General features: G+C 40.2%; 1 protein-coding gene across 2 annotated transcripts; it reads left to right on the plus strand.

Moving 5' to 3' along the window:
* The first annotated feature begins 12,190 nt into the window (after positions 1-12,190).
* Positions 12,191-40,562, plus strand: LOC148032767 (mitochondrial carrier protein MTM1-like). 2 transcript variants are annotated; one of them, XM_087683436.1, is made up of 11 exons: positions 12,191-12,415; positions 12,753-13,090; positions 22,079-22,153; positions 22,344-22,454; positions 22,545-22,604; positions 22,713-22,883; positions 23,471-23,567; positions 39,058-39,149; positions 39,860-40,009; positions 40,089-40,147; positions 40,228-40,562. In XM_087683436.1, exons 2-11 carry the CDS (start codon positions 12,827-12,829, stop codon positions 40,358-40,360), a joined length of 1,212 nt encoding a protein of 403 aa, XP_087539562.1. In that variant the 5' UTR covers positions 12,191-12,415; positions 12,753-12,826; the 3' UTR covers positions 40,361-40,562. The 2 variants fall into 2 exon arrangements, with proteins under 2 accessions (XP_087539562.1, XP_087539561.1); XM_087683435.1 differs by having other exon boundaries at positions 12,192-12,415; positions 22,079-22,159.
* The last annotated feature ends 31,527 nt before the right edge of the window (positions 40,563-72,089 follow it).

Below are 72,089 nucleotides of genomic sequence, written 5' to 3' on the forward strand. Positions count from 1 at the left end.
AGAGGAGATTCCTACACATAGTGTGTAGGAGAGAAGGTACGAGTGCTGTGGAAGCTCTACTAAAATCAAGCTTCAAGAGGAGAGCCCTACACATATTGTGTAGGAGAGAAGGAGAGACTCAAGAAGGATCAAAAGGGGCCAACTTCCAAGTTGTGCAAGTGTTAGCCAGTTGTATACCGTGCAAGGAACCGTGATCTTGTTCCCAAGATCTACAAGTTAAGAACTCGTTTATGTGTAACGGAGGAGCTTGCTCCTTGTCAATAATACAACTCCAATCGGGGGGATCGGCCTATCTTCTAGTCCCTAGTGTGTTGTCAATCTCTCTTTCTCTCTACATCTTCATTTCTCTCATATATTCTCTCTATGTGCTAGCATAATATTCACCCTATATCTTTTAAGTAGATAAGAAGGCCGAGTGTGTATCTCAGATCTTATGACAGTATGTAATGTATTCAATTTGTGGGAGTTTATACTACAAATTGCAATCACGGGTTGTCTCACTCCAAAGATATGTAAGTTGTCAAACTTAGTTTAATGGAACTTGCAAAAGGAGATAACGATATTCTCAATTGAGTTTGCAAGGCAAAGAGCAATGGAGACAATTTGGACATCTTGTGGACAAAGTAGAGATTACATGATCAGTACATACCCAATACATACTCGATGGATGTTCTTTTTGGAGTGCTTCATGAAAATCCTAAAAGGCTTTGTGTGATAACAGGCTTGTCCAGAGGTAGCATGGCTAAAGGTTTTGGCTAGTGTCAGAGGCACTAGTATGTATATTTTGAGTGGCTTTGTGACAATGGATACAGACAATAGAATGCTATGGATGTGTTGAAGGATAATAACAAACTAACTAGAGATATGGTAGTTGGAAATGGGATAGAGAAGCAGATGGATGGAACCATGGAGAAAAAGATAAATCATTTTTGTATGTTGCACCATGAATCCATTGAGAACTCGTTGAATAGATACAAGGTTGCTAGAAGATAATGAGAGGCAACATGTTCAAAGTTTTAGCATAGTATATGTCAATGACCTATTCGATATCGCAGGGGCCTAGATGAGTTGTCGTGGTTCATACCTATGAGGTGGCTGCAAAGGAGAGGAAGTCATTGGAGATGAGTGGGAGTTCCCTTGGGGATGTAGTCCAAAGGTAAACATGTCCTTTCATTGTTATTGGATCTAGCAACTATAAGTGATAACTCCCCAAATGTTCAATGTACAATATTAAGTCTATAGTGTACCATGGTCGCATGGGGAACATTTTCCAGTAGAGGGCATCAATAAATTGTGGACAATGATGGACTATGGTAACATGGTGAAGTTTGAGCAAAAAAGTTAATGGTAGGCCACAAAATTGAATATTGTGGTGGACAAGATGGAGTACTCTAACAACTTGCAAAGTGTGATTTCAGTATATTATATTAGCTTCTCCATAATCATAAATGATATGTCATGATTTAAAGTGGTATTAGAAGGAGCGAGGGCAATCCTTTGACAAGGGCCATCTAGGTTCTTTAAGGTGGATTCCGAGAAAAAGTAGAACAACTTGCGAGACATGTTTGTCTTATCCGGTCATCATAAGTTATTAATTGATTACACACATGTGATTCTCTACCCTAACCCACAACAACTCATTGGTTGTAGTTATAACATGTTGGACGGCTTCAGTATATGATAAAACCAATGTCCCTAGTGTAGATGTGAAGAGCATGCATGTACAAGAGGATGACTTGCAGGAAGTGGAGGATGAGGAGGGCTTGCGGCATGTAAAGGAGACAAGCATAGGTAATTTGATTAGAGAAGACAAGCATACAAGAATTATTTGAGAGCAAAATAGACTCTTCCTTTTGTGGAGATCTTTGCATAGGCCTTTCAATGTATACCCAGCTATGCCAAGATGAAGTTATGGAGCCATAGAATTGATTGTATTTACATCAGCTTATTGTTAGAGTCATTGACTATTCGCTTATGTTAACACTTTATTACATGATTTAAAACTTATTTGCAAGTCAACACATATATATTGTTATTGTGTTTCACTTTACCTTTGTATTGAATATCATGACATCTAGTTTTGGCTATGTAGATCATTATAAACTGTCCAAAGAGTAAGATGAGCCGACAATACTTAGATGAGGAGCTGCAAGAGATTTTCACACATATGTTCTCTAGATTAAATGACATGCTTCAAGGACATGGTAGATGCAAAGTTATATCCATCAATGTCTAGGCATTCTATCTCGAGAGCACAACAGTCCGATGGGTCGATCTCCAAGAAGTAGAGTTGGCACTCTAGGTTGGCCACAAAGGGAGGTGGTTCTAGTATGCCTCACTTGACTAGTGGAGGTAATGGCTGTAGTGGATGCTTTGGGAAGCCACAGACTTCCTCTCTTCATTGTATTGGGATTGGTTTTGGGGGGGTGCTACGGACTTCCTCTCATCAATTGAGTGAACGATCATCACTTGCCAGCATGGCGACACCTATAGGCACTTTCACACGTGACACCAAGGTTTGCTCAATTGTCCACATGATGTGTCACTCCTATGGGTGCTACTCCTATATGTGCCACTCTTGTAGGTGTAACATATATACATATGTCTCCTAGTTATGCTCAAGAGTGTGGTCATGGGTGGGAGAGAACATATACTAGACATATCCCACCAAGTTATGACTACTTGGTGGAGCAAAGCACGGGTGCCGTATACATAAATGATGAGGGGAAGAAACTGATTACATGTATGCACAAGTTGTGCCAGTAGGTTTTTAGGCACAATGAAAAATACACTAGAGGGTAGCAAGGACTATGTAATAGTATCTTTGCATAAGGATTTTCTAGTAACTTCTATGGTCAATCATTTTTTCACATGATGGATAATTGAGTTGATGCATGCCTACATGTTCCACAGATGGTTAGGTGTGTGGAAGACAGTAAAGAGTGGTGTAGGGAAGTGCAAGTGGCTACATGTTCCATAGATAATCAAATGTGTGGAAGACAATAAAGAGTGGCATAGGGAAGCATGAGTGGCTAGATCAAGAGGGTTGGATGAGGCTCAAAGAGGAGGCCATGGACTCTCAGCATCGATGGTGGTAGTAGCGAGAGGTGGTGAGTGTATGACTAGAGGTGGGACTTTGTGCATCAACTTGGGAATGGCAACCATAGGACCTACCTGGAGGATTTTATAAGTTCTTTATTAGTTATGTCGACTTTCTTATTTGATGTGTTACTTATACCAATAACCTAAATTTAACAATACCACATTGTCTTTTTTGCTGCAACACTCCAGTACAAATCATGATTATATAGGCTTGGAGACAAAATATGTAGAAAGACGTGGTCTAATTGCACTTATTTGACAAGCTATATGCGCATGGTGGTATGATGTATCATGTCTTTTTAATGTAGCAAATTTTTAGTTTTGGTGATGCATTGGCAGCTCTAGATTGATATTTGGTTATGTTGTAGACTCCTTTTGATGATCCGTTGTGTCAGCTACTATAGCTAGATCTTGGATTCATGGAGTACTTTTCTCTTTTTTGGCATTATGCTTTATATATACTTTTTTCAATTGATTGTATTTAGCTTTTTGTATATGCATTTTTCCTTCATTATATATGGCTTGCATTGAGTGACTTTTATATACAATTTTCTCTATTGTTGTTCTTCTTCCTTATCATCTGATGTAGTACTATGGATGTGATGTTATCATTGTACTTGTCCATATATTCAATCAATAGATTCCTTGTTTTTGGTGAATCGTGATGTACAAATTTTTTTTCTTAGCTATATGCTAGATTTTAAATTAATTATGGAATAATATTTAGACCACCTTTTTTTCATTTGTCATCATCGCTATTTGTATCATAAATTTACCTACAAAATCATCGCTATTGGCATCACTATTTTACTATGACCATTGCTATTTTCATCAGTATTTATATCGATAATAGCGTCGATATAGTGTTGCATATATTGACACTATTATTGATGCATATAGAGATAGTTTTCTAGCAATGAAAAGAGTAACGATAATAGTAATGATAGGGGAAAAATTTTCCATGACTAATTTCATTACTTTAAATGTTGGTATTAGGTCTATATGTTGTAGTTCCATAACTACTAGGTAGCTCCATATAGCCATAATTTTCACTAATTGCAAGATATACCCTTCTTGGTAAGCAACAACTTAACTAGGCATCATCATCCCTAAGTCTATTGTGCTTACTTTTTAGATTAGACCCAACTTCAACTTGCTTAATAGCCTAGCATTTACATCCTCAAATCAAATATAACTCTAAAAGTAACCATAACTAGCTGATCCTGTTTATGGAAAATCTGATATTTCTTTATCTATTGTGTATCATTTGAGGAGAGAGCAATCAAACATCCCAACAAAAGCGGATGGCATTGTGCCTATAAAGCATGCAACGATAGCGCTAATATCTAAGGTGGTTTACATTTATTTTTTGAAGTTGTAAAGCAATGCTAGCAATTGCTAAATTGTTTTTATGTTACCTCCTTTGAAGAATTTGCACTAAGGCCCAGTTGATTCCCTATAAAAACACCATAGTTGAGAATCACTTACACCTATTGCTACGTGTCCTCAATCAAAGTAATGTTTCTCCAAAACCAAGGCAAACCTATCTAGCTAAAAACAAGGGTGGTTGTGTTTTGCTTGTTACTTAGAGTTTGATGCCACCAGTGTTTTGCTTTTAGGCTAAAAATATGGGTCCTTGAATCAATCAAATAGAAAATAGGATCATTTTAGAGCCCCCAAAGTCACAATGATCACCTAATATAGAAAATATTGGCATAAAATTTAAGCTTTGATCGCCTCAAATAGGCATTTCTGTAGAGGAAAATTATGGACATCCATAGACATCCATACAAAAGTATATAGCAACATTTGATAAGGTACCTCTCGAATTGAGGACCTTATCGCTAAAGAATGATCAATTCTCAAAGAGAAATCTTTGAAAGAAAAATTAACTAAGTCTTGCCACATAGTATCATTTCATATTTTCTTATCAAGCATAATTAATTATGGCAAAATGAAAGAGAAGTGTATTCCTAAGGCTGTTGTGCACACTAGAGGTTACTAAATCTATAATTAAGGCCAATGTGCATACTCAATGTCATTAAATCTATTATTGTATAATGTCATGCAAGCTACATATCCAAGTACTATATGATACAATGATGTATGTAAATCCATGTATCAAGCCAATCCATTAGCTTAGAATCAAGCATTTTGGTGTGGCTAAGAGCAAACACAATCCTATGAGCCAACTTTTAATGCAAGTGTCTTAGTATGATCAACTACTAATGTCTATTCCTTAACACTTATGCATGCCAAAGAAACAACTAAGGTAAGGGCAATTCTCTCCAGACAATGATGTAAATCTCATGCTTCAAAAACTTGTTATGCCAAATGTAAATAAATGTCTGATGTCTACTAATAGGTACAAGCAAAGATGTAGACCAAGAAGATCAAGAGGACTAACATAAGTCCACAAGATCATCATGAAGTTTCCAACAAAAGAAGGCTTAAATATCAAATATGGACACTAAGCCAAAGCTAAAGCAAATAAAAATTAAATGCCAGAACCTAGGACAAACTTGAAGGCCACTTTTAATAAGAAAACAAGGAGAACAAATAGACAAACACCATCCTTGAAGCACAATGGCCTACATGGGCTAATGAGGTGATTGAGGAGCTATGAGCTCCCCATGCAAGTCCCTTGATGATAACCCTGCCACCAGCCCGAAGGGCGAAATTCTTTCTCTCCCAAAGTAATCTGATTGGCTTATTCAAGTATCCTACAAAGTGAAAAAGTCATGGCCTATCTTCATTAGGATCAAGATTGGATTTAAATCACAATATGTGTTAGAGGTCACTCTTAGATAGGTAGGCAAGCTAGGCGGGCAAGGTGGGCAAGTTGATAGACACTAGTAGTCAAATGGGCAAGCATGAGCACTATCGATAGTATGGGTAGCAGTGTCAGCAACAATGAGAATGAGCATAGGTGGTAGGCCAATAAATGCATATAGCCCACTCGAGCCTCTCACAAAGGTAGTTTTTGTCTAGCTCAACAACATTTCAGTCCCATTTAGTAAACCTTGTAGCCTCGGAGATCGTCTGCATGCACCATGCAACAACCTAGGCTTGATGACAATCCCCATGATGAGCAAGGTTTTCTTCTGTTGCAAAGTCACTTAATGATATATTGATCTATGGTCTAGTTGATGATGATATAAGGGTAAATAAAGATTGAGATGAGTCTACTGCACATTGATACATTGCGCACATCCTTAAAGGCCAAAACACTATCCATAAAATTTTTTTAGTGGGTGGGACTGTGGGCTTAAACTTACCTCATTTGTGCTAGTTATGAGAGTGTTTAGGGTAATATTACACAACATAGCAAATCTTTTCTATCTTTTAAGAGAAATGAACTAAATGTATGCATGAACCTCCAAATTTCTCCTGAGCCTACATGGCAATATTAGAAAAATAGTTGAAAGAAAATAGGTAGTTTTTCAAATAAAAGACATATTCCTCCCCTCTCTCATGTTTGTGTGTTTGTGTGTGTGTATGTAGAGAGAGAGAGAGAGAGAGAGAGAGAGAGAGAGAGAGAGAGAGAGAGAGAGAGAGAGAGAGAGAGAGAGAGAGAGAGAGAGAGAGAGAGAGAGAGAGAGAGAGAGAGAGAGAGAGAGAGAGAGAGAGAGAGAGATCATTGGTGGTTTTTCTTAAAATACTTCCCAACCCCTCTCCTTGTGTCTCATGTCCATGCTCAATAAGATAGAGAGACAAATATGAAAGATGTGCTTCGATGACCGCCCTCAACAAGCCCAATTTCATGCTACTTGAATTTGTAGGGCTTGTATGCATGTGCAAGATCTACTGCTAGGTCTCACACACTCAATCTCTTTGGATGTGCTTCCATTGTATATGTTAATGCCATGCCTCAATATTTTAATTGTTCCATCGAGGGATACAAGAATGATTGCTTCCCAGGTTCTTCTTGCTTTGCTATGACATGCTTTAAAACCTTCTCATCTTTGAGATTTTGAAGCCAATGCTTAGTCCTTTCTAGGATATTCAAAGATCATACATGGCATGAGAGAAGAGGGATGTGGTTGTGGTCTTGAGCTGTGGTGGTGATGATCATGGAGACTAGATAGTTGATGCCCCTTCAAGCCATGTCTTGTAACACCATTGTTCCGAGAGCATATAGTTTTCTTATTGCTGGATGTGTTTTTTAAAGAGAGAACCAACACATTCCCCATCATTGTTTGAAGCTAGGGTGAATCTATCTCTATTACCCAAACATGCACCTTGGCCTATAGTTGCATGGTCGGCCCTTGTCTCTCTCTTTGATGATATGTTATACACTCTATACCCTGCTTGCCTCCCCACACAATTAATATGATCGAGGATCCTCTAGCCTTCTACAGGGTGATGAGGGCGAGTGAAGCTAAGGTTACACACACACACACACACACACACTCTCTCTCTCTCTCTCTCTCTCTCTCTCTCTCTCTCTCTCTCTCTCTCTCTCTGTGTCATTATATGCACCCTTTAGAAATGGACATGTACAATTGGGTGACGTGACAATTAGGTATGACCAATGCTAAGTAGGTCAATTGGTACCTTCTTCCATGGAATAAGCATGCTATTGGTGTGCATAGATATGGTTTCTCTACCTCCTCTTGAACTCTCAATGTATCCCCATTCTTAGTAGTAATACAAATATGTGCACTAAAACAATTCTCAGCATACAAGTTGCAGATTGTGGTGATTATGGTGCAGCCAATGTTTAGTTACGGTGCACCTTAATGTTTTCCATTAAAGCATATTTTTGCAACCCACATTTTGCCATTATTATTGTGTTCCATTAGTTTTTGAAGCAAGGTATGTTAATCGAAGCCATGTAGACTAGTCTTCTTTTTGTGAAGTAAACTAAATATTTCAATTCTATTTATGACAAGCCTCTTCTTTTATTTTGGGATGCTTTATCATTGTGTTGGTCAATCCCAAAAACCACATGATTTTTTAAAAATCCATAGATTTGCGATCACATTTGGATTATTCTTTGATTTTACCATAAAAGCATGTATTTTAGCAAATATAGAAATAATCACCTTTTAACATGGGAAGGACATACCAAAAGATAACAAGATCTGGGTTTCCTACCTTTTGAAATTTGTAACTTAGCTTGCTAGAAATTTGTTTGTTTTATGAACCTTGCTCTATGAAATTTATTCATCATCAAAGCCACTATTTACAAGACATGCAACACACACATCCATGAGTTTATTTTTTTAGTTCAAAGAGTTTGGTCATGTTGTACAATGGCTCCATATCAATCACAAAGTTTATTTAGTCTATTTTTCAATATAAAGGGGTGGGTCACGTTGTACAATGGCTACATGTTTGATTAAGAAAATCTCCCACATTAGTAAATGGTCCCTCAATACTACAGTAAGCATAATCCTATTGAGTGTGTTTAAAGTAGAACTCTCCTTGAGTTGTTCTCCTCTTTCCTTTTTGGATATAAAACATGTAGACACAATTTTAAGTTGTAAATGAATGCTTCATACTTTTTAGCAACATTTGCAAACTCAATATCAAAGAAAACTACGAAGACTTGCTTAGATTTTGACATTAAGGACTTAAGGACTTGTGAAAGCCCTCGCATATGAGGGATTGTGCTCACAAAAAATGCACTATGGTAAGCATTTTAGTGACGCAACACTTGTGTTATAGCTCAACCGAGGTTCCCTTGATGATTACCATGGGGGGAAACCTATGTTCATCATGAATCTTACTACTATATTATTTTAGCTATAAGTTTGGAAAGCCCCGAACCTCTAGAGGGCTTCCCGAATCTACCCCCTTTTCCAAACCTTCCTTTTTCAATCAAAACCCCCTCCCCTCCTCTCTTTCTCACGTGCAATATCTCATTTTCTCTTCCCCTTCCCTTTTTTCATTAAAGCCTTCCTCCCCCCCCCTCTTTTTTAATTAAAAACCCCTTCCCCTCTCTCTCACTTATAATCTTTCTCATTCTTTTCCCCATCCCCTTTTTAATTAAATTCTTCCCCCCTCTCTCTCTCATGTGTAGGGCCTAGGCTCTCTCTCTCTCTCTCCTCCTTTAATTAAATCAAACTTCTTTTTAAATTAAAAGTTTATCTCTTTCTCTCTCACTTAGTTAGATTAAACCTTTTAATTTAAATTTTTCTTTAATTAAATGTTTTAAAAGCATTTTATAATTTAAAAATTTTCGAACATAGTTTTTTGCACACTTTGAGAAGGAGATAGAATAAAAGAGAAAGAGAGAGAAGAAGAAGAAGAATGATAAAAAGAAGAAGACGGAGAGAGAAGGGGGAGAAAGAGGAAAGAGAATAATATTTTTTAATTAAACATTTTTATTCTCCCCCTCTCCCCTCTCTTTCATGCGTAGGGCCTAGGTTTTCTCTCTCTCTCTCTCTCTCTCTTAAATTAAACTTTTTAATGTAAACGTTTGTTTAATTAAAATAAGGAGAGAGAGAGAGAGAGAAAGAGCAAAAAAAGGAGAGAGAGAGAGAGAGAGAGAGAGAGAGAGAGAGAGAGAATTATAAAGAGAGAAAATATACAATTTAAGAGAGAGATGAAAAGAGAGGAGAGAGGGGGAGAGAGACAGAGAGAAGAAAATGAGAGAGAGAAAATAAGAAGAATAAGAGAAATAATTTGAACATAGTGAAAGAATTATAGAGAAAGGAAAGACAAAATTCAAAAGAAAGAAAGAGAATTATAGAAAAAGAAAATATAAAATTTAAGAGAGAGAATTTAAGAGAGAGAAAGAAAAGGAAAAGAGAGGAGAGAGGGGAGAGAGAGACAGAGAGAAGAAAATGAGAGAGAGAAAATAAGAAGAATTATAGAGAGCCCTCTCACCTCCCTTTTTTAAATTAAAACCCTTTCCCCTCACTCTCACTTATAATCTCTCTCTTTCTTTTCCCCATCCCCTTTTTAATTAAATTCTTCCCCCCTCCCCCCCTCTCTCTCATGTGTAGGGTCTATGTTTTCTCTCTCTGTCTGTGTGTCTCTCTCATTTAATTAAATCAAACTTCATTTTAAATCAAAATTCACACACACACACACACACAAAGTTAGATTAGACTTTTTAAATTAAAATTTTCTTTAATTAAACATTTAAAAGTTTTTTAAATTAAAAATTTTTCGAACATAGTTTTTCACACACTTTGAGAAAGAGATAGAATAAAAGAGAGAGAGAGAGAGAGAGAGAGAGAGAGAGAGAGAGAGAAGAAGAAGAAGAAGGATAAAAAGAAGAAGACGGAGAGAGAGGAAAGAGAATAGTCTTTTTTAATTAAACATTTTTCTTCTCCCCCTCCCCTCTCTCTCTCATGCATAGGGTCTAGGTTCTCTCTCTCTCTCTCAAATTAAACTTTTTACTGTAAACGTTTGTTTAATTAAAATAAGGAGAGAGAGAAAAAGAGCTAAAAAAAGAAGAGGAGAGAGAAAGAGAGAGGAAACAGAGAGAAAGAGAATTATAGAGAGAGAAAATATAAAATTTAAGAGAGAGAGAGAGAGATGAAAAAAAAGGAGAGAGGGGGAGATAGATAGAGAGAAGAAAATGAGAGAGAAAATAAGAAGAAGAAGATAAATAATTTGAACACAGTGAAAGAATTATAGAGAGAGGAAAGATAAAATTTAAAAGAAAAAAAGTGAATTATAGAGAGAGAAAATATAAAATTTAAGAGAGATAGAGAGAGAATTTAAGAGAGAGAGAGAAAATGAAAAGAGAGGAGAGAGACAAAGAGAAGAAAATGAGAGAGAAAATAAGAAGAAGAATTATATAGAGAGAGTTATAGAGGAAGGAAAGATACAATTTAAAAAAAGAAAGAGAAAAAAAAGAGAAACTTTCTTTTAAATTAAGAGAGAGAGAGAGAAAGAGAGAGAATGAAAAGAGAAGAGAGAGGGGGGACAGAGATAGAGAGAAGAAAATGAGAGAGAGAAAATAAGAAGAAGAGAGGGAATTTGAACACAGAGAGAATCATAGAGAGAGGAAATATAAAATTTAAAAAAAAGAGAAAAGAAAAAAATTTAAAGAGAGAAGAAAAAAGGGAGAGCGAAGGAAAGGAGAGGAGAGGGGAAAGAGAGAAAATAATGAAAAGAAGAAAAAAGAAAAGAGGAAGAGATGAGAGAAAATAGAAAATTCCTTTTAAAATTTAAATATTTTATGTGTGTGAGAGAGAGAGGATAAAATTCAAAAGAGAGAGAAGGAGAGAAGAAAAAGATAAAATTTAAAAGGGAAAGAAGAATAAAAAGAAAATTAGAAGAAAGGGAAGAAGAAGAAAAGGGGGTAGAGAGAGAGAGAGGGGGGAAGAGAAGAAGAGAGAGAGTATAAACATAAAGAGAGAATTATATATAGGGAAAAGATAAAATTTACATACTTTAAAAGAGATTGGGGGGGAGGGAAAGAAAGTGAAAGAAGAAGAAGAAGAAGAAGAGAGAGAGAACATGCAAAGAGAATTACAGAGAGAGAATAGATAAAATTTAAAAAGAGAGAGAATAAAAAATAGAGGAGAAAGAGAGAAGAAAAAGAGAGGAGAGAGAGAGAGAGAAGAAAAACGCAAAGAGAAGAAAAAGAGAGAGAAAAAAGAAAAATTTTAAAAAGAGAATGAAGAGAGAGAGAGAGAGAAGAAGAAAAAAAAAGGAAAAACGAAGAGAGGGAGAGAGAATGAAAAGAGAGGAGAGAGGGGGGAGAATAAAAGGAGAGAGAGAGAAGAAAAGCGGGGAGAGAAAAAAGAGAGAGAGAGAACCAAGAGAAAAGAAAAATAAACTAAAATAAAAAGCAAAGAAAAAGAGAGAGAGAGAAAAAATAGACATAGGGAATTTGGGAGAGAGAAAAAAAGGAGAGAGAAAAATAAGAAATTGATTGTTGAGTGAAGTTGCCGTTAGCGCATGCGAAACGCTAGTAGCATGGTTAAACTAGAAGAGTTTTGCGTGAGTTTGCTTTGGAAGCCTATCATATTAGAAGATCGATTTCACCAAATCCACTCCTTATAGTTTGCTGGGTCAAGGCCCTACGTGTATGCTCTCCTCACCATGGCTGTCCCCAAATGGAGCGCAGTGTAAAGGGAGTCTTGGAAAATAAAAACAAGGCTTTTTTTTGGGGGGGGGGGCGTTTGGCTTGCGTGGCACGCCACTTGTCGGCTAGGTTTTTACTGTTGCTTCGAGGGGATGGAGGAAACTTGAGAGAGTGGCGGCGACTCTGGCGGGTTCCTCTGTCTCGCGCCACAATTCAACACAAATTCACACCATGATTCATCGTCTTCGTCGTCTTCTTCCCCCCCGGTTTCTTCTTCTCTGTGCATAGCAGCCGTGCAGTTTCTCCCTCTCGCGCAAGGTTCTTCTTTCCCCTCCTCTGCCTGATACTAGACTAATTTGCATCATACATTCGCCTGCCCTGCATTGCTTTTGTCGCTATTCGTGTTTTATGCTATTACTTCTCCGTCCTGAAATCCAAAAAACACACACACACACAGACATGTTCCCCCCCTCCCCCCGTTTCTTCCCTCTCAACCAGCATATCCTGCAGAGGTTATTTAGATTCTTGCAGTTATTTTTTCTTGTCGTATGTTGTACCTTGTGCAGTAAAAACTGTTTCTTGCCATGGTATTAGGGTTTAGGGTTTAAGGACATGGGGTTTTTAAATTTACGGTTGTTTATCTCCCTTTTTCTAGGCACAAAGCTACGTGTCCAGATTGCAAGGTGAAGCATCGCAGAGCTTCCAAATTTGAGAAGTTTTAGGGCTTCCATGTTCGAAAGAGACGAGTTGGCCTCCTCTCTGGGCCTTGCCGCTCTGTACAGACCCCTGTTCAGCACTATTAAAGACGCTGCGGCTGTCAGGGTGGCCGAAGGGTCATCCCTCGACCCCAATCCCCATGCCAGGCCACCGAGCCCCAACAATGCTGCAGACAAGGTTGACCCTCCGACTTTAGATTTTGCTGAACGAGCCATCTCGGCTGGGGGTGCTGCTGTTTTGTCGGCCATCATTGTCAATCCTCTCGATGTTGTCAAGGTAAACTGGCTTATTTGATTTTGATTCTAAAGTAAAAGCTAGACTGGCTTATTTGTTCTAAAATACAAGTCTTCTTCTTTTCCTAATCTCAGTGAACTGACCCCCAATCATAAGAAGATAAAGTATGTCTTGGAAAGCTTTAGAGTGTTCCATGTGGGATGGCATGGGAGAAGCACTGAGGGCTTACCTCACTCAGCTTTAACTCCCACTTATGTTGTGGAAGGGTCGCTTATTGATCTGTAGATCCCACGTTGTGGAAGGGTCGCTTATTGATCTGTAGCACTTAGCTGTTGCAAGAAGCACAAGGAAGAAACCGGCCAGCCTGTCATGCAATTGATCATGGAGTCACATGTTGGACGAAATTGGTAGCTAATGTCATCTTGTTGTCTGTCACCAAAAGTTGGGAAAGTTTGAGTGACCGTCGCAAATGGATGTTCAGAGGGACTTACTTGTCCAGTTAGAATGTACAAGTGAGCACTGCAGGCATATTTTGGCGGTGCCTGAGTGCACACCTGGCATCAGCTGGGATTTCTGTTTACCCTAATGTAGCCAATTTGCTATATGTAGAGCTTATTGGATGGTACATACACTAAGATCCTCATATGGCACTTTTTGAAGGCATTCATATTTCTGGACTACCCGGAGACAATGCACCATAGTGGGGACAAAGTTCAACAGTAGTAGGTCAGATGACTAATGCAGCAGCAAATTGCTGAAGGTCCTTTCTCATGTGTAATGGCTGTCTTACAAAGAGGTTATAAGCATTTAAAAAGAGGAGAAAGTACACTGCTTTGAACAAGATAAGTACCATACATATGTTGAGAAACCCTTCACCATTCACTTGTAGTTTGCGTTTTTGCATTTTGTATTTAGGGTTTGCGTTTAGGGCTTGCGGCCCCAAAAAGGGGCGCCATGCTAGACTGATTGTGCCTATTTATAGGCCACTCTCTCATTCATTCCTCACGGTTGATTCATTCAGTCTGTCACCTCTTCTCTCCAGCCTTTCCACTACCCTCACACCTTTAGGAGGACATTGCGGTTCGTGGCTATCTTCATCATCTTCCTTGTGCTACGATGCTCTTGTTCCCTTGTATCACATTCACTCCATGATTTAGGACTTCATCATTCCATTCATCATAGTTTCTTCTCTATTCCCTTCTCTTCTCCATGTTTGTCGAGTTCAATGTGTGTTTTTTTTCCTCAAATCCTATTGTCTCATTGGTAGTCATCTTTTGACATGGCATCAAAGTTGGATTTGCTCAAACAACGGTAAAGATCCTCCACTCCAGTGACGACAAAGATTGGTGGCAGGTTCGACATCCACTTCTTTTTTTCTTCCGCTGCATCAAAATCTCGTTTTTGTAGATTTCAGGTGATTTTAGCTTGTTGCTCACTCTCCTTTCGTGGAGGACATTGAAGTCTCACTTATCCTTCTTCTAGCCTTTCACTCGCAATTTACAGTTGTTTATAATAGAGCGACTGTTGTTGATCACTCTTCACTCAAAAAACAATCTTGTTTTTGTAAATTTCAGTTATTTCAGCTTGTTATTCACATCTCGGACGCGGAGGACATTGCGGTCTAAGCTAGTAATTGTGGTCTATAACAAATTGGCGAGTGTTTTCAGTCTATCACACATTGTTCGAAGCTGATTTTATCATGTTGACTGTTGCTGTTGGTTTTTCTTGCGTTTTTAGTATTTCTCTCTTTTGCAAGTTGTCTTGCTTGTGTTTTTAGTCTTTTTCTCTCTTATATTGTCATCTACATCAGATTCAACTTTCCTTGATTGCATTTGTTCACAAAGATTATCCTCATTAGAGAAGACAAAGATCGGTGGCATGCTTGATATCAACATTTGATTTTTCATCATTTCCATTGCGTATTGAGAGATATCCTTTTTCTTCCTCTCACCCTCTCTTATCCTGTTTATCATATTGGTACCATGGCGTCTCCCCTGATAGATTGCCCTTCTATCAGGTGTTTCTACTGCGGCATGAATGGTTATTCCATCAAAGATTGTCGATATTGACCTTTGTTTTCCACCTCACCAGAGTATGTCTTTCACCAGACACTCCTTGTACTATCTCTCCTTTTTGGGCCACAGAGGTCGTTCTGTATCGGCTATCAGAGTATTATGCTCAAGGTAATAAGCTACACCCGACGCACCCTAAGTCCTTTCGGGCACACAGAAGCTCTAAGATCTTATGAGGTGATAAGCCCTCTTGGAGACCACCCCACTGTGCAGAGGTTTTTCCCATCCACTTTCGGATACAGTGGCTTCCACGGCCCACATCTTCTCCACAGTCCACTCTCTTGAGAGCCCATGATTGTTTTCTACTCCTTGGCTCATCTTGAGCTACCATCTTCTCCACCTGTTCCACTCAGGTTCGAGAGGTCACTTTGGGATGTTTTTCGGTTGCTTCTTCTAAGCCATGGATACCTTATTCGGTACGACCGGCAACACTTTTTTCATTATCTAATGCTTCGTAGTTTGTGAGCTATGAGTGGTTGGATTTCCTTTCTCTTAGACTGGGATTCAGAGGGGGATTTTTTTACTTCGCTCTCAGAGAGGTTCTTTCAGTTTTTCTTTGGCTTCACAGGGGGCTTTTACTTTTTACTCCTTCATGCCATGAAGTTCTTCACATACCACCACCTTTCACTTTCGAGGAGTGGCTTTTCTTTGAGCAGTCATGTTCTCTACTCATACCTAAGATCTAAAGGATCTATCTAGATCGGGGCCCTAGGGTCTTCAGCAGTGACTTGGTGGCTAGGCGTTCGTATTCCTTCCAGCATGGAGTCACGGAGCTAGTGGCTTCTCTCTTGAGGTTGAGTTTCGGGTTCTACAGCTCATCCAGTCTTCTGACTATCTTCAAAGGTCTCCTTTTAGATGGTATTCTCAGAGGGTCTTTTGACTATCTAAGGTTTCCTTTTAGATGGTATTCTCAGATTACAAGGCGGATCTTCTTTATCCCTTGGTCGACATGGAGCCATCTCCCGAGATTGAGTACGGGCACATCCGTATGGTTCTCGGCACCACACAAAGTTTGACATTTCTTCTATGCATTGGATGTTTTCATCATCTTTATACTAGGGCGCTTGGACAAGTGAATAATTTTTTCACGAGGGACATTGTTCAAGTGGCACTTGCTGCATGAGCATTCTCCAGCATGTAGCATTGCATCTCCACCTTACTCTTTTCTTGTTTTCCTTTTCGGGCTTGAAAGGGGGTGTTGAGAAACCCTTCACTCTTCACTCACAGCTTGCGTTTTGCGTAGGGCGCCATCCTAGACTGACAATGCTTATTTATAGGCCACTCTCTCATTCATTCCTCACGGCTGATTCATTCAGTTTGTTACCTCTTTTCTCCAGCCTTTTTACTATCCTCACACCCCTTTAGGATGACATTGCGGTTTGTGGTTATCTTTATCATCTTCCTTGTGCTATGATGCTTTTGTTTCCTTGTATCACATTTACTCCATGATTCAGGTCTTTATCATTGCATTCATCACAATTTTTTCTCTTTTCCTTTTTTTTCTCCATGTTTGTCGAGTTCACTTTGTGTTTCTTCTCTCAAACCCTACTGTCTCATTGGTACATCATCTTTTGATAACATATGCATGGAGAGTTGACACAGTCCTCACTGGAACTTACAAAGATGGGGGTTGTGTCTTCCCTTGTTTTTCACTCTACATTGTTGTGAACTACACAGGCTTCAACTCTTAGTACCATACTTCACAAACTTGAGGGAATAGAGCAGATATTGGCTTGTAGAGAATGCATGTTGGTTTCAAAGGATACCTCTATTTTAACAATCACTTGCTATGTGTATATAGCATAGACTTGCAAAATCAAAATTATTAATAGACCAATGGTATGTGGCATGACTTTATTGATAAGTCCTTCAATGATAAAAGCACATGTAGCTATATACAAAATACTATGTATGGATTCAAACTAAGGGCACATACTTAATTTAGAAAGCACAACCTATTGTTTTGCATATGTAATCTAGCCCTTTGTGAATGGCCACTTCTTTATATCTTGACCTATAAAGCTTAAGTGTGGTTTTGGAAACTTGGAACCTTATCTAGCTGAGCCCCTCTACTATGCTAGGAGCAAGAGTGGCATGAAGCTCCTTTGGCACTTTGAGAGACTCTTTGCTTGGTTTTCATAGATCTTTGGAGGCAAAGGTTGAGGGGAAGCTTGGCAAAATTGGAGGATGGGAGGAGTTAGCGATATCTCTCTCTAATGCTAGCAATTGCCCACCTTGTGAATTTGATTGTGCGATAGTTGTATTGGTCAAAGCAAGGATTTTGAGGAGCAAGGAAAGAATTTTCAAGAAACTTGTTTGTCTTTTTAAATGGTGGTTATGATCATCTTATGGCTCTCATTGTCACGGGGATGTGAAATTTTGAGATGCTTTAATCTTGCTTATAACATCTGATTAAATTTAATCAAATGTGCAAGGTTATTTAGCACATGTGATGCATATGGTAGTTATTTCATGGCTCCATTGTTGGGGTACTATCATTTCTTGGAATTGGTAGGCTTGAGGCGCTTGATTAAAGGTCAAAAGCTTTGCTCTAGTGTTGAAGTTGTATTCAGCTAAGTATTACAACAAGAATGTCTTCAGATAGTGAGATGGGATCAAGCAGGGATGATGTCTCTCAATTTGAAAATTTACGAAGTGTTGGGGAAATTGCAATGGTTGATCTTGGATGAGGCACACAACATGGGCAGCAAGTTGAGAATGTTGGTTTAGACCAACATGTGGGTCCTTCTAGGCGTTTTGAAGCTAATGAGCAACAAGAGGAAAATGAATTTGATGACCGATTTAAAGATAAGCTAAGGATAATAGTTGAAATGTTTATGCAATTGACAAATGATTCTCAGTTTATGCGCTTTTTGAATCCTTAAAGGAGGACAACAAAGACAAGAAGAGAAAATCATATTCGAGAGCTTTGGAATAGCAAACTACATCAAAGGAAGAGCCGATACAATAGCATGATGTTCTAATTGTGGATAGTGAGTAGAAGAAAATGATGCCAGTGAGGCAATTAATGCATGTGCAAGGCCAACTTTGAAGTGTCAATCTAATGCTTTTTGGGCAACAAGACATGGATGCAATTATATGGCAGTCTAGTTACTGATGTATTTGATTATGGTTGGTAATATGTATAACTCCATGTGTAAGAATGCTGATGTGATGTTGGAGCACAAAGTGGCAATTTTGGCAATGTTATTAATATTGGTTACGCAAATGCTGTGTATAGTGTTTGTTACGAGGAAAGATGTTGCTTATATTATAATGCATGTAATGTATGGAAAAATGTATCTTGTTACGATTGCTAGTGTGTAAATTTTCATGCAGTCACATTGCAATGGTTTCAAAGTATTCAAATAAGAATGATGCCTAATGTATCTTGTGCTCGTAGCATATCAAATATACGACGAGCCAATCAACTTAATGCAATGTTGCATATTAGTTAAGTTGGAATTGTAGCAATGTGAAAGTATAAAGCATTGCAATGCTTTAAGGGAAAGAAAGGTCTATAACCCAGTGGAGGTTTTGAGTTAAGTAAAGTTAGAGGTAAAGTTTCTATATGTTTCTTGGAGAAGCTTCAGTATTGTTTCACCAATAGATGCAAAGTGGATGGAAGAGGATGACTTGGTGGACCATCCTCAGTTGTTTCAGCTTTATCAAGAATGCTCAAGGGTGAGGTAGTACTTTCACTTCAATTGTGGACAACTCTCGTATATAGTGAATATAGGATGTATTCAGCATGCATCCAAGGTACTGTGTTGATAGTATATTTGCTACGAGGTCATTGCTCAGTGTACTAATCATTGTGAGATGTATGCGAATGAGTATGAGTTTCACCCGAGTATTAAAACTATACTTTTGCATTGATTTATGATTAGTTTGGCATGAGTTTTTGCCTTAATTTTGAGACAAAAATTTTGATCAATTTTTGATAGTTTGAGAACCATCGATTTTGCATCAATTTGTGCATCCGTTTCTAATTAGATTTTGCTGTTAGTTTGGGGTCACATTTGTAGCAGACTATGATTAGCTCTCAGATTAGTAAGCGATCAATTTATGATTAGTTTATGCTTAGTTTTCAATGGTTTACAGTTGGTTCCATGGAGACAATGACATATTAGTAAATGCCATTTATACTAGATAGTTTCAACCATGGTTTATACTAAGAATATGCTTTACTATGGTTTTGAAATTAGAACAATTGAAAAACATCAGTTACGATGCATTCCATGGGTTTCTAGTAATTGTTTGAATTACTTTTCAATTTATGTTATGTAGATATTGGTTGGAAATTTTTAGTAGGATTCGAGCATATTGCATGGTTAGATGTCCGATTAGACAAAAATGGTTAATGTTGTGATTGTGATGCCTTGTTGAAATTCCAGTGCAGTACGCTTTTTCTTTGGCACAATGTAGTGTAATTAAGGATGATTGCAACAATTTCAAGGGGAAGGTCTGTCGCGTGGATGTGAAATTTTGAGATGCTTTAATCTTGTTTATAACATTTGATTGAATTATTAATCAAATGTGCAAGGTTGTTTAGTACATGTGATGTATATAGCAGTTATTTTATGGTAATAAGCCAAGGATCTTGAGGATGTGGTGGATATTAAAGGTAAAAGTTGTAATAAGTTATGCTTGATAGGTACTGGGTCATACTTGGTGTCAAATTTGGGCCTAAATCAATTTATTGGCCACTAATGTCGGTGGTTTGGTGATATTAGGGACCATCCATTAATTAAATAAGTAATGCTAGTCTAAGGATCAATAACTGCTTAGGGATACTTGGAAGACAAATTGGCCTAGTCAATTTAATTATTTATTAGTGGAATTAAATTTTTGAGCACTAGAGTAATTATTAAATTAATTTTTAGAATTAATATTTTAAAACTAATTTAATAAGCTGGATAATGTTGGAAAATGGGATTAGAAGGTTGTCTCTTGGCAAAACTTGCCATGTATATTATACTTATCTCAACTATATATTATGTTATCTATATGACGTAGTTAACTATATTGCATCAAGTAAACTAGAGTATGCTATAGTAACTATACATTAAATCATCTATAGACTATATCACGTGGTCTAAACTAGCACATACTACATTAGCTATATTAGATCACGCATTTAGCCAATGTTGGGGCCCCATAGCCTTTACACTCTTCATTGGCTTTAAAAGACCTTTGCAATCAGCCACGTGCCATGGCCTTAGGACTAGGTAGTTGGCCTTCTATCAACCAATGAAGCACAGTTGCTCAAATCAAGTGCGTAGTCCGACAATCACTCACTCGACTACCTTAGTGGCTCACCCACACAAGCGACATAGGCCTGTGCCTACTATTTGACCAGTCACCCTTATACTTCATTGATTGGGAACACATGTTAAAGCAACCATCGGCCTCATGCTTGCTATAAGGCATCACCCTCATACTCGTATATTCAATTGAACACCTAGTTAATCAATTAATGGACCACATAGTTTGTCTTCCAATCAAGCACACATGATAATTTTGTATAATTGAGCACACAAGAAATACCATGTGGGATTGATCATGCACATGCATATGCATTTGAGACAATCACATAGGTATTGGGTATTGGTTTCATATTGGGGGATCACAATTGGCGTCATGCAAGTTCATGCTTGCATCGAGGCAATTTTATACATTGACAATGAGGAGTTAGGACTACAAGCACGGCGATGCCTAGAAGCATCACTTCAATATTGATTAATCACCTAATGGGCTAGTATGTACGTATCACACGTGCTATAGGCTACGGATCATATGGTATCAACAAATACCATGCAAAGTGAAGTCTTATTTTGCATAAAAAGGTTGACACAAAGCCAAGCTGTGAGCCTCAAGGAAAGGAAGGGAGTCCTAAAAACTAGAGAGGAAGACAATGGACAATGGCTTAAAATGCTCAAATTTCTCATCTTGGGAGGTGCTTATCTCTGGCTTCAGCAATCCTATAGACATCTTTGTATGATCCTTGTAAACCAGTAGCAATGTTTGAACTATATTGATACCATCCACTATTCAAGTGCTAGAGATTCAATATATAGATAAGACCACAATTATTCAGTTCTTGGTGCACATGTTGTTGTTCCCCTTCTTCGATGATGATGAGCAAATGCTGGTAGAGCTATGGCTGGCGGGGACCTTGTTAGTGAGCATGGAGAACGTGGATAGGTGCTCGTTAGCGAATCTGCTTTGTGGTGTGAACGGCAACCACCCGGCCTACAAAGTGGCGGGGCCAGGGGCCTCAAGCTTGGGAAGCATTTTAGACCTCCCATAATTATTGTGGTGATGGCAAAGTTTGATGTCCTCAAGGATTGGGAGATGCGCCATGCTTGCCGCCCTGTCCAGAGTCGACACGCCTTTATCCTCCTCCTCCTCCTTGCAACTTCTTTTGTGGTCTTCTCAGGTCTCCTCCTTGTTGTTGTTCTTCTCCTTGTCTTCTTCTTGATTCTCCTTCTCGTATTCCACTTGTACTCTGAATGTTGATTATATGTTGCCATCTTGTAAATGATGAAAAGAAAAGAGCTCACTTGAGAGAGAGAGAGAGAGAGCCTTCAATGGAATAATCCAACCCCATATTATGTGCGTTTTACTCATTTTGATCACTTGAACAAAGACCATGTTCTGAATCTCCTCCCTGGGTCATGATTCATCGTCCACCGTTTTTCAAGGCTTTCCACAGACGGCACTCTTTTTTGTTCTTGCTTTAGAATTCTCACTTTAATCTATTTAAAATCGAAAAAATAAGAGAAAATTCAAGTAAACAAGGAAAAATATAAAAGTTAAATTGCCCAAATCTGTTCTTTGCCATGCCATCCCCAACAAGAGGAGCAAGAAAGGAATTCTGAGTTTCATTTCTTTTACATTCTGAAATTCAGTACCCTAGTATGTCTGATATGCTTGGCACTTTTGTTGATTCCAGACCAGGCTGCAAGCACAAGCAGCAGGTGATCCCTACCAATATGCAAGGAGCCGAATGGGCAGTTGGAATGCTGAGGTTGTGGTAAGCCCTACTGTATGTGTATGAGAAAAGGCCTTTTCTCTAGTTGCATTGTTACATAACCCAGTGCGGTTTTGCTTCCATGCTCAAGCTCATGTTTTTAATGTTTGCGCTTTACATCTTCATATTTGTATTACAACCTGATCTTTTGCTGGTACTTTTTGCTTTCTTTTTGAACTATGAAAAGTGTCCTCGTGTATGCCCGCGTGGTGGAGGTTCTGGGGGGCAACCTCTTTGCCCTCCAGCTTGTTTTAGATACAATGGTACATTTGATGTCTTCCACAAAATAATTCGTCAGGTACAAAGTCTGTCTCATGCAATTGCACATTCAGATCTCTCTAAGTCATCTTGAAGGTTGGTTTTGATTGCTGTATCTGGGGCTTTGCAGGAAGGTGTTCTTAGACTTTGGAGGGGCACAAATGCTGGCCTTGCACTTGCAATTCCCACAGTAAGTGACCAATGAAAGCAGTAATTAGTGCCTTCCTGGTATTTCCTTTTCACACAGCACAGGAAAGTTAGTTGTTCACTGGTATAACAGCATGGTGCTGCTGTGCAGGTTGGGATCTACTTGCCATGCTATGATATGTTCCGTGATTCTCTTGAAAGATACTCACGCAAGAACTGGCCTCAACTTTATCCATATGCACCTTTGATAGCAGGTTCAGCAGCTAGGTCACTGGCTTGCATCATTTGTTCCCCAATAGAGCTGGCAAGAGTGCGGATGCAGGTATATTGTCTTTGTAGTCTCACCATCAACTTTCTGCTACAGCTTGAGTTGCAAACAAGAGACGTTCTGATAATAATAGTAATTTCAACCATGTTTTTATGATTAGCAGGCTATTTTCTTGCTTTTTAGTATACAACTGTCTGAAGTATCACAGTGCCCTGTAGAGTTAATACAAAAATGCTAGTTTAAAATTCTGCAATGGTAGATTCCATGTTCACCATGTTTAGTGTGGTACTGGATGGTTTTCCAGATGTGTTGAGAATTTTTACTGCAGTCCGTTGTCATAAACATCAATTGTATGCCTAGGTGGCGCCTGATGAGTGTTTGTGCACACAAAAAATACTACCTTCGTTTCTGGTTTGAGCGGCCATTTTGGAATGTCAACCAGTTAGCTATAATACAACAGCTCTTTCTTCAAAGCATATAGTAGCTAGATGTGTTAAAACAGCTCCCTTATCAAGAATAGATGAAAGCTTAGGAAAATGTATGTGTATGTCCATGCTAGCTGCTATGTGCATGGGTGGATTCACAGTATTAAATCGTATTAAGTTCGGATCATACTCCTTATTTCCTTTTCTTTGCACTAGGCACAAAGGGAAATCCGTGCTGGTGTGAAGCCTCCTGGAATGTTGAAGATTCTACTGGGAGTGTTGTCAACATTTAAGAATGCATCCGGGGAACCTTGTAAGTTCTATTTTATAAACTTGACGTTGCAGTTCACTGTTCATGGTTGGCTTCACAATCCTATTGTCTTGAATCAGAGAAAACGGCTACCTGGGGGGGGGGGGGGGGTGTGAGGGAGGGGGGTTCAACATATTTAAAAGGCAGAAAGCCTATGGAACTTATTTAAAGTTAAAGTGGCACCATAAGCAGCGGCTAATGAATTTTTTTGACAGATTATAGATTGAAACTGACTTATGTGTTCATAACATCAGCAGGAAATTGAAAGCAATCAAGGATATAGCTTAAAGACTTTGTTGTAATGCCAAACAACTATGCATTTATGTATCCATCTTCATACATCACTGCATTAATCTGCTTAGAAGAATGTGCAAGCTTTCTATCTCATTGTCTCTCTGTGCGTGCATGTGTAATGAGATTAGAGGATGTTACCCACAATGAATTTTGTCTATTCTGTTAGATCCTGGCTCGACTAGAAATGCTTGAGGCTCCTTGTCTTTGCCTTTGCAGGCATTGATTTCAATGTGCCAGGCCTGGATGTATAGTGGCCGTGATGTAAGGTAGGAGCCAATGTATACTTACAGATTTCTTGAGAGCCAATACAGTACCAGCAGAGGGGGTCCTCAGCATCCATCTGTCTACATGAGGATCCAAGCCATGTTAGGACTTTTACGCAAAGATCCACATTGATAGAGGGATATTATTGATATGTTCAGGTCACTCCAACTCAATCCTATTGATGATCTGGGATAGTGGGAGCCCCTTCACAAGTAGAATAGCCAAATATTTCCTTGCTTTTTTACCCTTTTACTTTTATCCAGGATCAGATTTATCACAATTCATGGGTTAGTTGTATTCACCTTTTGGTGTCATGTTGACATATCTGCATGAAACTTCATTTCCTATCCTAGGAAACATCTTTGTTTTTGGAAATGAAGGAAATTTTCTAGGGTTTCCAAAAGAATACACAGTGTACAACCATGAATGAATTATAGAGAACAAAGACACTGACACAAAAAAAGAATGAGGATAAAATTGAATGAATGAAGAAAGCTGAATGACGATTAAATGAATGAATACATGTATGCACAAAATGTTCAAAGGTAGAGTCCAACAGCTGATGGTTGTGGGAGTGGGATGAGGGACGAATATCAGAGAGTGTCATACTCCGGTGATGGATATTGAGTGCAGCGACCACCATGTTGAGGCAGAAGATGGTGAAATATGCAGTAGACTGGAGTTGAGGGTGATGAAACACAGCAGTTGTAGGCCAGTCCATGGAGTAGACTGATGTAGAAGGTTGTGAACAATAGGGCAGCAGGCTGGAAAACAAAATACAGGAGATCTCTGAGGCTGGAGAAGGTAAATGTAGCAATGCACACCCTGGCCACAGTCTCTAGATGAATGATGATGTCGGAGATAAAAGGCAGCAGTATCATGAGCCTCTAGATGCTGTACAACAACAGGGCTGCCTGCTGGACCAAAATGCAGCTGTGCAGATGTTCTCCAGGCGATGAACAACAATGAGGCTGCCTGCTGAGAAAAGAGCAGAGCTGTTTGTGAGGCCGGACGATCAGGGCGGCAGCTGGACACTGGCTGGCAGGGGCTAGAGCAGTCGCAAAAGGGCTGATTTGATGGTGACAGCAGGCTGGAACCAAACTCAGATGATGGCGGCTACCAGATAATTAGGGTGGCAATAGTAGATGATCATGGCAGTGGTTGGAGAAATGCTAAGGCTGGATTGCAAAGGGAGAATTGAGGATGCAAGTGAGCTAACACATACTCTATATAAGAGATGGAACCAACCAAAAGTGTGTGGGTTTGCTTAAGGACACTAAAGCATGCTAATTGCATCCGAATTTTGGTATTGTTTAACGAGCTAATGGGGTTTTGATGTGTAATGCACATTTTTTAGCTTAAAACACCCCTTCTCAAGCCCAAAACGGGAACCAAGAGGGATGGTCAAGCAAAGGTCATCCCTTTTGCCCCAAGAAGTCCCACCCCAAAGCAACTAGGGTAATTGGTCGATGGGTACACTTTGGTTGCTCAAGGACCAACTAAGACTACAAAGGCTCTAATCTTGAGATATTGAACAAATGTGTAAGATTGTTTAGCACATGTGATGCACATGGTAGTTATTTCATGGTAACAGGCCAAGGACCTTGAGGATGCAGTGGGTGTCAAAGGCAAAAGCTGTAATAAGTTATACTTGATAGGTACTAGGTGATACTCGATACTAGATTTGGGCCTAGGTCAATTTATTGGCCACTAATATCAGTGTGGAGACATTAGAAACTAGGCACTAATTAATTAATTAATGCCAGTCTAAGGGCTAATAATTACTCAAGGATTCTTGGAAGACAAATTGGTCTAGCAAATTAAATCTTTGATTTGTGAAATTAAATTTTTAAGCACTAGAATAATTATTAAATTAATGTTAGAATCAATATTTTAAAAATTAATTTAATAAGTTAAATAATGTTGAAAAATGAGATTAGAAGGTTGCCACTTGGAAAATGAGATTAGAATTAATATACGAGTTTGAGCCATGAGAGGAAGAGATTTTAGTCGATCTTTGTTGTAAATCCTAATTTACAGTAGAAATTAGAGTTTTGACAGCCGCCTTTGGATGTGTGCTCAAAATTGAGGTCCTAGGACTTGAATTCTAGTAGGTGAAATTAAGGAATTTTAGAGAGATTCAAGAGGCCAGCTAGCTAATATTAGATTTGGAGCTGGATTTGTCTTTTAAGGTGCAGGGTGAAGGCCAATTCCCAAGCAAACCAAGGGGCAAATTGGTTTGGAGCCTTGTTGGTCAATTTTGACAGCAAGAGGCACTTGGATTAGCAGAGGAGGTCAGAGGATCTTAGTTAAAGAAATACCACAAGGAACGCTAGTTTTGGGACGAATAGGTTGTTCAATGTCTAAGATTGTATGATAAAGTGTGCATTTCAGTTGTGTGAATTTGTTAATTGCTGTAATTAGTGCTTCATGAAGTTATTTACCACCCTATCCGAGGAGGAAGGTTGGTTTCATGGTTATATCCTTTGGATACCATAAATTTCCTTGAATTAGTAGGCTCAAGGTACGTGATTGAAGGTCAGAAGCTTTGCTCTTGTGCTGAAATTGTATTAAGCTAAGTATTACATCAATAATGTCTTCAGATAGTTAGATGGGATTAAGCAAGGATGATGCCTCTCAATTTGAAAATTCACAAAGTGTTGTGAAAAATGCAATGTTTGATCTTAGACAAGATGCGCAACATGGATAACAAGTTGATAATGTTGGTTTAGACCAAAATGTGGGTTCTTCGAAGCCTTCAGAAACTAATGACTAGCAAGAGCAAGAGAAATCTGATGACCTGTTTAAAGATTAGCTAGGTAGAGTAGTTGAAATGTTTATACAATTGGCAAATGATCCTCAGTTTATACGCTTTTCGAACCCTTAAAAGAGGGCAACAAAGATAAAAAGAGAATCATCTTTGAGAGCTTCGAGATAGGAAGATGCATCAAAGAAAGAGCCAACACAGCAACACGATGTTTTAAAGGTGGGTAGGGAGTATATGCAAATGATGCAAGTGGAGCAATCGGTGCATATGCAAGGCCAACTTTGAAGTGCCAATCCAATTTTTTAAGGACAATAAGGCATGCATACAATGATGGGGTAGTTAGGGTACTTTGGTGGTGGCACTAGTTTTCATGCTATGACTCAATGTATCCAACTATGGTTGGTAATATGCATAACTCTATATATAACGATGTTGGCATGATATCGGAGCACAAAGTGGTAAGTTTGGCAATTCATATTTACAACCCATTGTGTTCAGACTCATGGCATTAATGACGGTCATGCAAATGTTCCATATAGTATTGCTTATGAGAAAAAATGTAGTTAGTAATGTATGCAATGTACGAAAAAGTGTATGTTGGTATGGTTGGTAGTATGTAAATTCCCATGCATAGTCATATTGCAATGGTTCGAAGTATGTAAACATGAATGTTTTCTTATGCATTTGGTGCTCCTAGCATGTTAGGTGTACATAAGGGGCTAGTCAACATGATGAAATGTTGCATATTAGTTAAGTTGGAATTTTAGCAATATGAAAGTATAAAGCATTGCAATGCTTAAGGGGAAGATGCAAAGCGTACGACCACGAGAGAAACACAGAGAGATAGACACCGACACAGAGGGCAAAACTCAAATCCTAAACGCAAAACTCAAAACTCAAACACAAACAGAAAAAGGGAGAGAGAGAACACAACTCTGAAGTGAATGAATGCTGTAAATGAATGTAAGAGTGTACAGTGTGCTCAAGGGCAGAGCAGTTGGAGTGTAACGTCAACCGAAGACGGATCCCAAGTCTGTGATCACCAGTCGGAGTGTAGGAGTGCTGAATAGTGAATGACAACAGGTTGGTCACCAAAACGTAGCAGTTTGGAGGCTGGAAACTGGTAGATGCAACAGTGTACCATCGATCAGAGACTAGGAGCTGTGCACAGTCTACTGTAAATAGCAGGCTGAAACAGTGTCTAAGAGTATTAGGGCTTGCAATGTTGAAAACGTAGACTGGCTGACCTTGGAGATGATGGACAACAGACTGAACAATAGTCTGGAGTAGTCGCCAGCCGTCGAGAGTTGTCGCCTACAGCAATGGATAGGCTGAAGATAATGTGGTTGCAGTCGATGATGGTTGGACAACAGATGGAGGCGAGCTGCAGGCTGGAAATTGGGCGCTAATAGTAGTAAAGGGTGTGTGGGCTGGTGTAACCTGCAAACAAGGATGATGGTTAAATAGGGGCAGCCTGTCTATTTATAGATGTGAAAGGGTGCTCCAAAAATTAGGGTTTCCACTAAACTCTCTCGAACCGTTTGAGGGTTTCCATTGAACTCTCTTGAACCGCTCCTTGTTTTAGGGTTTTACTCTAAACGAGCATTTTTAGTGTGTTTTGGGGCTGTTTAAGAGGCTAATCAGCAAGTAATGCATATTTTAGCTCAACAGGTACTGTGTTGATAGTATGTTTGCCATATGGTCATTACTTAGTGTATTTTGTATTAGTTTGGAATAGTCAGCTCATGAGTAGTTGAACATGAATTTGCGATTGAGTTTTGAGATTAATTTTAGCTCAGTTTTTGATTAGTTTGAGAACCATTCATGGTTACTTTTGGGATTAATTTTGCATTAGTTTTGCGTTAGTTATTAATTAAATTTTGCAATTAGTTTGATACCACATTTATCGCAGTTTGTGATCAATTTTGAGATACTTTAATCTTGTCGATAACATTTCATTAAGATATTAGTTAAATGTGCAAGGTTATTTAGCACATGTGATGCACATGGCAATTATTTCATGGTGACAAGTCAAGGACCTCGAGAATGTATTGGGTGCCAAAGGCAAAGGTTGTAATAAATCGTGCTTTACAAGTACTAGGTGGTATGTAGTGTGAAATTTGGACCTAGATCAATTTATTGGCCACTAATGTCAAAAGTGACATTAGAGACTAGGTATTAATTAATTAATTAATGCCGGTCTAAGGGCTAAGAATTGCTTAGGAATTCTTGGAGAACAAATTGGTTTAGCTAATTTAATTATTTGTTGGTGAAATTAATTTTTTAAACAAAAAAATAATTATTAAATTAATTTTTAACATTGATATTTTAAAAATTTATTTAACAAGCTGAATAATGTTGAAAAATGGGAATAGAAGGTTATCACTTGGCAAAACTTGCCCATGCAAATGGGAAAGATGTTTCTAGGGGTTGATGGAAGCTTACTTCAGCCATTCTGTGAGAGTAGGAGGTTGGTAGAGAGCAAGGAAAGATTTCTGATGTGATTTGCAACTACAAGGGATTGGTTCTACAGCATGTGATAGTTGTCTGAAGCCCTCTAGAAGCAACTAATAACAGTCAAAGGTCCTTCTAGTGCAAATGACAATATATAAGAGGGGACAACAGTCTTTCTAGAGGTCTTGAGCTATAGGTGATAGCTTCCATGGTTGTTTGAGTAGGGCAACAACAATTTTTTGGCGTTTCTCGTGATGAAACTTTGAAATTTCTCTCTATAGTATTTTCTCTCATCTCTCATTCATCTCTTAAGTTATCTTAATATTTTTTAGCAGTTTGAGTCATCAGAGGAAAAGATTTCAATCAATCTCTATTGTAAATGCTAATTTATAGCAGAAATCAAGGTTTTGTCAGTTGCCTCGAGATGTGTGCTCAGAATTGAGGTCCTAGGACTTGAAATCTAGTTGAATTTGAGAAATTTCAAGAAGATTCAAGAGTTAGCTATCCAATATTAGAGTTTGGGCTGAATTTGTCTTTCAAGAAGTAGGGTGAAGGTCGATTCCCAAGCAAACTAAGAAAAATCCCCAAGCAAACTAAGGGGCAAATTGATTTGGAGGCTTGCTAGTCAATTTTGATAGCAAGAGGCACTAGAGGCACTTGGATCAGCAAAGAAGGTTTTGTGAATTTGTTAACTACTGTAATTAGTGCTTAATTGGATTATTTACCAACTTATGCAAGGAGAAAGGTTGGTTTCGAGTGTAAAATAATGTATAGATCAGGTTAGTTAACATCACACACGAGTCGATTGGCAATAAATGGCCAAAACCATTAACAAAATGACAATTAAAAAGACCTAAAATATCTATGGTGCCTAGCCCATAAGTGTACATGCCCATACTCACTCAATGAGTTGACTAAACTACCAACACTCTCTTTCAAATCATGGGTGATTTGATACAATACAATGACGATGACTCATCATAGTCCATACAACAAAGACCATTAAACTAGAACAATGGATACCCAAGCATTGGGTGATGAAGCCACTACCAAGGTGGCTTGGAGAGAACTTGATGTCAATGTTGATTGTAGTAGAACTTGAAATAGAGAAGAATTATAACAGCTCTATATGTTTGTCAAACAATGCCTGGTCGTAGCATGAAGATGGATTTTCCGCCTTTGGTTGGATTGCCAAAGTGTCCCCTCATGTGACCTCAACTAGGAGTCAATCTTGCTTTGTCAAGAAACAATCCATCATGAACTTAGATGCCAATCCTAGCTTAAGGATTTCAAAAATTACGAGACTTTAGTCAACATGGAAGGGAAGTATCTCTCTGTATCCTTTGCACTTGTATACTTGTATAGATGAGGCTCACCTAATCCATCTCACCTTTTGACTCCCTCTCTGGCATTGGAGTCTTGAGAAATGACTACATCACTTGTACTAGAAAGCAGTAGAAGCAAGAGGGGCTTCCAAGCCCTTTCCTTGATTTGGAGAAGAGGATCGCTTGTATGCCTTGGCCTTTGCCTTGGTCAGAGGATCCAAGTTGGAGTCAGAGGAGGATGACTCGGCGGGAATAATTCGTATCATGCTTCTTTTTCTCCTTCTTTGGAAAGTTGCTAACTCTTTACAATTCTTGCACGGATGTCCCTTCTATCACCCCTCTTTGAAGTTGCAAATGCCTCCTTGGAGCCACCATACTGAGATGAAAGCCTTCCTTGTAACCACAAAGACTCCTCATGTTGAAGCAGCATCGAGCACATATGTGTAAAGCCTACTAGCATCCAAGAGCTTTGAGCTTGCAAAGCATTGGCTACTCCATTAAACTCCGAAGGAGTTTGTACAACATAAACATAGTCCCAACAAGATGAGCCTTTGGAAGTGCGGATTGCATGTGTGGAAGTTGATCCTGTACTTGTGTTATATGAAGGAAGAATGGTTGAATGGTATCCTTTAGCTCAAACTTCATCGGTTAGAGTTTTCCATAGAGGGTAATTGTACACATGGTTGAAGCAGCCTCATACAACATTTGAAGCTTCTCCCATACCACCAAAGATGGCCTTCAAGAGGTGACTATTGGTAGAGCCTCTCTAGAGATACATTGGAGAAGAGTAGAATACATAGTGGCATCATTGGAATCCCATGTGAGCATGGCTTCCTCATGGCTATCTTGGTCCCAATCATCAAGAAGAGGAGTGGGAGGTTGAGGACACTCAATAGCTCGAGAAACCATGTACCATACGTGCTCTGTACGAACCATGCTTTCATAACAGCACTCCATGTTAAATTAATTAGGGCAGTGAAGTTTTTTCATTAGTAGAACATCAGGGCGGTGCCATTTGGAGAGGATAGGAAGAGAAGATAAAGAATATATATATATATATATATATATATATATATACATATATATATATATATAGAGAGAGAGAGAGAGAGAGAGAGAGAGAGAGAGAGAGAGAGAGAGAGAGTACAGCCAAACACAACACAAAATGCACGCTTGTCGAGTTCAGATGAGTAAAGAGGAGCTGATTAGTAAATAACTACAAAAGCTGAGAGAAGCAGGGTCGTTGTTTGAAGGCTGAAAACACTGTTACCCAGCCTGCACAAGCATTAAATGCTCAAAATGCGGAAGTTGCAGATCAAAACAGAGACAAACAAGCTTTAAATGAAGGTGTCAGCATTAAAACAGTGCAGAAAATAAAAAGCACAGGCAATTGGGATTAAAAAGGCAGGCTTTAGGGGCAGAAAATGAGGCTGATTTGCAGCAGAAATAGGTTGCCTGGGCTGCAATAGACAGTAGGAGGCTGATCAGCAGCAAAAGAGTGTGAGGGCAGGCTGTCTACAGCAGAAAACAGTATTTGGAATCCGAACATAGATGTCAGATACCATGTTAGAAGTGGGTGCAGCGATGGAAGTGTAGAAGATTGCTGTAATAGATTGCACATGAGAGAGGAGAAAAAAAAGAAAACAAAAGAACACTAAGCTCGGGAAATGGAATCCATATACCAAACACAAGACAGTCGTATACAACAGTGAGTTGCTAGCTGTGTGGGCATTGGCAACGGCTCCCTCTCTTCAACAGGATTTGCATTGGGAATCTACATGTGATGAATGAATAATTTGACCGAGAGGAGGGTGCTGTATAAATAGGCATAAAATAATGCCATAACAAGTTCAGGTCAGCGAGCATCATGCACTAGTCGACCACAGCACTAAATGGTTAAAACCATCAGAAAAGTATCAACTTCCTTGAATGGATGGGCTTATGGCTTTGATTGGAAGTTAGAAGCATTGCATGTGTTGAATTTGGTGATCAATTTTAGTGCTACAGTAAGCATTCTTTGTGTAATGAGACGGGCTCAAGTAGTAATGATGCCTCTCAGTTTGAAAATTCACAAAATGAAGGGAAAGTGCATGCTTGATCTTGGGCAAGGCACTCAATATGGGCAACAAGTTGATAATGTTGGTGTAGATCAAAATATCGGTTCTTCTAGGCCTCTTGATGTTGAAGACCAGCAAAAAGATGAAGAATATGATGATTGGTTTAAGGATGTGTTGAGGACATAGTTGCCAAAAACTTGTTTCATAAGGTTAAGAAACTCGTTTCATACTCCAGCGTTTCAGAAACCTAATAAACACCTATTTTTAATTTCCCAAAAAGCCCAATCCTAAAAAATGTGTTCGAACTTATGTAGTCAACATTTGTCATGGATTTGTTTGACATATTGACATGGACATTGATATTGTTTGTAAGGAATTTTCTTGAGTTGTTTTCTATGATGCATGTATATATTGATGGCTTGCTCTATAATTAAAGCTAATATTATCACAGACAATGGACCATGATGCATGTATATGTGGATGCTATGTTGAATCTGCATTTGCATTGTATAGGATTTTGAATTATGATAAATTAAATCATATGAGTCATACTGTGTACGTATAAAGTCTCAGGATAGTTGTCTTCCACCTTGAATGAAACTCGTTTCTAATGCTTTAGGAAACTCGTATGAAATCTATGTAACCCGTTTCATATCTTCCATTTAAAAAACCCTTGGTAACTATGATTGAGGAAAAAAACTAATATCTTTACCCAATGGGAAAGGATCCGCAGTTGACATGATTCTTAAACTCATCATAGGACAGCAAAGGCAAGAAAACGAAGATATCTTTTGGAGCTTTGGGATAGCAAGATGTATTGAAAGAAGAGCCTATGCAGCCTCATGGTGTTCCAAATGTAGCCAATGAGCAAAATCAATCGGTACCGATGGAGCACTTGATGCAAATGTAAGACCAGCTTGAAAGTGGGAATCCAATGGGTTATGGATAGCAAGGGATGCATATTAATGCCACTTGGGGTATTTTGGAGGTGGATGAATTTTCCAAGCAAGGGTTGGCATTGCTTTAGCCATGCGAATGTATGGAAATGCAACCACCTATGTAGGGTATGGAAGGTCCAATGTATTCGGGCATGGCAAGTAGAATGTAAAACTCAATGTATAGCATTGTTGGCATGATGTTTGGGGCACAAAGTGGTATGTTTGGTAGTACATCTATGTAGCTTCGTATATTTGGAATAGCTGTTGGTCATGTAAATGCACCATTTAATGTAGGTCAGAATGTTGCTACATCAAGTGCATCCCTTTTTGTTGCCACCTACCTATTATAACTTGGCACTAAAAGGCAAAGCAAAAGACTATGATGAGGGTGATAAAGCAGTGAAGTTTAAAGTTTTTAGTGGGACATAAGATAGATTAAAAGTGTGACTTTTATTTAGTAGTTTGAAATAGCCTACTCGAGGGGAAATTTCATTGAATTGTCCAAAATTCAAAAGGCAACAACTTTTTTGAAAGGGATTGCATTGTAGTGGTGGTCCACACTTTTGATGCAAAATAGAGTACCGTCAACTTGGATTCAATTTAAGCAATTGTTTGCTTCCACTTGGTTGATGAGCGCCTTTGAAGATGACATAATAATTGCATGGTATAACTTGAATATATCGTAATACGGAAATTTAGAGCAGTATAATAAGAAGTTTTGGGAGATGTTGTCATCTATCACTTTTTATTTTGCACCTTTGCTTGTCATACTCTCAGCCTTGGATGCAATTTTTTGCAAACCCTAAAAAGTGCAGAAACCTAATTTTTAGATTTTGGGTTTTTTAAAAAATTTCTCTAATTTTCTATTCATTTTGGCCATCTCTTTTTGAATCTCAGCTCTTCTTGCCCAAAATTTAGGGCTTTTGTCAATTTTTGCTTCTGGAGTTTAAATTGATAACCAATTCGATTTGACATTGTCGTAAAAAAAATTGGGGCTTTTGCTCAATTTGCAGTCCCACGTGTGAATCTTCATTGGAAACGCTGACATTGCATAATTTCATCGATATTTGTACAAGAAATTTGGGGCTTTTTGTCCTAGAGGCTTTGACACGCATCACGAGGCAGATTTTAGTAGTTGTTCGTTGTTTGCATGCACCCCAAGGTGACATTACTCCATAAAGTCAAGTTGTAAGGTACAAATTTTTTCAATTTCTTTGAAAATTTAGGAGAAAACTTGGGGCTTTTGCTTGACACGCATTCCAAGGCAACAAACAAGTGGTACAACAACTATTTGATTGTTGTTACAGTTACAATTAGATTGAGAAGAAAATTTTGGAGAAATTCAGTAAATTTTGGTAAGAATTGACATTAAGTTATTGTAACTTGTACTTTTGAGGGACCACATTACAAGGTAGGTGTGGTACAACAGTTCATTGCTGTTATTTCTTGGTTGAGTGCTGATTTGGGTTAAATTGGACACACTTTGGCATTAGTGTGACAGCTTGGTACTTGTTGCATAATCCCGAGGGGATTTTTGGTACTATGAGGAGTACAATCCATTTTTCATCAGAGAAGTATTTGGTTGTAGATTTTTGTCCATTACTGACAACATGGTATGCCTGGGGAGTAATGATCAGAGCAACATCCTTGGTGTCCTCACTCTAGAGGACAAACTTGATGGGTCAAACTACGCATTGTGGAGTTTTATAGTCCACAACCTTCTTGTAACGGAGGACTTGTGGGACTATGCTACAGGTGATTTGCGGTGACCAGGGGGTCTTGCTCCTCAAAACACCTCACCATAACGCTAGAGAATAGGTTGCTGGTTCTGTTGCCCCTTCCCCTCCTACCACGGATTAGAGGAGATGGGACTCAAAAGATGCACATTGACTTTCTTTGATTGCCTTGTTAGTGAAAAGATCGTCATTCCATACATTCGGTCTTGTAACATCTCAAAATCAGCATGGGATGTACTTGAGTGTATGTTTGCAATATCTAATGAGGCTAGAATATCTTACCTCCGCAGAGAGTTGGCCAATGCGAACATGGATGAGGGTGATAGTATGACAGATCATCTTACTCATATACAAGATTTGCACGAGCAATTGCTTAATGTGGATGAAATCATTCAGGATGCTGAATTTGTACACTATCTCGTGAGAAGTTTGAGGCTTTTCGCAAGTCATTAAACTTGCTACCCTTTGGTAATTGATCATTATTGTACTCTATCACTTTGGCACTACAGGGGAGTGTTAGAATTTGCCAATTCTATGGGCAGTGTCTAATGTTTTAGTCTTTAGTTCTTTTTTAGTTCTTAGTGTGAACAGAACTAAAGTTATAAAGTGTGTCGTCACTCTTAGAGCTAGAGTTAGAGTCAGTCAACTCTAATTGAGTTAGAGATAGGCCTATCTTAGACCTAGCTTGTATCTTTTATCTTATTCTTTCAGTTTAGCAAGTACATTCTACTCTTTTGCTTTAGTGCATTCTCATTGTTTCTCTTTTCTCTCCTTCATAGCTGGCTATCATGCCAACAAGGATATGGAAGATGAGAAGAACATTGCTATAAATTTTATCTTTGATCTTTTGTACACTCCTATAGGTATGATGAGATTTGGAGTATCATATGTAGGTTTCATAAGTTGGCCCACTTCATTCTTGTTGGGAAGAAGATTAAGGATGATCATATGATATGATTGATTATGCATCACATATTTAAGTATCATGGCATGCTTGAGTCGACTATGAGCAATCGAGACCCATGGATGGCTAGTTTGTTTTGGAAGGGATTATTTGAAACTATGGGTACCATAGTGGAATTTTCTTTGTCCTTTCATCCATAGATAGATGGTTAGGTTCGAAGAGGTGTAGCTTCCATCATCTTGGATCTCTTTAGGTGCTATTTTTAGGAGCATGAGATATAGTGGGATTAGTACTTGCCTTTGGTTGAGTTTACATATAATAATACAATGATATAGTATATAGTTTCACTAGTAAGGCTCTCTTTGGGGTTGTGGAGGGTGGCTCCTATTTTGCATACTAAGGATAAGATCTTTGAGGCTGATCGCTATGTTGAGAACATTGAGACAACTTATCAGAAGGTAAAGCAAACACTCCAGAGATCACAAGAGAAGTAGTAAAGAGGGTAGCTAACTGCCATAGATGTGCTTTGTAGTTTACAGAGGGCGATTATGTATTGTTGTGTTTTGGACAGGCAAGATTAAAAAGGATGAAAGATAGAGAGAGATTGTATCCAAAGCTGAATATGCGTTATTATTGTCCTTTTAGGTGTTGGAGAAGATCAGCGATTTTGCACATAGGTTGAAATTCCCTCCACACTGGCGGATGTATAATGCCTTTCACCTGAGATTATTGAGGCCTTTTCATGGTCATATGCTAGAGGACAAGTTTGTAGCCCAAGGTTGAGGAGTTGGATGAGATTTTGGTACACAAAGAAAGAGAGATTAGAGGTAAAGTTTCCAGAAGGTATTTGGCGAAGTTTCAAAACTATTTACCAATGGATGCTAGATGGATGGAAGAGGTGGTTTGGCAGACCATCCTTAGTTGTTGCAGCTTTACATCGATGCTTTTTGGCTTGGGTCGAGAGCTCAGTTAGGTTCAGTAGAGGAGTGGTCTTGACCATTGCTTGATATATTCACATTCACATAGTTTGATATTCCCCTGGCTCAATCATTGTAATAAATTCATGGATGGAATTTCATTGACATTCACATATTTCATCTTCCCATGGATTTCTCGCTTCTCTCACCTTGGGCCATGCCGAAGACTTTTGAAGGGTGTTACAAACATGATATTCAGAGTGTTGTTTCATGTACATCTGCTGCTTGTGAGCTTTATTTTGAGTTAAACAAGGGAAGTGGGAGCTCTCTCATTGTCATAGTCTATCAGTCTATTTTGTGTTTCACTTTGTTTCAATATAGGCACATTAGATTGAGATGGGGGTTTCTAGGCCTTGATCATTTCATCCATTCCCACTTTTAACCCTATTCACATGCACACAATAAAGTGCATTGCAGATTTTAGCCATGTGGGGAGCATGGGTATCGGATCGGCCTGTTTATGCTTGCCTATATATAGAAGCCACTTACATGCCTTCATAGCACATTCCATCCTACCATCATTCTTCCTCATCTTAGTTAGATTCTAATTTTCTGCCATCAGTCCAGTGCCCTCATTGCCATGTATATCACACACGTGCACAGGCTGACTGTTTGCTACTTACGTGCCTCCAAACACATTCCACCCAACCATCATTCTTCCTTGTCTTCCTTTGTCAGATTCTCATTTTTTACATCTGTTTGGCCCCCTTATTGACGTGGTGAATCACATGTGCAGGGGCTGACTGTTTGGAGCCTATATCTATTGCTTTAATGAGAGTTGGATGAGATGAAGACGTAGTATGCACAATATGAGGACTTTGCAAGGATCTTTGATTGATTTATATGGCATCATGTTCTTAGAGATAGCTTCCTTATGATGCGTGGTTGTCTTTGTGTCACGGAGCAGTTAAAGAGCTTAAAAAATTGGCTATTTGCATATCGAATTAGGTTGTGAGTTTCTCTTGTTTGCAACAATTGTGTAGCTCCTATGTCATATTACCTCAAAGAAGAGGAATCACATTGGAGTAGAAAAGGCAAATGATTTGGTTTTTAGTAGTTCTAATTTATGGATTCTATACATAAGTGTCACATCATGGCCCATCCTTTTACACTGGGCAGTGGACCAAGCGGAGGAGAATGCTTTTTAGATGGTGACTACTTCTAGCACTCATGTTCATGAGGCCAACACTTTGAGGCTCAAAAATATTGATGGTCCTGTAGATGCTGATGTGAGTGCGCCATTTGATTATGATAAAGATGATAATGTTTGATAGACTAGAGGTGGCATCAACTCAGCTTCTGGTTGCTTGATGGCTCTTGTTGATTTTGTAGGAAGTTCCTTTATTATCTTGAAATCAATTTAAATTCCAGCACAAGTATACTGACAGCCCAAGAAAGGGCTCTATACTGATGAACATAAAGGATGCACCATGAGCAGATGAATATAAGTATGGCTATATGCTTGTCCTTCTATATGTAGTATGATATATCAATAGCACCCTTCTTGGAATTACCTAGGCTAGGTGACTCTTCCACCTCATTGGAACACTTGGAATCTGTGCAGTTCTCAAGATTTTGTTGAAGAGGGATACATGTCAAGGTTTAGCGCATCTCTTGTTTTTCTGATCTGAAAGTGGTTTTGTTAATGGATAACATTTGAAAATTTCTGTACAATTTTTGGAGTGGATTCATTTAGTTGTACAAAGTATTACAATTCAAATTTTCTTTGGCATGCTTTATAGAGGCCCCAATAATTGAATGTTCTTTTGTATTTTAGTGCAAGGGTTCAGGGCCCTTTGGACTGGAGTTGGAGCACAGCTTGCACGTGATGTCCCATTCTCAGCTATTTGCTGGGCAACACTGGAGCCGGTTTGTGCCTTTCACTTTTCTTGATTTAAGTTACATGTTGGCATATATAGCTGGCCCTAGGTGTGAACAAATCTGCTTTGAACAAAGAGGTGTACTCATCAATCTACCTTATGAAAGACTGGAAGGGTTCAACCTCACTCTTGGATCTACTATACTAAGGAAAACTGACATATATCTGTTACCAATAGATAATTACGATACTTACTTTCTGTTATTTATTCATGATCGTTAAACTTCAACTCATATATAGCACCATTTCTCGAGTTTACCAGATACTCTGTAGTTGATTGCCTTTTCAGACCCCTTGTGGCTGTTTTTGGAATTTGCATTTACTCCCATTCTGGAGGAGGTAGAGGGCTATGATTTGAGTTGAGGAGGAAATTGAAATCAAGGGTTTCTGGCTGACATCTTTTCTATTGAAATAGGGGTGACTTTAGGGCCTGTGTACCTGCTAGTATGTACTTTTCTGAGTTTCTTCTATAATTCTCTGTATTTGTGTTTCCTAATAGCTCCTTTTGGTTTCTGATCACACATTGGTACCTTCTTAGATTATCGCTTGTTCACCCTTCAGACATACGGTTGAATGTATTCATACTATTAGTTTGTATTTGTGAGCAATTGAAGTTGTCTCTGGAGGAGAGTGGATTTGTGTCAGAGATTGCTACTAGAAATGCTATCTTATCATGTGAGATCTTGTCAAACTTTTTCAGCTGAGGAGAGAGCTATTACAGTGGGTGGGCTCTGAGGCAAGTGCAGCCGGTGTCTTGGGTGCAAATTTTACAGCAGGTGTGATAGCTGGCAGTGTTGCTGCAGCTGCAACCTGCCCTTTGGATGTGGCCAAAACTCGTCGACAAATTGAGGTAAGGCCGTAAATTTAGCATCCTGCTTTGTGCAAGCCATACAAGGACATGCAGTTGAAGTTGAGTTGTTTTTTAATAGAGGGATCCAGAAAAAGTCTTGAGGAATAATACAAGGAAGGTGTTAGCTCAAGTATGGAGGTGAGAATGCCTGGTGTTTTCTTAAATTTTAGCAGCTCTGGCTGTCCTATTACTTATGCGGTATTGTTGTTATTTACCAGGGAAGGCGGCTTTCCAGGCTTGTTTATGGGGGTGGTACCTCGGGTTGCTCGTGCAGGGCCTTCCGTTGGGATTGTGGTCTCCTTTTACGAAGTTATGAAATATATGCTACATCAAACACATGCTCATACCTGAAGTAACTGGGGTATGACGTACTGTGGATTAAGTTTATGCAGAGACCCTTGTGGTAGCTACATAAAGCACGATGTCTTGTCAATTAAGCAAGCTATAAATTTTGAGCCTCCAGATTCTCTGGGCTGTGAGAAATTTGTTCTATGCCAGAGTAGTAGTTTGCATAATAAGCTTCACAATGTATTATCTAACAGTATTTAAGTCTCGTATTGATGTGATTGTTGGCACTGGTGTAGTCGTCTTTTAAAAGTACACCAAAAGTGGCATAGAATTATGGAGTGTAAGAAATGTGATACAAGTTGAGGGGTATCGGCATTACATGGAACTATGTCAGCATTTTGTATCTACATGCAGTCTAGCCTTGATAACAGAATGGACACAAGATTCTTTGATTATTGTGCAAGATATGAGCTATCAAGTACAGAAACAGTGGGAATGTGTAGAACAGTTATCTCCAGATCATTTTCAAGGCTCGTTTGGTTTCATGAGCTGCACTGATGTGCACTAGAATGCTTTTGTTTGATAACCGGTTCAGTGCTGTGGTTTGCAGTGGTAGTCGCCAGATTAGAGGGGTGAGGACAAATTTTAATCTTCGTTGTTGCTCCATATTGCAATGGCTGATTGAACCTTTAACTTCTTTGTTAAGTGCCGGAAATTTGTGATTTTAGGTTCATCAAGCATCTGGAATGTTTGCATGCAGCCAGCCCAGACAGCATGTCCAATCTATATGATCTTGTTCGTGTTTGATGTGCTCTTTATGGGTTGCATTATGACCGAGGCATGAGAGACGAATCTGTTCTAGTGTAAGGAGCCTGCTGGTTGAATAATTATCGTATGATATTTGATTGTTGGGGGTAAAAATTGTGAATTTCAAGAAAACGTCTGTAAAATTCCTTATGAAGTTTGGTGGTGTGACAATTTATATTGCAGCTCCCTACAAAACGGGGTGGTAAGAAAGAGCTATACGAGTGTTTTTAAATGTACTGATCCACACCTCTTTCCTATGACGTAATTTGAGAGAGAGAGAGAGAGAGAGAGAGAGAGAGAGAGAGAGAGAGAGATTTAAAAGGTGTTATATGAAATGACCCATAAGACCAATTTAAACAAACGATCAATCACGTGTCTATAAATTAGTGATGTATGTGTAAAACCTAGCTTTTTTCCCATCTAAAAGGTTTAACATAGGGTTATGGTGGATGGACCTCAAGCCACCCATCAACCCATCATGTCCCACCATGAGGTGAGACTCTTGAAAACGTGATTGAATCCTTGGGTAATGGATGGTCTCCTTTGAGTGGAGGTGAACCGAGAATATGCACAAGTGTGATGGAATATGTAGCCTACTTGTCATGGCCCTATACTTGCATGATTGGTGTTGATGGTGGACTTAGTATTGGTGGTAGAAGGGCCTTGATGGGAGTCTTTGTTGCTTGTTGTCTTGCGTGTTTACTCCCGTGTGCACCCATTGTGTTGCTCTAGGTTGTCAATGGTCCTTTATGTTTGTAGAGCTCTTGAAGATGATTCTATTAGGTTATCTTTGGTCTGGCAAGGTAATAATACAACAAAGGGATTTGAACGTTGTGGAATGGTAATGGTAGCATCCTTGTAGGTAGTATTAAATAGGGCACTTGTGTATACAGTTGTTATGTTGTTGCCTCCAATTACCATCTTTGGAAAGATGGCAATAGCATCCTTATAGGTAGTAGCAAGTAGGGTAGTTGCATATGAAGTTGCTCCTTTGCCTCCATCCCCAATTGGCACCTTTTGTGTAACTTTGTTCTCCTTGTTTGGACTCTGTAAGTTAACATTGTGATGTTGTTTTGGGCGATGTCACATTGCATTCCAAATGTTGTGCATATCCATACATTCTTAGAAGGCTTGAGCCTTGTACAAGGTTTCATGCGAAGTAGCAGGTGTGGGAAGTCTTTGTGCTCTTTAATGTATGGTTTGAGTTGTATGGGTGGTGCATACATCTAGTTGTAGTAGAATTATGCTAGTATTGACTATTGGGTGCCTATTATATTAGGAATTATCAATAGAAGTGGCTTCTGCATCTTTTGCCACCTGCTTTGAAGATTAGCATTCCATAAAGGCCATCATGTTGCTAGAAAGCCATATCTTTATTGTTTGCCCTTGGAACTAGATCTTGGTGTGCTCTTTTCTCCATGGTAGCAAGGGTTGGAAACCCTTACGTGGGCCTAGAATCAACCATTCTTGTTGAGAAGTTTGTATGGTACATGTATAGTATAGCTCACTTTCGAATGTTGCACTTATAGGTGAATTTATTTGTCAAAAATGATGGGTTATCTTGGCTTGTTTATCAACACTAAAGGTTTGTTGGCTTAGATAGTTGGGAGCACTTGCATAGTGCTCTACTAAGTATTTGTTAGAAGGGGGTAAGCAGGTCTCTAATTGCAATCCAAGTTTCACTCTCAACCAATGGCCCATCAACTAGTCTATCTTGATCTTGAGTCTTGTTATTTTTGTCATGGTTAAATAGTTCCCCTTACATGAAAGGAGGATGTTAGGGGATTGGAGGTTCATCAATCGCATAGTAGAGAGGTTGCTTGCATACATGAACTAGCCCACTTGGATGTCATTTTATAATTAAAGGTTTGCTCCCCTTACCATGTTGGCATGAAAGGAGGAAATGAGGTTGGTCAATTGCATGGTAGAGAGAATGAACATACCTAATCTATGGTGATGCGAGAGTAGTATTTTAGAGAGAGAGAGAGAGAGAGAGAGAGAGAGAGAGAGAGAGAGAGAGAGAGAGAGAGAGAGAGAGAGAGAGAGAGAGAGAGAGAGAGAGAGAGAGAGAGAGAGAGAGAGAGAGAGAGAGCTCATCGTCGGACCTGTGCAGGGGTCATCCGGTACCTGTCACTAACGTTGTGAGCTGCCATTGACTCCTCGCCTTCGTCGTCGTCTGCTTGCCTGTGTGTCCCGTCGCCACGTCGTCTGCTAGACTGCGTGCCTCGTCGCCTAGTCGCCTATCGCTTGTGCGTCTTGTTGCCCATGCGCCAGATTGCCCCGTCGCCAGGTAGCCTAGCCCTGCCCCTGTCGTCGCTTGACCTGTGCGCCCTAACAGAGCGCACCATCGACGCCTAGAGCTTGCTCGCCTGTTCTGCCCCTGTTCGCTTGTGCTCGCTTGATCTTGCTCGCCTGACGATTGCCCGCCTAAGCCGCCTGTGGTCGTTTCCTCTACGTCAGCGTGCAGCGCCTTGTGGCCCCGTTGACGCCTGAAGACTGAACGCCTTTCGTTTGCAAAAATAGGTACCTCTCGGTTGTTGCCCTATCAGTCATCTACACGGCGTTTGCCTGTGGGAGCCTGCCCTGTGCATCTTGTTGGGCCGTGACAGTGACAGGAACCCTAACCTGGCAGCACATGATTGCAACCCTGCGCAAATCAGAGACCTGATCTGCTCTTGTACACACACACACACGCACGCGCGCGCGCACAGAGAGAGAGAGAGAGAGAGAGAGAGAGAGAGAGAGAGAGAGAGAGAGAGAGAGAGAGAGAGAGAGAGAGAGAGAGAGAGAGAGAGAGAGAGAGAGAGAGAGAGAGAGAGAGAGAGAGAGGCATGTGTGTATCTGCCTTCTGTGAGCTCTTTCGGCATACGTACTGACACAAGATGGCTGGCCTGGATCTGGATTTTATAGACCAAACGGTGGCAGCTCTTGGTCCAGATTTTGATATTGAGGAACCAGAGGATATGGTTCCCTACACATAGGAGATGCCCCTTGCTCTTGACCTCCAGCTTGCGGGCAAATGTACCAAGCATACCTCGGTCGAGACAATGGATCATCAGGATTGTTTCTACGCTTAGGTTGCTTTGGATTCTGTGGACTCTCAGGATGTTGATTGGGAGCATTTGTTGGAGTTTGCCAACACTCTACTTGGCGATTATGTTCAACATAATCAGGAAGTCTTTTCTGACTCTGCGATGGAAGATATTTTGGAAGTCACTGTGGACCCGAAACATGTCTTGCGCTCCTTTTCGGTGTTTTATGAACGTGCTGTGATACTCTTCTTCACTGGTCGGAGCCCATTGCTTTCCCGTATTCGCCAGTGGCTGCACAATTTGCTACAAGGGGTATGTGTTGAGATTTTTGTTGGGCCTTGCAGTTTTTTTGGGGTGCTGTTGAAATCTGAGACGCATCGTGCTGCTCTCCTGTCTAAACTGCCATTGTTCGTTGATCGCCGTTTGGTCCATGTTGTGCCATGGCGCCCAATGGCAGATTTTCAGTGCCTGCTACAACGTGAATGCCTTGTGTGGGTTGAAGTGGAAAATTGTCCGGTTGTTTATTGGCCACTGTTAAAGGATGCCATGGCCGTTGTGGGCACTGTTCTGGTCCCCCGAAGCCTCATGGCCATGAATTGCAACCGCCTGTGTATGTTATGGGACATTGCTAGGAAAAGGCCTGCATGGTTACGGATCAATTGCTCTGGCATGCATCCTTTACATTTTCGTTTGAAATGGGGCAACTTTGTAGGACATTGCTTTTCGTGTGGAAAATTGGGGCATTTTATGGCTGATTGCCCGGAGAAGCACCACACTTACAGATGCCGAGCATGTTGCGCTGCCCATGAAAGATATGGTGTGTGATGCTCCGTCGCAGGATGCCTCTGAGCCACCTAAAGTTTTGGATAAAGGGAAACAACAGGTCTTGGGGTTGGATTCCCGTGGCAATGACTGGGTAGATGCACGCACGAAAAAAGGCAACAGGCTTGTTGCTGGCATGGTGGATACTGTGCCTACTGCCTCACGAGATTCCATGCATACGTATATGTGCAAAAAAGAAATGTTGTCTTTAGAGCACTCTGCTCCTGCTATGGTTTCCTCTGCTCCCCGTCAACAGCCACCTAGGAGAGTGTATTCAGATGGTCCAAAGGGTCCACTTGCTAAGCTGGCTTTTGATACTAGAGGTAACGTCATTACCCCATGGGATCGTCGTTATCCCCGTTCCATCTCCAAGACAACGGATATGCCATCTACCTCCAAATCTGGTCGTCAAAACTCTTTTGCTGTGTTAGCCGTTTTTTGGATGAGGGAGTCCTGGACATTCTTGCAAAAAAGGTCAAATGGAGGCAAGCTGTGCCTCGTACTTGATTTTCTTTTGAATACACTTGAAGATCGCCACGTGGAATGTGAGAGGAATTTGTTCTCGCCACAAGCAACATGCCATGTGGATTGTATTGCATGAGAATCAGTGGGATGTCGTGTGTGCTGTTGAGCACAAGAGTCACGGTGAAGCAGGAAAAGTTGTGGATTGCCATGGCTTTCGTTTGTTCTATGCAGGGATATATGCCAGGCAGTATTCTGGGGTGCTTATGATTGTGCATGAAAAATATCAGCCGGTTTTTATTAAGAATGATGTACATGGCCGCTTTGTGGTGATTAAAGTTTTATTCGAAGGAGAGATCTTATGGTTACTTGGCCTCTATGCTCCGAATGATCCTTTATCTCATCGGGAGCTTTGGCATACTTTGCAGACTTCCTTGTCCCTTGGCAAACGGGGTTTTTTGATGGGGGATTTCAATGTGTGTTGATTCTTCACAGTCCACATCAGAGCATTCGGTAATGGATGCGCTGGAAAGTTGTATATGGCAGGAGTTGGCTCTTGTCGTTCTTAAGCAAGATCTCTAGTCTTGGCTGCACCCTTCTTCTACGGGTTTACTTTCCATTCTGCCCAGTATGCAACAACATGGTCGTGGTTAGGCCGTATTTACATCATGCAAAATGATGATTTCCTTCCTGAGATGCTCAAAATGAAAGTGTTGCAACAATATGCCTTGTCGGACCATTTCCCTCTCTAGCTTGAGCTCCTTGCACAACCCATTGCACCTTTCAAGCAATTTCTGGATAGACTCTCTTTGCGTTTCAACTCGTCTTATTTGAAGCATGCAATCTTTCAGAGCTATATGCAGCAATTGATTGATCGATTCGTATTGGATTTCTCATCTCAGGGCACTGGAGCCACGGGAAGAACCATTCCTTGCCAGTCCAATGACTGCAAATCCGACTCCGTGTAGCTGAGAATGGCTGATTTCAAAGCATTGATGTGAAGACCGGAAGCCTGACCAAAGAGAGCCCAAACATCTAATGCTTTGCGAAGATTATCCTTGTCCGCACGTAGAACCATAAAGCTGTCATCAGCCAAGGATTGACTAATGAAGTGCTGTCCAGAGGAAAGCGACAATCCAACCAACTGAGAAGAAGCTGCCATGTGAGATAACATCGAAAGAACTGGATGAGTCGCAAGGGCAAAGAAGAGGGGACTCAAAGGACACCCATGTCTGACAGAGCAGGCAAGAATAATTGGCTTGGTAATGCCTCCATTCAGCATGACTCGCGAAGACGCTGCATCACTGATAGTGTAGATCAGACCAGCCATCCAAGCACCAAAGCCCATAGTAGACAAGTTCTGCAATGAAAGACCAGTCCAAATAATCAAAAGCCTTTTCCAGGTCCAATTGAACCAGTACGACCTCCTGATTAGAATGCCTTGCATAATCAATCGCCCGTTGCGCATTTAATACATTGTGCAAAATGTTTCTGCCCTTGAATGAAACCATATTGGAGAGGATGCACAATGATAGGAAGATGCTTATGGAGCCGGTTCGCCATTACTTTGGAAATGTTTTAATACATAGAACCCATCAAAGAAATTGGGCGCCACTGTTTCAACATGGACGGCGAAGGAACTTTCGGAAGCAGATTAATAAGACCTTTCCATGAGGACGACATGATCCCCGTTTCCCACACCTGCTGAAACAAAACCGCCAATGGTTTCGCGAGCTGGGTGGCAAAAATCTCAAAGAACTCATTGGTGGGACCATCCCAGCCCGGACTTTTATCCTTGGGCAAGTGTAACAAAACATCCATAACCTCCGCCTCACAAATATCTGCCTCTAGAGTAGATTGCATGTCCTGCAGAACCTAATTGCGGACCAGATCATAAAAAACTAAACGCCTGGATTTCTTGGTTGCATGCGTGCACCCCCAAACGCATGGGTGGAGGGGCTATTTTAGATGCCCAAACTCATATCTTGGCACTTTGTTGGTCTCTTTTTCGCGCCATGTGCTCGGATCATCATCCATGGGTCATTATAGCCCATTATTTTCTTGAGGATCACGGGCTTCTACATGGTAATACTCAAATCCGGAGTTCTTGGTGGCATGTTCTTAATGCCGATTCTCAGTTCTTCAATTCTTCTTCATCTCTTCTTGCCCATTTGGTGTGTTCTTGGAGATTGGTCCTTCGAAAGGCTCAGTGGCATCCTACGGAGGATCGCTTAGCTACTAATTCTTTTCAATTGGATCTGTTGGTAGTCTCGCGGTTAATTTCATGGGAAGGCAAATATGAGCTTCGACCAAAATTCAACCGCATGGCACGTTAAGGCTTAACTTTGGTAGCGGATGCCACCCTTGCGAGTCGCAATGTGTTGATATCATTTCGTATAGCCAGGAGGCTTTTCAGGATCCCTCGTGGATACATGTCTTTATGGGAACAACTCTTGATGGTGCTCCAGAGTAGACAACCCTTTCCTGCCCTTGCTATGAATCGTCCCTGGCAGGACTGGGACTTTGCAAGCCAGTTGAATTTAGAAAGGGCTTCAGCTAACCAGATGTATCATCTTCTGATTATAGATCATCAATGGCTGGTTACTAAAGCTAATACTCTATAGGGATTGCATAAATCCCGGTCATGGTGGAGGGTAACTGTGATGGAGGGCTGGTTGAACAAGACACCCTTCAAATATAAGGTCTTTCTTTGGAGGGTGATGATTGGTGGTCTTTCGCTTGCTTCAGCCCTTTCCGAGCGTCGAATCTCCAATGGCGTTTGTTTCTTTTGCACCACCACTGTGGAATCCGCCGGTCATCGTTTTATTTCTTGCCCCCTCGCTTAGAAAATCTGGTCATTCTTGTTAGCCGTTTGGCGAGCGGTGGTTGGTTTCTCGCTATGCCCGTTTGATTGGGTTTTTGAGCGGCCGAAATATCCCACACCGACATAGCCACATATGAAGATCTTGTTTCACTTTCTTCGATATTGGGGTTGTTGGCATAACTGGACCATTCGAAATGCTTTTCTTTTTGATTCCGCCTATAATGTTCACCGGCATATTTCGCGGTTTAAAGGTCTGTTGTATTGGCTGATAGATCTTCTCCGGCACCCTAACATGCTCCCTTGGGAGGACTTACATCCCTAGCATATGAAAATTTCCTCTGTGTCTTTGCCATGACTTGTAACTCTTTGATTGTCTAGTTCTTGTAGACAGTTAGTGTGTACACACGATGGGGTAGAGCCATCGTGTATCTTTTAATCATGCAAACTTGTACCTTTTTCGTAATCAATACAATTACCTTTTACGGAGAGAGAGAGAGAGAGAGAGAGAGAGAGAGAGAGAGAGAGAGAGAGAGAGAGAGAGAGAGAGAGAGAGAGAGAGAGAGAGAGAGAGAGAGAGAGAGAGAGAGAGAGAGAGAGAGAGAGAGAGAGAGAGAGAGAGAGAGAGAGAGAGAGAGAGAGAGTTGAATGTGTATGGACATGAAAATCAATGTCCAAAAGATGGGCAAAAGCAAGATGGAGAACACAATATACCTCCCTAACTCAACACTCCCTAATGCTCGTGTTTAATCCTTGAGACGTGCTATCTTTAATAAGGATCTCTTAAACCAAAACTTATGTGTTGATTATAAAGTTTAGGTGATAGAAATTGTAGTGTTGTGGATTTAATGTTTAACAAAAGGATCTCCTTAAGATCAAGTGAAGAACAATGGCTTTGCTTATGTGCTATGCTCATAAAATGATCAAAGCTTGAACTTCAACCCCATTAATTAGAAGCAAAGAGAACAATGCATATGATATTACCCCTTTAAAGCTAATTACCAACCTCAACGCTTGAGAAAGTTATATAAGATCTCACACACCTTCACTAGAGTCTCTCAAAGAATTTGCATTTTGAACCAAAAAGTGCATAGTATTTTTGTCAACTCTTATATTGTGTTACATTTTGAACCCAAATGTATACTTTTCTCTTTTGGCGGGTTATCTCCTATTCTATGTTATGACTTTTTTGGATGTAGCCTAATAAAGAAGGAAATAATAATATCTTCGAAATACATAGAAGTATTCGAAATTCTAGCTTTTCATGTGCATTTGTATTAATATTCCATTGGCTTAAGAAAACAATTTTCATTTAATAGTTACAATAACTTTGATGACAACAATTTTCCCTCAATTTTGAGTATAGTAATGTAGAGACTTTGATGATAGCAAAGTATGTTAATGAACTCATTCTCAATTTGGTGTGTAAGCAAGTAACAAGGATAAATTATGAATGACAAGTGATATTGTGGTCTTCCTGAAAAAATATAGAGACTGAAGAATGTTAGGTTTTTCTTTTAGTGAGCAAGGCAATCTTACATAGGATGGTTGTGTCCTTTCTAATTCCCTTACAATTATTCTAGAGACTAATTGTAAGGGAATTAAAAAGGACACAGACATTGGGTTCACTTTAGATGCTTAGATATTTGTGCCATTGGGCAATTGCAACCTATGGTTTGAACTCTGGCGTTTGTGAAACTCAACCCATCAACAAACCAATTGGTTGTAGGAACTTTGTGCTCAATTTAATATATCAAAGATTTAGTAACATAAAAAAGAATCTAAGATCGCACTAGTTGCATCACTTTTGCTTGATGATTAATGCCACAATGAAAAGCAAAACTAAAACCTATAAAACAAATGTAGTAAAGTCAGTGATTAAACACAAGTCAATTTAGGCATTCCAAGGTCTATGTATAGTGTATCAAACATTCTACCACTGCGAGATGCATATAATGTTTTTTTTCAAGAAATAAAGTATATCTCTATATTAAATCTCTCTCTACAATTATCTACATGCAATAAAGTAGAAGGCAAATATTAAGATCTATTAAAAGATGTCACTAAATTGATTGCTTATTACGCATTCTCTATTCAATAAATTCATGTCAATAATTAATGACTCGTTTTTCTTTAAGTATTGATGATGATCTAGCATGGCCATGAGACCATTTAGAGACCAATATTCCTAGTGTATCACTTAATGGGGTGATCAGAGCACTGTGATGATGATATCTCGTACAAGCAGTACAAGTTATGAAGGGGGAAGAAGTGTCTCTTCCAAGTGTAAGAGTGTACACAAGAACCAAGGAGTTATACATAAATGAAGATGCATTGAGTTCTAAGAAGAGGAAGTGCATTAGCATTGTGTATATGTATTTATGTGTGCATCCAGGGACACCTGGGAATGTTTACTTGTGTGTAATGAGCATTGCATTCATTTGGGGTCATTCTCTCCCCTACAAGTCAAGGTTTAAGGTCTTTTTTTTCATTAAGGCAGACGAGAGAGGAAATTCTCTCACTAAGAAAGACAAGAGACGTGATTCTCTGGAAGTGAGGAGAAAAGTGATTTTCTCTTTCTAAGATCTAAAATGACACAAGCTTTTGTGTGGAACTCAATCTTAAGGTTGAGGTCCAAGGCAATCTAATGAACTCTCCTTATCTATGACTCAAGGTGGTTGCATGGACCACAAGTTAAGAGTACAGTTTAAAAAGTCGTTTTTTTGAAAAATCTATTTTTAAAAAACCATAGGTTGCAATTACCCAATGGCACAAATATCTAAGCATCTAAAGTGAACCCAATGTCTGTGTCCTTTTTAATTCCCTTACAATTATATCTAAGCATCTAAAGTGAACCCAATGTCTGTGTCCTTTCTAATTCCCTTACAATTAATTGTAAGGGAATTAGAAAGGACACAGACATTGGGTTCTAATTGTAAGGGAATTAGAAAGGACACAGACATTGGGTTCACTTTAGATGCTTAGATATTTGTGCCATTGGGCAATTGCAACGAATAATTGTAAGGGAATTAGAAAGGACACAGACATTGGGTTCACTTTAGATGCTTAGATATTTGTGCCATTGGGCAATTGCAACCTATGGTTTGAACTCTGGCGTTTGTGAAACTCAACCCATCAACAAACCAATTGGTTGTAGGAACTTTGTGCTCAATTTAATATATCAAAGATTTAGTAACATAAAAAAGAATCTAAGATCGCACTAGTTGCATCACTTTTGCTTGATGATTAATGCCACAATGAAAAGCAAAACTAAAACCTATAAAACAAATGTAGTAAAGTCAGTGATTAAACACAAGTCAATTTAGGCATTCCAAGGTCTATGTATATTGTATCAAACATTCTACCACTGCGAGATGCATATAATGTTTTTTTTCAAGAAATAAAGTATATCTCTATACTAAATCTCTCTCTACAATTATCTACATGCAATAAAGTAAAAGGCAAATATTAAGATCTATTAAAAGATGTCACTAAATTGACTGCTGATTACGCATTCTCTATTCAATAAATTCATGTCAATAAATTAATGACTCGTTTTTCTTTAAGTGTTGATGATGATCTAGCATGGCCATGAGACCATTTAGAGACCAATATTCCTAGTGTATCACTTAATGGGGTGATCAGAGCACTGTGACAAGGATATCTCATACAAGCAGTACAAGTTATGAAGGGGGAAAGAAGTGTCTCTTCCAAGTGTAAGAGTGTACACAAGAACCAAGGAGTTATACATAAATGAAGATGCATTGAGTTCTAAGAAGAGGAAGTGCATTAGCATTGTGTATATGTATTTATGTGTGCATCCAGGGACACCTGGGAATGTTTACTTGTGTGTAATGAGCATTGCATTCATTTGGGGTCATCCTCTCCCCTACAAGTCAAGGTTTAAGGTCTTTTTTTTCATTAAGACAGACAAGAGAGGAAATTCTCTCACTAAGAAAGACAAGAGACGTGATTCTCTGGAAGTGAGGAGAAAAGTGATTTTCTCTTTCTAAGATCTAAAATGACACAAGCTTTTGTGTGGAACTCAATCTTAAGGTTGAGGTCCAAGGCAATCTAATGAACTCTCCTTATCTATGACTCAAGGTGGTTGCATGGACCACAAGTTAAGAGTACATTTTAAAAAGTTATTTTTTTGAAAAATCTATTTTTAAAACATCTTGCAATAGATAAACGATATCTTAAAATGGGCCGCCTTGGTTATCAGAAACAGTGAGATCTACAACTTTCATGTTGGGCGTTTTTTCATCCAAACAATGCACAAAGAGATATCTCGAAATTAGTGCTGCAGAGTGGAACAACCACATCTTGCATGAAGATAAACTCAACTCTCTCTCCAAGAAGAGAAGATCTTGAAACCTATAAAAGAGGAGGCTCTCCTTGGGTGTAAGGGAGAGGTGAAGGAAGCATCACTTTGCATTTATTCAAGAGGAGAAGAGAAGGTGCAAGTGCTATGGAAGCCCTGCTGAAATCAAGTGCTGCGGAAGCTTTGTTGAAATCAAGTTCCAAGAGGAGAAGAGAAGGTGCAAGTGCTGCGGAAACTTTGCTGAAATCAAGTGCCAAGAGGAGAGCCCTACACATTGTGTAGGAGAGAAGGAGACTCAAGAATGATCAAAAGGTGCCAACTTCCAAGTTGTGCAAGTGTTAGCTGGTTGTATATCGTGTAAGGAACCGTGATCTTATTTCCAAGATCTATAAGTAAGAACTGGCTTATGTGTAATGGAGGAGCTTGCTCCTTTTCAATAATATAACTCCACAAGGGGGGGGGGGGGGGGGCTGGCCCATCTTCTAGTTCCTAGTGTGTTGGCAATTTCTCTACCTCTCTCTACATCTTTCTTTTCTCTCATCTATTCTTCCTTTGTGCAAACATAATAAGCGCCATATATATTTTAAGTATATAAGAAAGTCGAGAGTGTATCTCGGATTCTATAACAAAAGGTGCCATGAGTACTATATTTGAAATTGCAAGAGAGATTACCAATCCACACAGTATTTTGTGATTAGCATGTCTCTATGTTGCACATGTATGGGAACTCAAACATTTTTTAGAAATCTAGTTTATAAAGACATAGAGAAATATGTCGATGAAAGCTAATTATTAGATTCTAGGTGATAACAAAGAACCTACGCAAGGGCCCTAATAGCTATCAATTGAGTTAGGATCAAACTGTCAAAGATTGGATAAGTGACACATTATTTAGAAATGCCAATTATCAATAGTTGAGAGCAAGTATTTAATGTTTCTTTGATATTTTTTCATTAGAAATTCAAACCCATTACATGATTTCCAATTTCTTGATGCATGCACCACATAAAAAATTTCATTGTCACAATACTATGATTCACTTTAAATTTTTTTATCTTCCTTCCCTGAGAAATTGTCAATAGAAACTACATAAGCTAAAAATACCTCTCTTGAGAATTTGTTTACGAAAGCTACGTAATCAGAAAAATATAAAAAATACATTTCACTTTTTAAAGAAGGTAACCTTATGAAGGTCTAAACATGGTTTGTTGTTTTCCAAAGGCTTCACATCTTATATAGTGAATGATAACTACATATTACTTTTTCGACCTTCAAGCTCTCACAAAGGTAAGTAGGTCTTTGGCAAAACACTTACATTCTCCCTTTTTCTAAGTGACAGTTTGTCTGTGCAAGCTATGAAAAACAATATAGTTTTTTGAGTTTAATATCAAAGTCATGTATTCCTCTCTCTCTCTCTCTCATCTTTTTTCTCCCTCTCTTCCCTCCTTTCTCTCTCCTCTTTTCCGTCCCCCCTCTCTCTCCTCTTTTTTCTTTGCCTCTTTCTCTCCTCTTTCCCCTCTCTCTCCTCCCTCTTATTTCTTTTCCATCTCCTACCTTTTTCTTCTCTCTGCTATTTCTCTCTCTCTCTCTCTCTCTATTTTTATTCGCCCCCATATATATATATATATATATATATATATATATATGCGCGTGTGTGTGTGTGTGTGTATGTCTGTATGTATGTATTCATTTTTTCTCTTCTCATCCCCCCTCTCTCTCAACTTCTTTATCCCTCTCTCTTCCGTCTTTTTTCTCTCTTCTTTTCTCTCTCTGTTATCATTTTTCTCCCTCTATTTTCTCTCTCCTCTTCCGATGGGCTCTCTCTCTCTCTCTCTCTTCTCTTTTTTCTTTGCCTTTATCTCCTCTCTTTCCCCTTTCTCTCCCCCCTCTTTTTTGTTTTCTTTTCTCTCTCCCACATTTTCCTTCTCTCTTTGCTATTTCTCTCTCTCTCTCTCTATTTTTTACTTGTCCCTCCAAATCTCTCTCTCTTCAATTTGTTTTCATTTTTTTCTCTTCTCACCCCCTCTCTCTCAATCTTTTTTCTCCCTCCCTCTCTTCCCTCTCACATTTTTTCTCCCTCTCTTTTCTCTTTTTTCTCTCCCCTCTTTCCCCCCTCTCTCTTCTTTTTTATTTTCTTCTTATTTTTCTTATCTCTCTCTCTCTCTTTCCTTTTCTTCTCTGCCCCTCTCTCCATGCTTTTTTTAAATTTCTCTCCTTTTTTATAATTTATTTTTCCTCTCATTTCTTTTCCTTGTCCCCCCCTCTCCCTCTCTCCCTATCTTCTCTCTCTCAAATTATATCTTTCCTCTCTCTCTTTCTCTCGTTGAAAACTATGCCACAAAGGTTTAAATTTAAAAAAGACTTTTCTCTTTCCTCCATTCCCCCTCTCTCCCCCTCTTTTTCTCTTTCTTCTTCTTGTTTGTCGTCTTCTTTTCTCTCTCTATGTCTTTGTGTCTCTATCTCTCTTGTTTTTTTTTCTCCCCCATCTCTCTCCACTTTTCTTCTCGATGTCTCTCTTCCCCCTCCCTTCTCTCTCCCTCTCCTCTTTTTTCCTTTTTTTCCTCCTCTTTCTCTCTCTCTCTCTCTCTCTCTCTCTCTCTCTCTCCTCTTTTTTCCCTTTTCTTCTCCGTGTGTGTGTGTGTGCGTGTGCGTGTGTGTGTTCATATTCTCTCTCTCTCTCTCTCTTCTTCTTCTTCCTCTCCCTTTCTCCTCTCTAAAAAAAGGGATTTGAAAAATAATTAATTAAAAGAGAGATAAAAATATGAAAGTGGAGTGAAGTTTAAATTAAAATTTTTAAATTTAATTGAAAATATTTAATTAAAAAGGGAGAGAATAGAGAGAGAGAAATGATTAATTAAAAGGAAAATAAAATTTTAAAAATACTTTAAAAATATTTAATTAAAAGAGAAAATTTTAAAGTGAAATGCTTAATTCAATTAAAAACGTATAATTGAGAGAGAGAGAGAGAGAGAGAGAGAGAGAGAGAGAGAGAGAGAGAGAGAGAGAGAGAGAGAGAGAGAGAGAGAGAGAGAGAGAGAGAGAGAGAGAGAGAGAGAGAGAGAGAGAGAGAGAGAGAGAGAGAGAGAGAATTTAATTATAAAGGGGGATTTAGGAAGGGTGGTAAGTTCTGGAAGCCCTTTGGAGGTTTAGGGCTTCCCAAACCTACAACCAAAATAACAAATTGGTATAGATTGATAATGATTTCTTGGATAAAAGCTTCATAGTTTTGTGAAAAAGGGGGCAAACCTTCAAGTAGCAAAAAAGAGAAGGAAATGGCAATAATATCTTTTATAGTTGATTGTGTAGCTAATAAATCACCAAGTACATAACACCATTACATAACGTTTTAGGCTATACTATACCTAAATGCTTCATGGCCTATGATCACGGTTGTATAATAACCTTTGTGCCTCTATCATGGTGGATATTTGCATGTCATGTATACATCATTAGACCTGGGATATCACAACACTTGAAGGAATAAACTTGATATCTTTTACTACATCCTTCACGGCTTGCTTAAGAGATAATACTTGAGCATTAATGATGCTATAATATCACATGTACCACAGTTGCTAATAGGACTCACAATCCATCAAAGATCTCACACCAAACTAAGAGAAGGAATATGATAAGGAAGTTATTGTGTCCAAGGCTCAAGCAGAAAGCCCCCCCCCCCCCCCCCCCCCCCCCCAAAATAAAGAGATCCCAGTACTCAAATAATTCATGGCATCATACATCAGGTCAGAATGGAAGAATTGAATGGGCCATGATCGATAGACATGTGAAGTTGGTAAGTCTGATTATTAATAAGGTACATATAAAGGATCCTCCATCAATTTGTTGCTGTGTCTTTGAAGGGTGAACAAGAGTGTGTTGTGATTTCATTTTATGCTAATTGCTCTTACTCGTTAAGGGAAATATATATGGAACTTCCTTTAAGACTTTAATTGCCCTATTATCTCCATGGGTGCTTTCAATATGGTCGAATGCATCCAAGTATCATGCTAGAGAAAAAGATTGATGGCTTAAAATTAAGGCTGACCAACAATTTGATGGAAATAGATTGTAAAAGATTCTATGCATGGTTAAACAAACACAGGGCTAGTGAAAGATTCTATACATGGTCAAATAAACAAAGGGTTGAGGCCATTGGAACAATTAGACTTGACTGAGTGTACATATCCTTAGACCTGCTCTCCTCTTACATTAGTGCAAACTTTGAGGTTCATACGGATATCGTGGTGTCAATGATCTCCACTTCTCTAGGTCCAACTCACACTTTCAAATAATGATAATATTATTCCCTTGGGTTGGTTCCAAGCCAATGTCACCCTATTCAAAATAGACTATATCGAAAGAAGCATCTAGAATATATGTGTGTGGGCCTTCTCCTTATTCCTATCTTGGTGATTGCTACATGGCAATATGCTTTAAAAACAAAAAAGGTTTTGCTTAGAGCTATCAAAATAATCAAACAACACCCATCTTCCATAAGAAAAAGATTAGGGCAAATGCTCAATGTATACAACTAAAAGGAACAATTAATGAAAGTGATCTAGAAGCAAAATAGGAATTGCTACAAATTAAAAATCTCCTATTTACAAAAGCTTGGTAGGTTGGAAAAATTGATATGCCAATCAAGAAAATGTTTCATTTAATTAAAAAGAAAAATGAAAGGGAATTATCACTTCTTGTAGGTGATAATGGCAATAAGGTGATTGATCATATCCAAAATCTAACCTTAGTATATGATTACTGCACTAGTATATTCCATCCCCCCTGCATATAGTGAGAAAAATACCAAGGTTTGAGCGATTTCCTTTTAGATGACCTATCTCAATCTATATTGGAATCAACCTTGGCATATATAGGTTGATAGTGTCACACATTTATTGAAAAAAAAAACTTCGTTGAGCAAGATGATATGGCCATCATGAATTAATCAATGTAATAGGTGACACAATATGTGCCCATGTAGGTGCTATAACTTGGAGACAAAGGAATCCAAATATATAAAGAAATGCATGAGACAACTTACAAAATGCATACATAGAATAAAATATACTCAAAAGCTAGAAGAATATACTTGGGAGGGCAAGGCCTTAGCTCCTTAGGCCACTGGTTTAGGAGGCACAAATGGAGTGGATTGAGAAGGTGCAATCTTGATAGCAACTCATGCACTCAAAAAATGGGAATTATCATTGCTCTGCTATGCACTAGACGCTCATCTCTGTATGCAAACAAGAGAAAAATCATTGTAAAGAGCATCTTTAAGTATACCATACGATTTAGTTTATCAACCAAGTTCAATATAGGTTGAGAATCCATACCTTAGTCCATCAACTTGAGTGAGATGACCCAAACCATGCATGATTTGAGTCAATGGAAGTAGGGTGTTGTCATGGTAAGAATCAAGAAAAGTGCATCATTTTATATATGTACAAGGTTAAGTTGAGGTTGCCAAAGAAGTCCTAATAATGTGTCAAGCACCCTGCCTATGCAATAGACTCTATAGTGCTATCAATAACTCATCTCTAGTGATGGATGGCATGGTGTGAGTCTACAAATTGCCCCATATATAAATTGCAATTAGTTAAGCATTCCATCAAGAATGTTTTCATACAACAATAGTGAATCTAGAAAAGTCAGTTTTCTTGTTTTGGTAAATTTTGAATCTTCTCTAGACTCTCTAACAGACTGGCAACTCATGTTTAAGTGGCCTCATTGATTTGAAATGTTTCCATTATAGTATTTGATGTGTATTTCATTTTCCCGTGAGTGAAGATAGTTAGCCAAAGACATAAAAATAGAAACAAAGAAGGAGAAAACTATGAATGAAGGATAAGGTATGCAAGATGAAGGACGGGACATAAAGAAATGGATGAATGAATGCTATAATTGAAGGGTAGGCTATAAATGAAGGGTAGGGTGTACAAGATACTCAAAGATAGAGCAATGGAAGTAGTTAGAGTGTGACATCTTGTAGATAAATCCCAAGTCCTAAAAGCACCAATCAAAGCTAAGATGATGCTTAAAACGAAAGGGCATTAGGATGGATAGCAAAACCCAATAGTTTGAAGGCTATGTTTGGTATATATAGGAGTATAACCACTGGAGCCCCGAGAGGAACACCAAGGAAAAAGGAATTCTCTTGCAAGAAAATCTATCTTGTAACATCAACAAGCTTGTTTATCATGTTTCATATGATCACAATGAAGAAAAGAACACCAGGCACAACAAATCTTCATGCAGCATCATGTAGATCTCCCACGGTTTTAATAGAATCAACCATATTCTTCAACATCTTCACAAAATCCATCAATAGAACAAAGAAAGCAAAGAAGTACACCATCTTTGAATGGAAATACATCACATAGTATTCATCTTCAATATCTTCATAGTCTTCTCTCTCAATCTCTCATATACAATCACTCTGTTTCAGTACAATTAGCTATCTCTGACTCTCTCTCTCTCTCTCTCCATCAATAATACATCATATCCTCACTACAATCTCTCAAAATCACTCTCAATAATCCCCTTAGGTCGTGGATACCCCTCCCAAGAGGTATGTCTGATATGAAGGGTCACCAGAGCCACTACAGTGTCCTTTCATAGCTCACTACTGTCACTTCACTCTAGTCTTCACTTGAGTCTTCAGCAGCTACTTCTTCCACTTCTTTCAGCTCTTTTGCACTTGTATTCACCTCTTTCCAAGGCTAGAAAACTTTCCCAAAGTCACACATACATTCCACAGAACACTTACAGAAGCATACAGAACAGTCTACAGAACAGTACCAGAACAGCTACAGTACAGAACAGAACAGAAGCAGAACAGAAGCAGAAGCTCTACAGAAGACCTATAGAAGGTTACAGAAGGTTATCAAAACCTCATAACTCACTCTCAAATCATTCCAAACTCTCACAAACCATTCAATAAGCTTTCACAATATCTCATTCTTCATCAATCAATACTCATTCCCTCCTTACAGAAGACAATCAGAACAAAACAGACCAAAACAGAACAAAACAGAAGGTATACAGAACCATTCAGAACCTATCAGAACATCACAGAACCATCAACAAACATCATGAACTTCCAAAACACAATCAATATCATCCAAAACACTCTCAATCCACTTCCAAATCAATCAATCATCTCATAAAATCAACCATTCAGCTCTCAAAAATAACAAAAATCAGCCAAAAAACAAGTCATTTCAACACTCAACATATCCCCACACTTAATAAGGAAGCATCCTCGCGACCCAGGAAAAAGGGAATACAAGTTCATGGAAAAGCTCAACTTTGATCTTCAATATCTTCTAAAAAATAATCCATCCACCACGACCCCAACTTATAACCTGTTTCTGATATAAAAATATAAAGAAAGGAAAACTCTTCATACATTAACACCTCTTATCAAACTAAAAAAAATCACCACAAATTTGTAAAGGATATAAAAGTTTGCTTCTTCTTCTTCAGCATCTGCTTCAATTCTCCATCCACGACCCCATCACCACAAATCTCCAAAACGTAGCTCGTACACGAAATCCAATAGAAAGCCACCACGTTCGTTTGACATAAATGAACTCACAACACAAACACTAATACACAACACAACCATCTGAATGACTCCGTAAAAAAAAAGAGTTTTTCATTAAAAAACTTCCACCATACATTGGAAAGGTATCAATGAAGATGATCCCTCTTAAAAGATTGATGTTGTCGGAATCGATCCATAGATAAGGATTCATCTACAAAGTTTTTAGGAGGATTTTGAAAAAATTGGAGACAGCACATCCTTTCCAACAGGACCAGGTATCTGCTAGGCAAACAGAGGGCATGAAAATACAGTATCTCCAGCTGCTGGGAATCAATGCTTACATTGACATTCATGCACAACTTTGGAATAGGCTTTGAATCAGTATGAGAGTGCCTATGCATATACGCCAGGTACCAAGCAAAGTGAGCAGTTAATCTCACTGAGGGATCTGCAGACTGTGAATACTGTTGGGCAAAATGAACATAGTTTTGATAAGCTTGACTGGAAGCTGTCCATTCTCCTGGAATTACTGGCCAATTAATCTGCGGTCCTGTAAGGCAATCATCCAAACTCCATCCCCTTCTTCTGAAAATTTGATTATCAAACCCGTCACAGTCACTAACCAACTGAGGTGGTTGAGATATGGAAGTGTTAGGAGAGGGTAGTGGAATAAGGGAAAGTGGATGTAGGGAAGGATAGGAAAAATCATAAAAGGAAGAAAAGGTTAAAGAAGGAGTGGCAGAAATTTGTAAGGAATCACTAAGGAACGGTGTTAACTGATAAATAGGAAATGTGGAGGGTACATTAATGAGGGGTGAAGGACAGGGTGGAGAAGGGGAAAATACCCTATCCTCAATAAAGGAACAATATGTGAAAATAGGAATTTGAGGGAAAGATGAAGGTTGGAAAAGAAGGGGTAAAATAATGGTGGAATTAGATTGACAAAGGGAAAAATATATAGCATAGCGGTGAGCCATTTGTTGATAATAGAGGAGGGTAGGAACAGAAGGTCCTAAGAGAGATCGTCTATGATAGGCATCAAAGAAGGTAGCATCAAATGGATTATGTTTGGAAAGATAGGTTAAGAGATCCATCCTCAGTTGGTTAGTACTCTGGACAAAGGTAGGAGCTGTGTTTTGTCTTTGATTGAGGACCACCAAATCAATCATGGGATGCCACGAATTATCCTGACAATCAGCTACGTTGGAGGAATAACTCTGGAACATATCAGCTATGCGCAACTCCAAATGATTGACATACAAAACAGCCTGTAAGACCACATCCCCCACATACCATGCCATATCTACCTCATCTGGAATTAACAAATCTCCTCAGAGATACATGTATGACATCAACATGGTATTTGGCGTGACAGAATCTTCAAAGACCATTCTGACTACCTCTGTCAACAACTCAGCAGACCAAGCCCCACTCCAGCCATCCTCTGGAAAAGGTAAATCCATCGTGGAAAGCTTCATATAGAAGACCAACTTCTGTAAGTGGTAGTGGACAAAGAAAGAATGGTCTGGTAAGACATATTCCTGAAACTGTTCAAAGGTAGACCATAACAAGTCCATTCTAGACTGCAATCTTTCCACTTTATCTTGGAATAGAGGGCACAAAGTAGCCTGTCTCTGTAGGGCAGCCAAGTCCTGCTGTGAAAGAGAAGGAATTAATGAAACAGGAGGGCTTGGAGGAACAGAGCGGGACTTTGCAAGCTGATCTTGCAACTGCTGGATTTGGGAAGCTTGGTTGGCCACTGTGTCATTAGCCATCTGTAAAGCTGAAAGCTTGTCATCTAAAAGAACTTGGAATTCTTTCGCTTCGCTGGACATCCTCTCCTTCTCTGCTGAAAGGCTAGTAACCTGTGATTGAGCCTCGAATAACTGGGTCTTCAATGAAGAAATCTCATCGCTTTGAGTGGCAACCAGTTGGGTTTGTTGTTCCATTTGCTTAAATAAATCTGCTAGGGTATCCTTAGCAGAAGCTAACTCAGATGTTGCCTTATGCAACTGGTCTTTGGACTGCATGAGCTCCTCATAGAAAGATGCGTATAGCTGTTGAACACAGGCTGTCACTGACAACTCAATGGAACTTTGAATATCCTTGCAGAGGAAAGGAATGGCATCTCCTGAGACGAGACTGTTCAGGGAGGGAACTGAGATCTCCAAGGATCCTTCTCGATGTGCTCTGAACAGGTTAGTGCAAGTGAGATACCCAGGGAGTTCACTGCCAGAAGTAGCAGGGATAGGCACTGAGGGAAGTACAGCAGGGGCTTTATCCGCTACCCTCTTCAAGCGTTTGCGCTGTATGACCAGGGGAGGCGGAGAATCATCATCCTCAATGTCAATGGGTGCTGACTCTTCTGAAGGTGGAGGAGGAGGTACTGGATCTGATGGAGGAGGTGGAGGCACACTCTTCTGTAAACCTGAATAGGTCAAGAAGGCAGACAAATATGATCCGTATGTAGCATTGGTAACATTACCTCTGGTGACTTTAACAAAATGCTGATCCATTTTAGTAAGGAGGTAAGTGCTCCAATCAATAGCAACTCCTTTCAGCACCATCCTGGAAGCTGTGAAAAGCTCTTTGGACAAATAGTGGGATGGCGTTTTGGTAGGCATAAACCTGTCCTGAAGGAACTGACACATCGTCTTCCATACGGGATCAGTGATAATAGAAAAAGAAACTCCTGAAGAGTTTATCACCTTCTTAACATCAAGGACTTCCCTTGTCTGCTTCTGCAACAGCTTGAGAATCTCTTCATTAGAGAAGAGCTGACGAGTGGTCACAAAAGGTTCTCCTTTGAAGGGAAGAGACAGAGCCTTCCCTAAGCTGCGAGATGTCAAAGTCATAGACATGCCTTGGACTACGCCTGTCTTCTTACTGTAAGAGGCCAGGAACTCATCACATAACGACGGATCCTTTGGAAGCAATGGAAAAGGAGTGGCCACAAAAGCAGCAAGTCTCGCCTTCGTGAGGGGCTCAAAAGTAAGTAGGGACGAGTAATCCCTACTAACTAATGGGACGTACTGGATAGGGGGAGGAGCATGAGAAGGCGCCATTCAGATGGTTACACACACACCACAAACACAGACAATCAAGGAGAATGCCTGCAAAGCAACAGACAAAAAACCAAGGATAAGAGAATTACCAATAAAACGTGACTCGACCTACTAACCCCAAGCAAACCACATTCTAGAAAAAATTTGACATGACCTCGAGACAAATGCGACCGAAAGCTTCATGCGATGCATTAGACAAACACCCTGAACCCCGTATCAGGCAACAAAAGAAAAAAACTGCATACCGTACCCGTAACTGTAACTAAGACAGGAAACCAAAATTATACCACATCCGACACATATCAAAACTAAATCTGTGATAAACCAAGACAGGACCAAGGAAAATAACACTAATGACTGCGCAAACCCATCCCACGAAACGGTTCATTAAAAAGGGGAAGTAAGTGCAGTGAGGGGGGATTAATTTAATGAAGGGTTTATTTTAATCAATTATTAAAAATGGGTGAATTTTTATTAGGTGATAAACCTTAACAAGAAAACGGCGGTTCCTTATTAGTAATTTAAATTACCAATTATTAGGTGAAGCGGTGCAGTTATTCGATTCCCGGACTTCGATTCCCGACTGGGTCTCTAAATGCAATTCATTATTTACAAATTAAAGTGATGTGGAGCGCTTTTTTGCCAGCGCGTGCTCTTGTGACGGCTGGTTTATTTTATTTAAAATTTTAAAGTGCCTCTGTAGCGCACGTAGCGCGTGCTAAGTGAACGACGGGTTTATTTTAATTAAAAAGTATGTGTGTTGAGCGTGAATGCGCGTGGAAACTGTAGGTGAATTAAAGGGTTCATTTTAACAATTAATTTGTGATTCAAGGGGAAATAAAAAATAAATAAAGCACATAAAATAAATACCTGGAAGGGGTGTATATGTAATGCAGAAATGCGCACGGAAGAGTCCACCAAAAGAAGTGAATCCAGTAAAGGAAAAGTAAAGATCATTGATGAAACAACAATAACAACACCTTAGCGGATGTGTGGATTTGGTTGGTGTTGGTTGTTTATTTTAATTTTATATTTGTTAGTTTTTTATTTTTTATTATATATATATATATAGTGTTAAGGTGTGATTATTTATGTTTGAATAAAGGGAAAATGATGAAGGGAGGTGAGGGGAATTTGTTAGAATTTTTTAGAATTGTTTTAGAATTTTTTTAGAAATTTTAAATGAATTTTTTACATTTATTGGCAATTTGGAGGTGAAATTAGGAAATATTGAATTTTCAGAAATTATAGGGTGGGTAATGTCCAGCGGACAAACTCCCAAAAATGGGCAAAAGGCAAAAGGAATTTTTAGAAATTTTTTTGAATTTTTTTAAAAGGGAAAAATTAATGTAGTGATTAATTAAATCACCTAAATCACATTAATCAGATAAGTCAGTTAGGCATAAGTCAATTAAGTCTGGTTAGTGGGGGTAAGTCATGTTAGTCTGCCCAAGGCAAGTCAGGTTAGTCTAGGTTGCTTAGGTTAGTCAACTAGGCTAGGTTAGTCAACTAAGTTAGGTTAGTCAACTAAGTTAGGTTAGTCAAGGTTAACTATAGTTAGGTTAGTCAACTAACTAGGGGAGGGTTAGTAAACTAACTAGGGTTAGTTTAGGGAACTAACTAGGGTTAGTTGAGGGAACTAACTAGGGTTAGTTGAGGGTAGGTTTAGGTTAGGTGTAAGGTTACTAGGGGGTTAGGTTAACCTAGGGGGGTTAGACTAACTACTTTAGGGTTAGTTAAAGTTAATTAGGGTTAGATTAACTTAATTAGGGTTAGTTTAACTAACTAAAGTTAGTAGAACTAACCTAAGGAGGGTTAGAGAGGAGGTGGAGCAGGAAGGTGGCGGCGGCGGCGACCCGGCGGCAGGGTGGCGATGTCGGCGGCGTTTCGGCGACCTTCGTGGTGATTGGCGGCTGGAGGCGTGACGACCTGCGTGGCACGGCGATTGGAGGCGCGACGGCCTGCGTGGCGCGGCGACCTGCGGCGGGGGGATAGGCAGAAGGCGGCGGGCGGGGGGGTAGGCAGAAGGCGGCCGGGGGGGGGGGGGGGGTAGGCAGAAAGGCTGCGGGCGGGGTTAAGGGCGGGAAGGCGGGGGGGTAGGCAGAAGGCGGCGGGTGGGGGGGTAGGCAGAAGGCGGCGGGGGGGGTAGGAGGAAGGGCGAGAAGGCGGAGGGGTAGGAGGAAGGCGAAGAAGCAGGAGGGCGGGGGGGAACGGAATGGCGGGGGGGGCAGGAGGGAGGCGAAGAGAAGGAAGGCGGGGGGGAACGAGGAAGGAGGGGAGGATGGAAGAGGAAGGAGGAGTAGGAGGAGGGGGGGAAGGAAGAAGGCGGATTGGGGAAGGCCGGGCGGCGGCGGCTGGGGGAGGAGGAGAGGGAGGAAGTCGGGGGGTAGGGAGGAAGGCGGGCTGGGGGAGGAGGAGAGGGAGGAAGTCGGGCAAAGAGAGAGAAAGAAAGAGAGAGAGAGAAAGAAAGAGAGAGATAAACGGGCGGTTGGGGGGAAGGGGTGGGCAGTTAGGGGAAAGGGGTGGGGGCCCATGGGGGGGCCATGGGGTGGGCAGTTAGGGGAAAGGGGTGGGGGGCAAGGGCGCGTACCCCCGTCCCGCGCTCGTGCGCGGGGCGAGGTAAAAAAATTTACCATGACAGGATTGAAATGACACGGGGAAAACGGTACGGGTTACGCGGACACGACCGGGGCGCATGGAGACTCGTAAAATCGAAAACGGGCGCGTTCACGAGTAAAACGGGCGCGAGAAAAAACGTAAAAAGAAAGAAAAATTAATAACTCCCAATCCGGACGTCAAAACGAAATAGCGTAAAAACAAAAAGTGGGCAGGATGGCAGGCGAAAAACAAGAAAAATATATGACGGAGATTCCGGGAGGAGTAAAGGCGGTCACGTGCAAAAAACACAAAAAACGAACCAAAAAACGCAATTAAAAATTAATAGCGAAAAATCCGTGCATCGGAATGAGGTGCAGAAAAAAGGAAAACTGTGCAGAAAGATGTGCCCGACAATCCTATCACATCAAAACATAATTCTGACGGAGAGAAGACGCGTTCACATGGAAAAAACCCAAAAAAAAACCCGAAAATGGGATCGGAAATTAATATCTGACAACCCATTCACCGGAATGACATGCAGTAAGAAGGAAAAATGTCCGCAGGAAGGGGTGACATAGGGTTATCACATTAAAATACAGTTCCGACGGAAGTAGGAGGGGTCCACATGCAAAAAACGCCAAAAATACTCCCGAAAACTCATTTAAAATTTAATAAGTAAAAATCTGAAAGTCCAAAAAGGGTGGAGGAAAAAGGAAAAAGGGAGGGGAAGGCACAGGGGACACGGCTGTCAAATCAAATTGGAATTTCGATACAAATAGGGCAGGTTCACATGGAAAAATGTCCAAAATACGCATGAAAAAGTCTTAAAAACCCGGAAAATTAATATTGGACAAACCGTGTATCGGAATGATGCGGAATAAAAAGGAAAAATGTCAGGGAAAAAGTGGTGGTCAGGGCTAGGACGTCAGATCACGGTTCCGAAGCAAGAAAAGCGCGTTCACATGGAAAACCGTCTAAATTGTGTAAAATGCTTCAAAAATTAATAACTCAAAAACTGTGCACCGGAACAGGGGTAGGTAAAAAGGAAAAATGGACCGTTCAATGGGAGGAACAGGGCTATAAGGTTGGATTTGGATTTTGGTGAACGTAGGGTACATTCACATGGCAGGACCTCAAAATCAAGGAATGAAGGAAAACTGCAGGGGAACAGCCCCAAGGGTGGGTGGAACATAACCGGAAGGGTGGGAAGGGATCCCATTAGGGTAAAAGCAAGGCAAGGCATTCATGCATGAACATGTTAAGGCAGATGCAGAAAAGTATGCCCGGGAGACGCGCAGGGACGCGTCCCCACACTTAAAACCTTAATGGATAGGGTTAACCGAACAACAGGGACCTAAGACCACGCCACAGACCATCCACTAACTTCCCCACACTTAAAACATGACCGGCACGAAGAAACTAAAGTGTAGGGTTAGATAAACTTGGCCCGTTTCGTCAAGAATCAAGGTTGAGTGTCGACGGCACGTCAGTGTGGTTGTCGGCACTGGAGGGACCAAGGCATCTTTACAGCGCACACGTCCGTCATGGCAGGGACCACGCGGCAGCACCCAGGGAGGTAGCTGATGGAAGGAATCGCAGGAAATTCGTCGATGATGAGGGATACTACACTCAACTCACAGTCACTCAATTGGAATGAAAGAACAATCACTCGCCCCATGACTAATATCACTCGCGGAAGAATGATTAAAACCCATATCTCATACCCGGTTGAGGAATCAACAAGGGGGAAATGGTGCAAAGGGGGTATGCCAGGGTGCACAGTTGATGGTGCATTAGTGCGTCTAACCCGTCTGGCATAAGTGCAAGGAGAAAGGCAAGGGAGCCTTACAGTGCAGTGTACAGAACAGGGTGATGTGTCTTGTGATGACGGTAAAGACCCATCCCGTGGGTGCATAGGGAAACGGGAACATACCTGACTCCAAGTGTCGTAACGTCCCTCAATCTCACCTCTCGGTATTTGATTGAAGAAACTCCAGTCACACTCAGCCCACCCTCTGTCTCACTCTCGGTTGATAGATACAGGAGGGCAGCCTTTTCCTGAAATCCATTGATGTAATCCTCATAGTCACTTGTGCAAAGATTGTATGCCTTGTGCGCATTTGATGGTGCAACGGTGCATCCCGCCCTGTGCCGGCATACGGTGCAAGAAGGAAGGCAAGGGAGCCTTATGGTGCAGTGCACAGGGACAAATTGTGCTTTGTGCTTCGAGAGGCCCATCCCGTGCGTGCAACTCTTCATTCACACTTCTCACCTCTCATTTGATTGGAATGGAAAAGACTGGTCTCTCGACCCACCCTCTGTCTCACTCTCTGTTGATAGTTATAAGAGGGCAGCCCATACTCACATCCCCATCCGGTTAGGATGAAAGCTCACATCACTCGATTGTTTGTCGATGAAGATCGCGTCATCAATTGTTAAAGAGGCGTACCCAGGGAGGTAGCCATCAAATCGAACATTGTGTTGGATAGGAACATGTCGTCGGCTGGAGGACAGGTAGTCACTTTGCAAAGAGACCCATGACACAGCGTACCAAGGGAGGCAGCTTCGGAATTGGATCCTGGGAATATCAATTAATGAATCCACTTCTGGACTGCTGGGTGTTACCACCTTTTCCACAGCCAGCTTCTCGCCCAAGGGTGTTTATCACCTTTTTTTGGAACGAGGCCTGCTATGACAGGGAATTGCTTCCTTTTCTCTCATAACAGATTTGTTTTGTTTTTTTTTCTTCTTTTCTTTTTTCCCTATTCCCGAGGGTGTTTCCACCTTTTCTCGAAGAATAGGTCGGCATGACAGGGACCTTAGTCCTTTTCTCCCATGACCGATATGTTTTTTTTTTGTCTTTTTTTTTTCTCTTTTTCTCTTTTCTTCAAATTGAACAAGGGAATGGTGGAAAGACCATGTGTCAGAACCCACCTCGCCACTGTCGCTGGTGGAAAATAGAGGATAAGAGATCAAGGCTAGAAGGGGGGTTTGAGGAGATAGAGGGTTGCGTCCACTTCATCAGGAGTGATTGAAGAACGGCTATCAGAAGTAGCATCATAAGAAGTACAATGCTGCGCCAACGAGGGAAAGGATCAAGTGTCCGTAATTGTCAAGATCCCCAAGGAGGGAAGTACTTCTTCAGGCGATATCCATTGATCAGAAAGGGATCATCAGAGGCATCCACGGTCTGTACTTGGACAGAGCCATTAGGGTTGACTGCAAGTACCTTATAGGGGCCCATCCACCGCTGTTGGAGCTTACCAGGAAACTTGCCAAATCGTGAATCATAGGCTAGGACCAAATCACCTGCTTTGAACTCCTTGTGCTTGATGAAACTGTCATGGTAAGCCTTGCGTCGAGCTTGCGTGGCTTCCATGCACTGTAGAGCCATCCTGCGAATTTCGTCCAAACATTCCAAGTGCAGGAGATGGCGTTGCAGTGAATCATCTTCCCCCAAACGCTCTTTGATAGCCACTCTCAAAGAGGGTAATTCCAGTTCAATCGAAAAAACAGCTTCTGTACCATACACCAGCTGGAAGGGTGTTTGTCCTGTTGCTGCTTTATGGGAGGTTCTGTACGCCCAGAGGGCCTCTGTAAGTCGATCATCCCAATCACGACGATGTGCAGCAATTGTTCTTGTCAGAATCGAGCAGAGGATGCGATTGGTGACTTTGACTTGGTCGTTGGCTCTGGGGTAATAAGGAGTGGACTTGCGATGGCGGATCTTATACAACTCTGTCAACTCTTCCATGACTTTGTTGAGGAAATGAGTGCCTCTATCACTTACCAGCTCTAAGGGACTACCAAAACGGGTGATGATATTCTCATACATGAACAGGGCCACGCTGTTACCATCGTCCCGCTTTAGGGCTTTAGCTTCACACCACTTTGTAACATAATCCGTACATACGAGGATATATCTGTTCTGTTTCCTTCTGGTGGGAGGGTCGATCGGACCTACGAAGTCAATGCCCCACTTCTCAAACGGCTTCAAGGGAAGGATAGGTTGCAATGGCATGGCACTTGTCTTCGTGGGCTTCCCCATTCTTTGACAAGCATCACATCTTTTACAGTAATCATAGGAATCTTTGTGGATGGTAGGCCACCAATAACCTGCTAGCAGAGCCTTCCTGGCTGTAGCTTCTCCTGCAAAGTGACCTCCACATGGCTCGTCATGGCAAGCCTTCAGAACAATCCCAATCTCATCTCCTGCAACACATCTTCTGAGCACTTCATCTTTGCCTTTCTTGTATAGTGCACCGCCTAGCAGGGTGTAGGGGGATGATTCTAGCATGAGCTTCTTCCTTTCCCGACTAGAAATACCAGGAGGGTACTGTTGGGTTGCCAACAAATTAGCAATGTCTGCATACCAGGGAGTTACAGTTTCTACCAAGAATAGGGAAGCATCAGGGAGGTCTGGATCATCCTGCTCCTCATCTGTAGTTTGTGGGATACGCGACAGATGATCAGCCAGAACATGGGAACGACCAGGCTTAGTAATCACCTCAAAGTCGAACTCCTGGAATAGAAGGAGCCATCTCATCATTCGTCCTTTCACATCTGCTTTGTTCATCAAGAAGAACAGGGCCTCATGATCCACATAAAATTTAAAGTGGGTGGATAGGAGGTAATGGCGAAACTTCTCTAGGGCAAACACCATTGCCAAGCACTCCAGCTCTGTCACTGTATAGTTCCGTTCCCTATCAGTGACTTTTCGGCTTGCATAATAGATCAGTTGATCCAACTTTGAGGAGCCCTTTTGGCAGAGGACAGCACCTAAGCCTTCAATTGATGCATCAGTGTGTATATGGAACTCTTTCGTCCAATCAGGAGGTTGCAGAATGGGTGCTTCTATCAAACACTGCTTCAGAGTGTGAAAGGCTTTGTTACATTCGTCCGTCCAAGTAAACTCTGCATCTTTCCTCAGAAGCTTGTGCAAGGAAGTTGCCTTTGTTGCAAAATGGGCTATGAACCTCCTGTAGTAACCCACATGGCCTAGGAATCCCCTCGACTGTTTGAGGTTGGTGGGTGCTGCCAGAGCTGCGATCTTTTCGATCTTTGCAGGGTCTGTTGATATCCCTTGTGCTGAGACAATGTGGCCCAACAGAACTCCAGAAGAGACCCCAAAGATGCATTTGTCGGGGTTGAGGGAAATCCCATACTCCCGGCATCGATCAAAGCATTGCTCCAAATGTCCCCAGTGTTCACTGATCAAACTATAGACACAAAAGTCATCCAAATATACCTCGATAAAGTCATGCAGATGATTCTGAAATGCAGCCATCATGACTCGTTGGAAAGTAGCAAGGGCATTGCAGAGCCCAAATGGCATCACTCGGTAAGCATAGGTCCCCCATTCTGTGGTGAAGGTTGTTTTGGATTGGTCTTCTTCTGCGATTTGGACTTGGTTGTATCCACTGAATCCATCCAGAAAGGAATAAGGCTCATGTCCTGCCACTGTGTCCAATAGTTGGTCTGTGAAAGGGATAGAAAAATGATCCTTCTTCGTCTTGGAATTAAGCTTTCGGAAATCCACACATATTCGCAATTTTCCATTCTTCTTGGGTACAACCACGATGGGTGAAACCCATTCACTATTTGCCACTGGATAGATGAACTCGGCTTCCAGAAGCTTCAACAGCTCCGCTTTCACCAATGTGGAATAATTTGGGTTCATTCGCCTCTGTCATTGCCGTACTGGCTTGGCATCAGGCTCCAAGTCAATATGATGTTGACATATTGTGGGATCAATCCCCTTTAGGTCTTTGTAAGACCATGCAAACGCGTCCAAATTCTCTTTCAACAAGTTGTACAAAGTTGACAACTCCTCTTCTGGGAGACTGCTACCCACCTTCAAGTGGCGTTTAGTGCCTTCTGCATCCGCAAGGGTTAACTGCCATTCACCTTCTACTTCACAGATGAAGGTTCCACGGACTGCTTCTGGGTACAGATCCGACTCCTTCAAGGGAGTGGTGTCCTCGTCTGATGTCCCACTAGAACCCACTTCTTCTTTTGGTGGAGACTTAGGTTGCTCCTTGAGATGTTGAAATGGGATAAGAGCCGTTTCGGGTTTGGTGTCAAAATTAATTACCTCTTGGCTTGAAGACTCATCTTCTGATGATGACACATCCAGGAACGTCACATAACAGGGACCCTCTGATGCCTGTTGGGTTTGTGGGACTGGTGCTTGTTGGCACGGTGCATCATCATCATCTTTCTTTGGCAAGGATAGGTTAGGACGGCAGGAGCCACTCTCAAAAGACGGCTTGTTCTTCTTAATCCATTTCTTATAAAGGTTTTGCATATGAGAAG

Source organism: Lygodium microphyllum, chromosome 8 (genome assembly GCF_053477565.2).
Source record: "Lygodium microphyllum isolate KBCC chromosome 8, Lygodium_microphyllum_v1.1.10, whole genome shotgun sequence".
NCBI classification, from domain to species: Eukaryota; Viridiplantae; Streptophyta; class Polypodiopsida; order Schizaeales; family Lygodiaceae; genus Lygodium; species Lygodium microphyllum.

Bases quoted from the DNA above. Each gene is read 5' to 3' on its own strand.
- LOC148032767 (XM_087683435.1), top strand. From the start codon at position 12,827: ATGTTCGAAAGAGACGAGTTGGCCTCCTCTCTGGGCCTTGCCGCTCTG. The intron at 22,605-22,712 runs GTAAGTGACCAA...GCTGCTGTGCAG, and splicing joins TTGCACTTGCAATTCCCACA to GTTGGGATCTACTTGCCATG. The intron at 39,150-39,859 runs GTTTGTGCCTTT...AAACTTTTTCAG, and splicing joins GCTGGGCAACACTGGAGCCG to CTGAGGAGAGAGCTATTACA.